Source organism: Symphalangus syndactylus, chromosome 1 (assembly GCF_028878055.3).
Source record: "Symphalangus syndactylus isolate Jambi chromosome 1, NHGRI_mSymSyn1-v2.1_pri, whole genome shotgun sequence".
Lineage (NCBI taxonomy): Eukaryota > Metazoa > Chordata > Mammalia > Primates > Hylobatidae > Symphalangus > Symphalangus syndactylus.
The window spans coordinates 115,183,264-115,239,849 of record NC_072423.2 but is presented as its reverse complement, the minus strand read 5'-3'; the positions used below and the strand labels follow the sequence as shown (position 1 = coordinate 115,239,849).

General features: G+C 38.5%; 1 protein-coding gene and 1 non-coding gene across 3 annotated transcripts; one reads left to right on the top strand and one right to left on the bottom strand.

Annotated features, from left to right (window-relative positions):
• Positions 1 to 576: 576 nt before the first annotated feature.
• Positions 577 to 649, bottom strand: TRNAR-ACG (transfer RNA arginine (anticodon ACG)). Its single transcript has one exon. It is a non-coding gene; the product is annotated as a tRNA-Arg (tRNA).
• Positions 650 to 848: 199 nt separating this feature from the next.
• Positions 849 to 55,351, top strand: SACM1L (SAC1 like phosphatidylinositide phosphatase). Of its 2 annotated transcripts, none has more exons than XM_055280209.2 (20): positions 849 to 1,080; positions 12,821 to 12,918; positions 14,573 to 14,647; positions 16,787 to 16,914; positions 19,499 to 19,648; positions 23,124 to 23,183; positions 24,339 to 24,372; positions 29,761 to 29,862; positions 32,253 to 32,338; positions 33,117 to 33,203; positions 33,719 to 33,787; positions 41,004 to 41,083; positions 41,755 to 41,853; positions 44,912 to 45,050; positions 47,558 to 47,627; positions 47,747 to 47,819; positions 48,543 to 48,636; positions 48,746 to 48,838; positions 49,558 to 49,615; positions 53,479 to 55,351. In XM_055280209.2, the coding sequence occupies exons 1-20, from the start codon at positions 1,049 to 1,051 to the stop codon at positions 53,613 to 53,615; spliced, it is 1,764 nt and encodes a 587-aa protein (XP_055136184.1). In that variant the 5' UTR covers positions 849 to 1,048; the 3' UTR covers positions 53,616 to 55,351. The 2 variants fall into 2 exon arrangements, with proteins under 2 accessions (XP_055136184.1, XP_055136186.1); XM_055280211.2 differs by lacking the exon at positions 849 to 1,080 and adding an exon at positions 1,959 to 1,993.
• The last annotated feature ends 1,235 nt before the right edge of the window (positions 55,352 to 56,586 follow it).

Below are 56,586 nucleotides of genomic sequence, written 5' to 3'. Positions count from 1 at the left end.
TGGAATTTGGGGGCCGGGTTGACTTCGGAGCTGGAGCTCGCAAAGGCCGGGGCTGCTGCAGATTCTGACGCTTTGTGGACCCCCACTACCGCGCGCAGCAGCACTGCAGGTTTTCTTCGCTGCTGGTTAGATCCAAAGCCCACATCATCCTAGTAAACTGGGACAGCGCCGCTTCTCCCATCACTATGGGGGCTTCTGCTCAATGGCGGGGAAAGGCCAGAACTGCTGCCTTAAATGCGCTTTTGCGTCATCCGGTTGCTAACCTCCGGCCACAGCATTCCCTACTCCAAACTGCCACTTTTCCAGGTGTGTTTGTCTAAATATACCCCATTTACAGACTTCTCAGGTGCATCATTAGGAACAGAGCGCTTTGCAGTTTGCAAATCACCTCAGACAACTCCAGGTTTAAAGGATAAAGGATGACATTGTGAGCAAAGTAGCATCAAAATTTTAGATACTTAACTTCCACATTCTAACCATACACCTTTCCAAGGTCTTGTAATACTTTCACATTGTAACTACACACTTTTCCAAGATCTTATAGTACATAAGTCAAGTGTGACAAAACACACATCGCGAGCCAGCCAGGAGTCGAACCTAGAATCTTCTGATCCGTAGTCAGACGCGTTATCCATTGCGCCACTGGCCCCGAGTTGGGGAACCCTTCTCCGCGATGGCTGATCACCCTTATACAGTTTGAACAGGCTTCCGGGTACCAGCGATCCATTTTGCCCCTGCGCCGCGCTCCGGCTGCTCCGCCTTTCCCCAAAACGGGCTCCACCAATCCGCAGCGGCTTCGTCACGGCGCTCTTCGTCTCACTCCAACCCGCCGCGTCAACGGCATCTCTCGCGTACTCTTGCTCGCGCACTAGTTTGTCCTCCACCGCCTCCCGTTCAGGCCGGCTTTCCTGCGGGGCGGGGAAAGGGGTGGGACGAGGCTGGGCGCTGCAGCCGCTGTGCCAGGGTGACCGGTAGAGCTGTAGCCGTGGTGGCGGCGCGGGGCGGGGCGGGGCGGGCGGAGAGAGAAGGAAGGAGGTGGTTGTGCAGGATGGCGACGGCGGCCTACGAGCAGCTGAAGCTGTGAGTCCCACGGGCCAGAGGCCTGAGGCGCGGCGGGCGGGGCGGCAGGTGCGGGCCCTGGCCTCGGGGAGGGCTTCTGAGTCCCGGGCTGCAGATAGGGTGTGGGAGCGCTCCTCGCTTTTACCGGTCTTCCTCATCCGGCGCGGCCTCTCCTAGGCCTCGCCCGAGTAGCCATAGGCCGGGAACCAGCGGCTCGCCGGCCTTTCTCCACCGTGTTCGGCCCCAGCGCCCACGGCTGAAGAGAGAAGCTGCAGACGAGCCTCCACCGAGCCGGGGTCGGCGTTATGATGCAGCCCTTCAGGGCACTCTTGTCCCCAGTTTCTATGCAGAGCTAGCGACTAAATTTATCTGCATGACTTAACAGAGAAAAAGAGTTTTCTCTAACTTAACGGACCTACAGCAGCAGTTTAGAGTCTACACGCAAATCAACAAACCTTTGTTTTGGTTACAGTCTATCTGGGTATCGAAGCTTGCCTGACCACTCTTCAGTGTGCAGAAAAAATTTAAAGTACAGTCAATAGTCTTAAGGTCCTGAGGGAGTTTACTTTGGTTTAAATTTTAAACAGCTGCGGCCTAAAGCAGGTTCTTAAGTCTGTGTCGACAGCGAGAGGCTAATCTCGATGATTTTGGTACTGCAAATTGACTTTTCGGTAAATCCAAGTTCTTGAGTCTTTGATAGAGAGGCTCTGAGTCTTTGATAGAGAGACTCTGGTTGTTAAGAGTTATAAAATAGGTGTTTTTAAGGGCTTTGGTTTGTCTTGGAATAAAAACAACATGTGTTTATTTCCCTTAGTGTTACCCATTAGCATCCACGCTTTTCTTGCCTGTGAATAATTTTGTTGTACTCACTTCGTGTTTAATGCTTTACCCTAGGCCTTTTGAAAATCTGGTGGCCACAGCCTGGGAATATCTGGTAGGAGAAACAAATGTAATTTTTTAGAAGCTTATTTATCCCTATATATAAGCTAAAGTATCTTGGCAGTTAGGCATAGATATCACATTTCCTTTGCAGGGAAATGACACTAAAATGTGGTTTGGGCACTTAAGCTCCTCAGACCAGTAACTTTCTGAAAGGTTCAGTGGAAAGTTAGAGGTGCAAAATTCAGAGAGGTCATCTGTTCCACATTGTATGTGTTGCAAAAAAGATGATTGCATTTTCTACAGTGCACCCCCTGTGCCATTTCTGTTTACTGTAATGTTCTTTGAAAACCCTAGCTGCACACTTCCCTCCACATATTCCTCTCCACCTTTCCCTATTTTCTCCCAGTTCCCCTTTGCAAAGTGCTCACCTTGTCTTTGGTGAAAGAGTTGAAGGAAGTGTCTTCCACTGCGTTTCTGGCCAGGCCACTGTCACATGTGCTCTGCTAGCTAAGTAGGTTGTTGTCTATCTGATAGGCACTGAAGGGTTTAATGTGATCCTACACCAGGTCTCAAATGTGTTTAAGCCATATGGAGCCATGGCTTGATGCAGCTTAGCGTGGCAAAGATTGAATAGGATGGAGAACTTGAGAATTATGATGATTGTTTTTCAGCTGCCAAAACACTAAATGTAACCAGTTCAGACCTTAAAACAAACCAAAATCCTCGTATACATAAAAGAGAAAGGAAATTTGTCCCTTAAGTAGTAAGAATGATGTTTTTGTACTGGTTTTTGTGAGAAGTGGAAACTCTTAAATTATTTGGATGATAAAGTCAAACTGGGGTTATGTGAAAGTCATTCTCTCATTTGTCAGTCCTAGCTTTTTTTCCCCCTGAAAAAAAAGTTTTGAGTATTTCTGTAAATATGAAGGTACAACTTTTTTGCAACTTTTTCTTTACCAAGGGGTTTATGAGTTAGAATTTCCATTTTTATTCCTTCCTTTTGGCCCTTCCTGCTGTGAGGCTGCTGTTGAAGGTTTTAAAATGTGGCTCCTGCCCTAAAGAGTATTCTTTTTTGGATGCATTTAGAAGTGAAATTGGTTTCTGTATAAGAATTGGTAGGAGATAGTAGCCGTTTTTTAAAATGTGTCTAGAGATGTGTTTTAAGAAATATCCATGCAAAAGAGATAGTTCGATTATTTTATTACAAAAGGATTGCTAAAAGGATTTATTTAAATGTTGAAATGCTTGTTTTTTTCTTTTGTTTCGTTTTGTCTTTAAAGAGATGGGGTCTCGTTCTGTTGCCCAGGCTGGAGTATAGTGGTTTGATCGTAGCTCACTGCAGCCTCTAACTCCTAGTCTAAGCGAGCCTCCCACCTCAGCCTCTCGAGGAGCTAGGACTACAGATTTACACCACCACACCTGTCCTACCTGGGATTTTAAATAATAATTCTGTCTGCATTATGCCGTGCTTTTTCTCCAGCCCATCTCTGCCCTGTTGAATTTCACCTTTCTAATGCTCTGGTTTTATCCTCTACTTTCCTGCCTACAATTTCCACTTCCATCTTACTGACCTATAGGATCAAGCTTGCATTTCTTAGCCATCTGTATATTCTAGCCTCTTTATAATCTGTCGCCTGATTTATTTCCCGTAACTGCCCAGAGCCTTTTCCCCACTTCTGCAAAACTTGGCTCATCCCCTTCTAGCTTCAAACTTGGGTGTTATTTTGATCCTTCTACCCAGAATGCCTTCTTCCTCTCTGTTCTCTTTACATACTGGTCACATCCATGGTAGAGCCAAGAGATCTCAGGTTTTGTTAGTCAGAATGGATATGGATTCATATTTTAACTTGACTACTTGTTTTGTGTCCTGGGCATAGTACTCAATCCTTTGGTGTTTCAGTCTGTAAATGGGAATGTTGATACTTCACAGGATTATGGTAAGGTTTGAAAGAGAGTTTTTTATTTTTATTTTTTTTGTGAGACAGGGTCTCACTTGTCACCCAGGCTGGAGTGCAGTGGTGTGAGCTCAGCTCACTGCAGCCTCAGCCTCCCAGGCTCAAGTGATCCTCTCACCTCAGCCCCACAAGCATCTGGGACTACAGGTGCACATCACCATGCCTGGCTGATTTTTTTCTGTTTTTCAGTTTCGCCATGTTGCTGAAACTTGAACTCCTGGTCTTAAGTGATCCATGCACCCTGGCCTCCCAAAGTGCTGGAATTACTGGCATGAGCCACCATGCCTGGCCCAAAGAGAGTTTAGATGAAGTACTTAGTGTACCTCATAGGTACCTTCTTTGAGAAATGTTTTCTTTCCATGTCTTTTCCTTCACTGAGTTCTGGTAACAGTTTTTAAAGCCAAAAATGAAAAATTATTGTAACAGGGGTTAGACACCAAATGTTTATGTGATTTATATATTCTGTCTCTTAGGATCAGTTTACAGTGCACTGACTTTCTCATGGACAAGAGGATGGAAAGCTAGAATGATCAATCCATAGTACTGTTTGAACCACTCATTTTGTCACTTAGAAATGAAATCATTATGTACACAGTTTTGTGACGCTTACTGACAGAGATACATTCTGAGAAATATGTTAGAAATATGTTAGGCAACTTCTTTGTACAAACATCAGAATATAATTACACAAACCTAGATGGTACAGCCTACTACACACCTAGGCTATATGGAATAGCCAGTTGTTCCTAGGCAACAAACCTGTACAGCATGTTACTGTACTGAATACTGTAGGCAGTTGCAACACAATGGTAAAGATTTGTGTATGTATACATACATAAACAAGAAAAGGTACAGTAAGTATACAGTATTATAAGCTTATGGGATCACCATCATATATGTAGTCTGTCGTTGACCAAAGCATTGTTACATGGCGCATGGCTGTACTTTGTTTCTCCAACCAGTTTACACCTTAACATTTTCTTCTCTAGTCCTCCTCAGTACCTAGCATAGAGTCTTGTACAGAGCAGCTCCTCAGTGAATCAACTGAGTAAATGAAAGGAACTTTCCAGGATAGACCACGTACTAGCACTGCAAAAAGAACACAGTCTAGGGTAATTTGGAATGTATCCTTTTGAAGAAACACGCTTAAAAGTCATGTATATTGTCTTCCCAGTGTCTCTGTGAAGTCATAGGTTGATATGTATCCTGTCATTGTTGAAAACAGTCTAATAATTGCCCTTGGCCACAAAGTGAGATCATACAGCCAAGCCATGGTAGAGCTAGCCTTGGAATGCGGCTGGTCCAGAGTCCAGTGATCTTTCCGTTCCGTTGCATTATCCGTATTACCTTTTTTTCTGTTATCAGATTGCTCTCGCCTTAATCCTCAGACATGCCAGGTATTGAAATGAGTCACTTACAACCAAATATAGTTGACATGTCCATATGAATTTCCATATGTTTAATGTGGAAAACAGAACATTGATTTGCTCAGAATTTAAAATTCATACTTTTTAAACTTCCAGGCAGTTCTAAATATCCTGTTAGGCTCCGTTTTTCTTTTTAAGCCATTTGTATAGGCATGGATAATGTCAGACAGTGATAAATTTGAAATTGCAAAACAATTAGACTGGAAATGTAATTTTTAAGAAGCTTATCTATCCTTATATATAAGCTAAAATACCTTGGCAGTTTGGCATAGGTGTCACATTTCCTTTGCAGGGAAATGAGATCAAATGCGGTTTGGCACTTCTTATGCTCCTCAGACCTCAAGCTCATAATAACTTTCTGAAAGGTTCAGTGGAAAGTTAGAGGTGCAAAATTATTGGATACATTTAAAGCGTTTTTTCTTTTTCTTTTAAAAGGTCAATTGAAACCAGGTGTAAGGCAGGGAATCCTTAAGATACTGCATCAGGCTGCAGCATGCCTCTGAAGAATACTGTTTCCTCAGGAAATTGCCATTTTTAAAAGAGTGTCATAACTGTGAGGTCATCAGTCAGGGCAGATATGATCCAACCTTGAAAACAGATGTAATCTAAGCTACCTTGTGATACAGACACATGTAATCTGTTCAATATAATGAACATTCATATTATTCACAGAACTCTCCCGGTGGAGGGAAGGGTGTAGGGTAGCTCGGATTATTCTCATTAGTTTTAGCACAGACAATATGGGGTTTGTATCCAAAGCATTAGTTGCCTGGGAGTTAAGGCTAGTTCAGGCTTACCTAGGCTCACCTGGCTAGCCTAGGTTAGTGCTAGGCTACATCAAATGACTTGGTATGCTTGTTTTAAGTGCATATTCCAGGGCCCGACATTAGGCCTACTGAGTGCAAATCTCTGGGGATGACCGGTGGAAATCTGTGAGTTCAACTAGCTATCCTGGTAGTTTTTATGCACTCTGAAATATTTTAGGCCTAGGCATACATAGCTGAGTTAGGACCAGAATGTGCTGGTAGAAGAGAATTCTTTGGAAGATATGGGGCTCTGGTAGATTGTGCTGTGGATTAGAACTTCAGATTAGGTGGAATTTGGACCTAGTCCTGTGAAGAAGTCTGGTTGAGAGAATGGGTTTTAGAGTATTCAGGGAATAGGTGTAGGTGGGAACACAGAGTTTTGAGAAAGAGGATAGCATTAGAATGAGTCTTTCTAGAAACACCAACTGGTTTGGAATTGGGTTGTGCCCCTGGGGAGTCTGTGATGAACTTGAGCTATAGGAGAGGCAACCAGGGAGGGCTCAGTGAGGAGGTACCCAAAGGGAGGATGAATGGGGGAGGTAGGAGCACCTTCCGCCTATGAGTGTAATATGCGCAGGGGATCCTTCTTTACTAAGTTCTTTTCTTTTTGCTCATCAAACCTAGTAAAATATTGTGCCTCTGTCTTTTCAACCAGAGATATATTAAATTTGATCATTAAGACTTTGATTTAATTCTTTTTTTTTTTTTGAGTTGGAGTCTCTGTTGCCCAGGCTGGAGTGCAGTGGCACGATCTTGGCTCACCACAACCTCCACCTCCCAGGTTCAAGTGATTCTCATGCCTCAGCCTCCCGTGTAGCTGGGACTACAGGCATGCACCACCAGGCCCAGCTAATTTTTGTATTGTTAGCAGAGACAGAGTTTCACCATGTTGGCCAGGCTGGTCTTGATCTCCTGACCTCAAGTGATCCACCCACCTCAGCCTCCCAAAGTGCTGGGATTACAGGCATGAGTGCTGTATCCAGCCACTTTTTCTTTTTTATCCCATGCTTGGACAGTAATCCTTAAAAGCAAAATAAGCAACTGAGTGAAGGTAGTCAAAATAGAAGCAATTATTATACAAGTATTATGCTATTTTAATGTATCTTCCATAGTATGTGTCTTATTAATGGGAACCAGAACCCTGGGTAGATACCGGATCCCCTTGTCTTGACAGATACTTGGTAGGATTCTCGTTCAGTTAGAGTTAATAGTGAATTGGAGGCTAATCATCTCACCAGATAGTTTATATAGGACCAGAACCCTTTTTAGTGTACAGTATTACTTTGAACCTTAGAGATCTGTTATCAACAGTATATGACCAAATAATCTTCTTGGATTGAATCTTGTCTTCTGAAATCCATTTCATAAAATAAGTAATATTCCATTTCATAAAATAAGTAATATTCCATTTCATAAAATAAGTAATATAATAGCTTGTTTGGTGAAGATTTAAACACAAAAATAGCAGTAAAACAATACACACCAGCAAAAATTACACCACTGAATGTTTACTAAATTGTTTTTGACTGTTGAAGTGCTAGAGAGTTAAAGTTAATTTCACTGGCTTTTGAAATGAAGCCTGGGAAGCATAAAACGTAGAATAAAATTTATTACATAAAACAGTTATGCTTCAGATCAGTATTAAGACCAATACAAAAGTGGTGGGAAATGAGAGGAAGAGAACAGTAAGGGCACATATGTAGGTGCTGTGAGTTAGGATGATACCTGCTGTTACGGTTAACAGAATTGTGAGTCATTACTTATAATTACCATCCCTAGAAATGTTGATTCCCTGGCAGTCACTGTTCACATTTTCATTGCTCCAATTCTTAAGCCTAGAGATACCACTTTCAGTGACATTATCAGAATAGCCTGATGGCAGCATCAGCAACTTAGATTCCAACAGCATCTCTCAGAGAGAGAAGATCAAGCAAAGGCCTCAGGACTTTTGAGCTAGACATCTCTACCTTGATCCATAATTACTCTTATTTGTATACTTTGTTATAATACTTTTTTTTTTTTGAGACGAAGTCTCGCTCTTGTCTCCCAGGCTGGAGTGCGATGGCGCGATCTCTGCTCGCTGCAACCTCCGCCTCCCGGGTTCAAGCGATTCTCCTGCCTCAGCCTCCTGAGTAGCTGGGATTACAGGTGCCTGCCACCGTGCCTGGCTAATTTTTGTATTTTTAGTAGAGATGGGGTTTCACCATGTTGGCCAGGCTGGTCTTGAACTCCTAACCTCATGGAGTCTTGCTCTGTCGCCAGCCTAGAGTGCAGTGGCGTGATCTCAGCTCACTGCAACCTCCACCTCCTGGGTTCAAGCAAGCGATTCCCCTGCCTCAGCCTCCCGAGTAGCTGGGACTACAGGCATGTACCACCACACCCAGCTAATTTTTTTGTTTGTATTTTAGTAGAGACGGGTTTCACCATGTTGGCCAGGATGGTCTTAATCTCCTGACCTTGTGATCCACCCGCCTCGGCCTCCCAAAGTGCTGGGATTACAGGCATGAGCCCCTGTGTCCGGCCTATAATACAGTTTTTAAATCTTATTTTTATTTCAATCTTATGAATATGGTTTAAAAGTAAGTAATATACAAAGCTTATAATAACAGAGGCATCTACTTTTTTAAGCAACTTCTGGTATTTTACTCCATATCTATAAAAATGCTCATGTTAGGCTGGACTGTGGTTTATGTAGCTGTGGTTCAAATGAAGCCTCATGGTGTATCATAATTACATTTCTTTATAAAAATGTTTTGTTTTTCCTAGAATTAAAAAGTGCCTTGGTTCTTGTTATTTGCTTGACTTTTTTTTGAGACAGAGTCTCACTCTGTCGCCCAGGCTGGAATGCAATGGCGTGATCTTGGCTCACTGCCGCCTCCATCTCCTGGGTTCAGGCAATTCTTCTGCCTTAGCTAGCGGGGATTACAGGCATGCGCCACCATGCCTGGTTAATTTTTGTATTTTTAATAGAGACGGGGTTTCACCGTGTCGGCCAGGCTGGTCTCAAACTTCTCACCTCAAACGATCTGCCTGCTTCCACCTCCTAAAGTGCTGGGATTACAGGTGTGAGCCACCGCACCCGGCCGAGAAAAACTTTTAATTGCTTATAATGGAGATAGTTTTTTTCTGTGTGTGCGTATGACTTTTGTGCTCTTATAAACAGCTGATTTTATAATAAATACTTTATTGCTGACTGAAATGTACCTATTAAGTTATACCTCCAAAGTTGTATGTGGAAACAAGTGTGACTTTTCAGTTCATTGATTTTTGTCCAAATAATTTTCATTTTAAAGGTCTTACAGGTGAGGAGAGTTTAAATGCATTTATGTAAATACAGGTGGTCAGAGTGTAGGAAGGGTGAGCTGTCGAAGGCAGGCAATATGCATTTCTCTGTTGGCTGTTTATTTAGATGCAAGCTTTGTGTTTTTGTGCCTAATATAAAAAAGTGGAGGAATTTGATTTCTGAGCTTGGTGAATAATAATCTTTTTATGTTAAAAATAGCATTAGTTATTGAAGAGGTAACACACCGTTTGTCTGGAGAAATAAATTATGGCAACTCTGTCCCCCAAAATACAGCTGTGAACTTAAAAGATGTAGACCTCTGAGTATTATGAAGAAAATGGATGTAATAAAGCCCGTGGACTTTACTCCGTGGTCAAAACTGTGTCACCTTCCTGAGACGTTTCTGAAACCTGTAACTTTGTCCTGGTTGTAAAAGTAAAGCAGCCGAATAGGAGCAGTGGTGATGGCTTTGTCAAGACACTAAAGACGGTGGAAGTGTAAAAAAACAATGTTAAAACCCAGTGGTCTGAAACCATTTAGTAAAATTTTAATAATGCCTGGAGTCCCCTCTTAGTGCTGAGCATATCATGTGTATTCTGTCATCCACCCTTACCTATCAGTTCTATCTCTTTTTATTTTATTTTACTTTAATTATTTTTTTGAGACAGAGTCTCACTCTGTTGCCCAGGCTGGAGTGCAGTGGTGTGATCTCAACTCACTGCAACCTCTGCCTCCTGGGCTTAAGCGATTCTCATGCCTCAGCCTCCCAAGTAGCTGGGACTACAGGCATGCACCACCATGGCCAGCTAATGTTTGTATTTTTAGTAGAGATGAAGTTTCACCATGTTGGCCAGGCTTGTCTCGAACACCTGACCTTAAATGATCCACCTGCCTGGGCCTCCCAAAGTGGTGGGATTACAGGCGTGAGCCACGGCACCCAGCCTCTATCTCTTTTTAATGGAAAGAAGGCTGAGAATGGCAGCAAGGAATGAAATCCTTTCCTCAAATGAATTTTTAGATGCCTTAGTGTTTGGGTCTCAAGGTGACAAAACTTTTTAAAAATTATTTTAAATGGAAAGACCTTAAATTTTATTAAACCTGGGTTTTAAAAACATTTCTTTAAGTTTTTTTTTTTTACTAACCAGGGTCAATTTTGAACACAACAATGTATCTGTGCCAGCCTACCAAAGGATGATGTCTTCAAATTCTAGTAATACAGTATGGTGAAAAAAAAAATTATAGCCTTTAGACTTTTACAAAACTAGTTTGAATCCCAATTCCGTGCCTACCATCAGTGAGTCCCCAAAACAAAGCACTGAAATTCCTGGCTCAGCTTTCCCTGGAATGTATTCATCACCTGCTGCATAGCCCCTAGTGCTTGCATAATGCTTAGTATGCGGTAGCCTTTTGGTAAATGTTAATGGCTTACACTTGGAATGCAACTTGTGCTTCCATAAAACATCTTCTGTAGATATGGACTGAAATAGTGGATTTAAAAAAAGTGGCTTAAGACTAGATGTCTGGAAGTTCTTTATATTTCTTTGGTTTTAGGACCTCTCACTTTGTTTTCTTTTTATAGCTTTATTGAAGTTTAGTTGACATACAATAAACTACACACATGGAAAAGGGAAGTGTACAGTTTGATAAATTTTGACATTTTTACACCCATGAAACCATTGCCAGTATTACAATAGTGAACGTATCCGTCACCCTGAAACGTTTCCTTGTGCCTGTAATCCCTCCTTTTTCTCCCCTCCTGCACAAGTTAAACATATATGTGCCATATGATCCAGCTGTTCCACTTCTAGGGAGTTAACCAAGAGAAGTGAACATCTGCCTTAAGACTTTTATACAAGAATGTTCCTAGAACCTTTCCTTTATTCATAGTAACCCAAAACCAAAGTTACCAAATAGCCATCAACAAATGAATGGATCAACAAATTATGATATATCTGTACAATGGAATGCTATTCAGAAATAAAAAGGAATGAACTGTTGTGTTCAGGTTAAATTGAAGATTGCTGTATTTGAAGCAGATTTGCTTTCTTTGTTGTATTGATTTTCCTTTATTTAGCATATCCCCCCAAATGAAGGAAACTAGCCTAATATTTAGTTAGTTACAGATGAACCATAGAAGGTTTTAAGTTATATTTGAGTAATTAAGGATTGATTATTCCTCAGAGAACTTACAGTAAAAAAGAGTCAAAAGAGTTTGTTTTGCTACAGGACATTTTTCTATAATGCCAAATAGCTTATACACAATTGGTAAATAGAAAATGATGTCCATGATGGTTGTGTGGGTTTGAATGAGATTTTTCATAGGCAAGTGGGAGTAGAATTAAAAAGGAAAGGAAAAAGCCCTCAGATTGGCTGCTGCACAGATAGAACAGATAGAAATTCTTTTAAGTCTGGTTTGTGAACAATAAAGATTAGTTTCTGGAAAAAGAAATAGTTCTTGGACTCAGCCTCCCTCCCCAGCCTTGCTCAGCTTCTGAAAGATTGTATCTTCTCCTGTGCCTACCTTAAAACAACAGTCTCCATCAGTGGCTTGGAGTTCTACTTCAGTCTGCGTCGTTTTAGTGCCTGCAAACTAAAACGCAGTTTTACTTTATTCTGTTAATATTTTGTATATACTGAGTCAGTCCCTTACCATGCTGAGTTGCTTGCCTGAACTATTTGTTTCTTGAGAAACCAACTGTTATTTTTGTTAGACCCTAATTACAAAGTTGCATAAATTTTAAGTAGTCTCTCTCAACTGTATTTCTACCTCCTTTATTTTTTATTTTCCAGAATGAGAAGTTTTTTTCCGGAATATATATGGGTTTCTAAAAAAAACACCCCCCCGAATGTTAAAGTAATTTATTTTTAAAAGTTTCCTGGAAATATTTTATTTAAAATGCATTTCTTACTATTTTTAGCTAATACCTCTTGCTTACTATGCGTCAAATGTTCAAAGTACTTACCAAAGATTAGCTCATTTAATTCACACGATGCTGCATGGTGAATCTGGTATTATCGTTATTTTACAGAAAGGGAATAAGAGGATCAGAGAGAATGAGTAACTTGCCTAAGGTCACACTACTGGTAGTCTGGTTCTGTAGGCTCTGTTCCTACTATGCTACATTACCTTCTGTACTCTGTTGAATATAATAAACTAGATTTGATTATGGTATTTTTTGTATACGTTAAATTGATGGTTTCATAGCAAATCAAAACCTTGTCAGCATCAAATATACAAGTGAAAAGAGTTGCAGTGAACTCATAAGGACAGCAAACTTAACAGCTTCGTCCTTTTAGAAGCTGGGAAAATGATGTCAAATTTATACTCTGTAATTGTCATAATAAGTAGTTTTTTAGAAGTCTTCATTTCATTTGCTTTAGTTATTTATGTTTTACATTTCTTCTTAGGCATATCACACCTGAAAAATTTTATGTGGAAGCTTGTGATGATGGAGCAGATGACGTACTTACCATTGACCGTGTGTCCACAGAGGTTACCCTTGCAGGTATTTTACAGCCAGATTTAGAATTTTAGGGAGAAAGATTTTATACATAAATTACAATAATTAAAAAACATCACTCAGAGGTATGTCAGTGTGTGGATCTCTGAGTGCATTCTTATTAAAATTTTTATTCTTGCTACCTCATTCATAGGTTAGTGCAAAAGTAATTGTGGTTTTTGCCATGAAAAGTAATGGCAAAAACCACAATTACTTTTGCACCAACCTGTAATTTTTGTGCATCAGTTTTATGCTATCTCCTTTTTTGTGAAAAGGAGAAATGATCTTGAAAATTTTAGGTAGCATTTTACTGTCTGTAAGGATTTAAAAACATAATATTTATTATTTTTTTTCCCTTAGCTGTATTTTAACAGGATTGGTTTAGATAGCTAAGCTTCTTTCTAGCTGTAAGATTTAAGATATTTGAGAGTGAAAAAGTTGTTTCAGCTTTAAGAGTATGGAATTTTAACAGCTGCTTTTGTTTTGAAAGCTTTCATGACTATGAGGAAATTTAATAAATGAAAAATAAAATATACATCACTGACTAAAACTTGTAGGTGTTCTTAGGCAAGTGATGTTTATAAGTTTTATCTACCTATCCAGTTATACTTTGGTTTTGCTTTTCTGGGATGTGAAAAACAAACTTTTTTTTCACTTGTGTGGAACACCCTGACTTCCAAATAGATAAATACGAAATAATTTTGGTGGCAAATTAATATACTATGTGATAACATATTTAGAATTTCATATTTCATTTGTTTAAAGATTCTAATTCACCCCCAGAGTTCTATATTTATTTTTTTCTTAAAGTACAATATTTGAATAACCATAGAGTAGGCATTCAGTAAATAGCCTTTGAGTGGTGAAGTGAAATACGAAAATATATTCCATGAGATAATGGGGTGTAAGACAAGTATGGCTATAAAATTTCTGTTTTTTTGATTATGTGGTAATTCTGGTAGGTACTATTAGAGCTGTGTTTTAGTTTGATAATTTGACATTTCCTATTTGTCTGTTGCTTGGTGGCTGCTCTCTCAAGAGAGCTGATTGGTTTTAACTAGTGTTAGTACACTTCTCCTAAAGTTTAAATTATACTACTCTTTATACCATGTTGATACAACCTAGTGTCTTACAAGAGCTTTAATGTGGGTGTATTTTCAGTTATTCTTGATTTTTCAGTAACGTTTTATTTGTAGGTAGAGATTGCAGACCCATTTGAATAGACTGAAAAGCTAAAGGTCATGAATAGTTTGAATGTAAAGATGATGATGCCAAACAGTCATCAGTAAGACACATGATAAAATACTTCCACGCAAAGTCAATACTGATGAGGGACTGACTTGCTGACAGTTTCTTAGCCAGTTTGTTTTCACCATTGGGAATGCAGACTATGGCATTCCCAATAATCCTAATGGGATTATTTTTTCTTCCATGAAAAAGCCTAACATACATTCTAGGAGTTATCACAGTTTTATTGCTGTTACACTCCAGTTTACATAACTTATAGCTCTATCAATAGTGCATTTAAGTTTAGGAATGTTGCTTTTCTTAGAACAAATCATGCAAATTGATGTAGTCAAAGTAACTACTGAAATCAAACTAAATTTCTGTTTCTGTTGGTGAGCTTTTTGTGTGTGATTTTTCTTTCTTTCTTTTAAAGTCAAGAAAGATGTTCCTCCTTCAGCTGTCACAAGACCAATATTTGGTATACTGGGCACAATCCATTTGGTGGCAGGTAAGAGAAAATAAGCTAAGATGGGCAAAGAAGGTAATTAACAAGGTAGTTAAATTGATAATATTAGAGTGAGTATACGATGAAGTAATACTTTGTATCATGCTTTAAGCAGGAAATCTCTTGGTTAAGTATTTGTCATTAATTTTTAAAAGAAATACTCCCCAAATGGTAAAATTTATCAGCGTGAGGTTCTATTATTTAAAAAAAAGTTTTGTATTTTGTTGTATTTCAGTTAGAGTTGAAATCCTTAGCGAGATAATTTTCACAAATGGAGTATGTAAATAAATTTTTTTTTTTTTTTGAGTTGGAGTTTTATTCTTGTTGCCCAGGCTGGAGTGCAATGGCATGATCTCAGCTCACTGCAACCTCCGCCTCCCGGGTTCAAGTGATTCTCCTGCCTCAGCTTCCTGAGTAGCTGGGATTACAGGTGCCTGCCACCACGCCCGGCTAATTTTTTATATTTTTTTTTTTTTTGAGACGGAGTCTTGCTCTTTCGCCCAGGCTGGAGTGCAGTGGCACAATCTCGGCTCACTGCAAGTTCCGCGTCCCGGGTTCACGCCATTCTCCTGCCTCAGCCTCTCTGAGTAGCTGGGACTACAGGCGCCCGCCACCACGCCCGGCTAATTTTTTGTATTTTTTAGTAGAGACAGGGTTTCACCTTGGTCTCGATCTCCTGACCTTGTGATCCGCCCGCCTCGGCCTCCCAAAGTGCTGGGATTACAAGCGTGAGCCACCGCGCCCGGCAATTTTTTATATTTTTAGTAGAGATGGGGTTTCACCATGTTGGTCAGGCTGGTCTTGAATTCCTGACCTCAGGTGATCCACCCGCCCCAGCCTCCCAAAGTGCTGGGATTACAGGCGTGAGCCACCACGCCCAGCCTGTAAATAAAATTTTTAATGCATCAGGGACCAGGGTATTCAGCCCTGTGCTAATAGGACATAGTGCATGTTAGCAAATGTTACTTGGTTCTGAGTTGTTAAGAAGGTGATTTTTGTTTAGATTTAATTTGATTGAGCTTGTTTGAAGTTCCTGTTGTTTCAGGCACCATGCTAGATGCTGAGTTATAAAGGATGAAAGGCCATTTTGCCCTGCAGTTCACAGTCTAGTGAGAGAGGTGTGTAAGTAGTAAATTACTGCAGTACAGTGTGACAAGTTCCAGGAGAGACATGTACATGGCAAAATTTTCAGAGAGGGCACTTGTGGGTAGAGTGTGGAACAGACCTGAAGAATTAATTGAGTAGGAAAGGGCTACTCTGTTTCATATATTTCTTGGGTGAGGAGGTGGCAAGGTCAGGACTGGTGTATTGTGCATGATGTTGTGATGACTCCTTGATTCCTGACCACTCATCCTTGTAATATTGCAGCAGTCAGTTAGGTATACTGCCCCAGCACACTTCTCTACCATTTAGAGAGACATATGAAGGACATAGGAGTGGTGTGGAAGGGACATTGCCCTGTAGTGTCAGATCTCACGTCCTGATGCTTTAAGCTGCCTGCTGGGAAGTGATTAGCAGAGGCCTGTATCCCTTGGGGGTGATGAAAGAGAGAAGTATTTTCTGTCTCTACTTTCCATTTACTAAGACAAATGCTTTGGTTATGAAAAGCTTTTGCTTTTATCTTTTTTGAGAAAAACGTGACCTTTCAGTAAGAATTTTTCTAAATAATATGCTGGCCTTTCTATTCATAAATTGTAAGGTTGCTTTAAAAATGGGCCTTTTATCTGAGTGGCACAATATAGTCTTATTCTACTAGCCTTTTTTTTTTTTTTTGAGACGGAGTCTCGCTCTGTCGCCCAGGCTGGAGTGCAGTGGTGCAATCTCAGCTCACTGCAAGCTCCGCCTCCCCGTTTCACGCCATTCTCCTGCCTCAGCCTCTCCGAGTAGCTGGGACTACAGGCGCCCACCACCACGCCCGGCTAATTTTTTGTTTTTTTAGTAGAGACGGGGTTTCACCGTGGTCTCGATCTCCTGACCTCGTGATCCGCCCGCCTCGGCCTCCCAAAGTGCTGGGATTACAAGCGTGAGCCACCGCGTCTGGCCTCTCTACTAGCCTTTAAAGTTAAACAATAAGGACTCCTATTTCTACCTTTAGAGTTTTTCTATTTTTATAATTATGTGTGTTTGGCTTGCTTTTTGCAGGTAATTATCTTATAGTCATTACCAAAAAGATAAAAGTAGGTGAATTTTTCAATCATGTAATCTGGAAAGCAACAGATTTTGATGTCCTTTCTTATAAGAAGACAATGTTGCACTTAACTGATATTCAGGTAAGAACTGGAAATTGTTACTAATTGCAAAGCCCAAAGAAGTAGCATGGGCTGGGGAGAGGAGGGTGAGGGCATTGTGGAATACAAAGAATGCTGTAATTATTTTAACAACCTATAGAGTAAGGTCACTCTACCTACTTTTCTACCTAGGCATAAAAAATATTTTTTAAATCATTTGTTGCTCTTGTTTTTTTTTTAAAAAAAGATTCAGTTCTTAAATTATGCAATTTCATATGGAGAGAAGGGAAAACAGAAATGCACATGTACTCAACACCAGATTTAACTTCATATCCTCTTTGTAAAGAAATAAAATATAAATACCTTTGAAGTTCTACTCCTCTTAACTCATTCGCTTCTTTCCCAGAGAGGTTTTCTCTATTTTTACCACACGTGAATGTAAGTGTGTATGTATGCTTATGAAATGTGTATATATTCTTTCAGGCAGTTTTCCTTTTGCACTATTCCTGTATGCACAGATTTCAGTAACCATAGTTTAGTTAACACCAGTCCCCAAACAGCATGGCTTAAATTTCAGTTACTCCAGTTTATTAACTGAAGAATTAACCCACCAAAGATGAAGGTGCAAAAAACAAACAGCAACAACTCTGGAAGAGAAATTGAAATTGAACATAAATGGAGCATAGAAGAAGTAGCTGACCATGGAAATGCTGACACTATCACCATTCAAAGGACTGTAGGTATGCAGCCAGAGGTCCTAGTGCAGGCAAACTGACCGACATTAATGATGGAGTGGCTGTGACGAAAAGGATGACAGTATCCCAGAGGAAGTGATGCCTGCAACAGACTTCCATTAAAGGAAACCTCGGAGATATTTCCCAACGTTGAAAGTGAAAAGGATAAAATGTCAGAAGTTGGTTTAGACTTACGAAGGTGTATGACAGTTCACCAGGGATAGAAGAGATATTCTGTATCTTAATCTATATGACAAGAAAAAGGCAAGCACTGTTCAAGTCTCTTGATAAATTTTTTTACAAAGAAATAAGATATTTTTTATTCTCGGTGTTTCTAATGTTTTAAATTACAATGTGCTAAATATTAGTTTTATAATTCATTTATGCTTATAATTTACTATATATAACTTACAAGTTAATATCTACAACTTATAACTATATAAGTTAATATCTATAACTTATCTGTAACTTACAATAGAGTTTTTAATGTTTTGACAAGATAATTTTTAAAGGTCACGAAACAATCATAGTTTTTACAATTGACTGTTAAGATAGCTTAAGATTGAAAATAACATGGTAATTTTTACATTCCCACTTTACAAAGTAAAGACTGCCTGTATTCATATTTAAACAGGATCTGTTTTTGCTCGGAGTGTGTATGAAACTTACATGAATGGCATTGCCCTGTTCTGATTCTTTGAAACTTACTTTTTAAAGTCAACATTGTTTAGAGATATATACCTATTGAGAGTGATTATTTTCTTAATGTAATTTTAGTTACATGTTTGCTATTTAAAAATTTTAAGTTGCATTTTTATACCCAATTTATAAGAATGTTTGTTTCTAGAAGAAAATATATTATTCTAAAACATATAACTTAGGATAAACATTTTAAAAAATAAAATTATAGCACTGCCTACCTAAGTAAAACTACAAGATATGCTTTTTATACTTTAGAATTTCTTTTTTATTATATATATCAAGAAATATATATCAATATATTCATTCTCTACTAGGCATATTTTAAAGAAATAAAAACAGCTGTGTTTATTTAATAGACCAGTCATATTTACTTAGACAATTTCTTCTTGATTGTTATTCTTTGTTGTCAAGCTGTGTAGCTAATTTTAAAAACATGTCTGAGCACAAATAAAAAAATCTGTCTATGTAGATTTGTAACATGTAGATTAACAAGCTAATCATTTAGTAATGATTAAACGTTACTAAACATTAACAATTGTTTTTTAAAACAAGGATAAAAACAAATGTCAATCTTGGTATTCACTGGGAAAGCTAGTTAAAATGGTTTCCCAAAAATAAAGATAAATACTGCTTTTACTGGACTTTTTAATCTTTGTTTTAAAGAAAAAGAATTCCATTTTACTTCTCATCCATCCCAAACCAGGGAACGTTTCTTGAGAATGTGGATGATGTTAGTATCTTTTTTTGCCATCTGCATTATTGGGCCGCTCATAAATTTATGTGTTTTATTTGTCAAATGAAGATAGCTATGCTAACTTAGCAGGGTTGTTGTGAAGATTAAAGGGAATCTTTGGAAAATACCTGGCACACAGTAGGCCATAACTGAAGGTGATGTTTTGTTAAAACCACTCTTCTGCCCTTGAGAATAAAATTTGTAAAGGATACAAAGGGGAGGAGTCCTACCTAATCAAGTTACCTAATAGTACCCTACAGTGTTTATTGAGTGTCTTCTGTGTGTCAGGAACTGTCCTACGTCCCAGGGAAATGGCGAGCATCCCCTTCACTGGCTCAGTCCTTGTGCCAGTAGTCTTTAATGAGACTGGACTTAGCAGGATTTAATTTGTATTCTTTTCTCATGCTGACAGATTTCTTTTCAATTATGAGCTATACTGATTTTTCTTTGTTTATAGTTACAAGATAATAAAACCTTCCTAGCGATGCTAAACCATGTCTTGAATGTGGATGGATTTTACTTTTCAACAACATATGATTTGACCCATACTTTGCAGCGGCTATCCAACACTAGTCCAGAATTCCAAGAAATGAGTCTCTTGGAAAGGGTAAGCTTGATCTTCAATTATTTTTATTTTTAGGTTTTTAAAAGGGACATGTCTCTGTTTCATGTATAAAAATTTATATTGATTTTTCTCAGTCCTGGCTATCTTAGAATCGTGTATGAGGCTTTGAAAATATACCCTGTTTTAAATATACATCACAATCCCAGTGTGTGAGTCCTTGAATCTGTGTATGTATACAGCCAGAATTGAGAACCACCGGTATAGATATTCAGAAATGTTTGTGTAAACACACTTGTAAGTTATTAGAGGAAAATCTTTCAGAATTTGTATTTCTGCATAAATATTACCAGGCTACCAAATGCTAACTCTCAGATGTCAAATCTTCAAACTAGCATTGCATTCATTTGTAATTTCTTAACAGTGTTTGGTAGTGTAGCAGTTACATTAGCAGTGTAATTAGGCTTATAAAATTCATATTCTAACAGTTGATATTTCTTCTGTAGTGATGGTTATTTATAATTTTCATAACTAAAAATGTAACAAAAGTCACTAAGAACTTGGAAAATATCCTTTTAAGGTTTTTTTATTTTGCTTTTTTTTTTTTTCTTTGAGACAGTCTCACTCTGTCACCTAGGCTATAGTGCAGTGGTGTGATCTCAGCTCACTGCAACCTCTGCCTCCTGGGTTCAAGTAATTCTCATGTCTCAGCCTCGTAAGTAGCTGCAATTACAGGCGTGTGCTAACATGCTTGGCTAGTTTTTAGTAGAGATGGGGTTTTGCCATGTTGCCCAGGCTGGTCTTGAACTCCTGGCCTCAAGTGATCCACCCACCTCATCCTCCCAAAGTGCTGGGATTACAGGCGTGAGCCACCATGCCTGCCCTGTCTGCCTTTTTTTTTTTTAATATACAGTGAATGTATCTTTAAAATTAGGTTTCAGATGATCTCAACTTAAAGTTTATTTTGTTCAGGAACCTGGATGATTGCTACCTTAATTTTTTTTGACACACCTTAGAAGTGTTTAATGAGAAGACAGAATTTAAAAGGTCGTTCCATCTTATTAGGTTGGACAATGTGAAGTTGCCAGTAATTGATCATTTTTGACCAATAAAAATGGTTATTTCATATGGTTCAACCTAAATTAATATTTTAGTTGACTGGCTTTTTTGGGTGAGATTTTACACTCTAATTTATTAAAATTGTATGTAGACTTAGGTGGAAGTTTAGGTGGAAGTTTAGGTGCAGGCTAAGCATCCAAGAAACTTGGCTTTTAACTACAAAGAGACTTGCTTTTAAAAGCAGTTGCTATATTCTCCATTTGTTTATGAAACATCTCTACAACGCCAGCCATGTACCAGGCACTATACTAGCCCCTGGGGACCCAGAATGAAGCTGTGGACCCTGTCTTGGAGCCTACAGTCTGCTGGGGAAGTGGCAGTCAAAGAATGGTTGCTATAATGGAGATATGTACCAAAGTGAGGTGGGATCCTGAAGGAATGAGGGTCTTTGCCTGAGGTTGTCAGGGACAACTTTATGAAGAAAGGTATCTACAGAGGACAGTAACTTTACACAGAAAGGTAACTTTTGAGCTGAGACTTGATGAAGATTTGTTGGTCAGGTGACAGTGGGCCGGGGGGTTTCCAGGCAGAGGTGGTGGCAGAGGCTAAGCTGAAGAAAAAGCCATCTCATCTGTTGGGATGAGATGGGAACGTTTTGTCAGCTAAACGGAAAGTTAGCCGAGTGTAGTGGTTCATGCCTGTAATCCCAACACTTTAGGTGGCCGAGGCAGAAGGATTGCTTGAGTCCAGGAGTTCAAGACCAGCCTGGGCAACATAGGGAGACCACAGCTCTACAAAAAAATTAAAAAATTAATCAGGTGTGGCGGCACGCACCTGTAATCCCAGCTACTCAGGAGGCTGAGGTGGGAGGGTCACTTGAGATAGAGGCTGCAGTGTGCTGTCATCACGCCACTACACTCCAGCCAAGGCAACAGTGAGACTGTCTTAAAAAAAAAAAAGGTAATGTTAACATAGGGAATCATAAAAGTGATAAATGGAACATACATACCCTAAATATTTTAACTTAAAACATGAAAGTTTTACATTGGTGAGTGTTTTTATGTACGGCCATAGGATTCTCTTTGTTTTTGGTTCCTTGATTCTGAATTGTCTTCCCCGTGTAAATTACATCCATAAGGCTTTCCCATTTGGGCCACTTTAAAGACTTTGACACTTACAGAGAAATCTGTGTGCAGAATCCTGTACATTTTTACTATGTTCTTTTATATTTTTTTGGTTGCCACTCCCACTCCAAATTCAACAGCAGGCTTGCCTCTTATCAAGTTATGTTCCAAATCATTTAACTTTATAGAAACAGCAGTCTGTTTTTCATCTTATTTCATTGGTTTATAAAATATTTAGTTAAACTATATAATGATGAAATAATAACAAGTATGACTGGCACAAACTCGGGAACACACACTTGAATCTCAGGAAGTGCGATTCAGCTGGTTGTGGTCGAGTGCAAAAGCCATTCCCTGTGACTTCTAGAGTTGAGGGTGACGGTGGTTCAGTTGGTATGCTTCATAAATAGAATTGATTAATCTACTGAGTAGAGTCAGTTATTTTGTTTGTTTTTTCTTTTTTGAGACAGAGTCTTGCTCTGTCACCTATCCTGGAGTGCAGTGGCGTGATCTTGGCTCATTGGAGCCTCCACCTTCCAGGTTCAAGCGATTCTTGTGCCTTAGCCTCCCCAAGTAACTGGAACTACAGACACGTGCTACCACGTCCGACTAATTTTTGCATTTTTAGTAGAGACATGTTGGCCAGGCTGGTCTCGAACTCCTAAGTCTCAAGTGGTCCGCCTGCCTTGGCCTCTCAAAGTGCTGGGATTACAGGCATGAGCCACCATGCCTGGCCCTAAGTAGAGTTGATTAAATATAAATTGTTGAGGGAGCCTCTTCTGCATTTATGAAAGTCAGAGTGGCCAGAGATGAGATCAGAGAGTTAATTAGGGGCTGCCAGATCCTAGGACTGATTAGGCCATGCAGAGATTTGGTTCTTCAGATGACAGAGTCTGAAGAATTTTGAGCAGATAGGAGACAGGACATGTTAGAGAACTGCTGGTAGCATTGTGGAAAAATGAGTGGTGAGGGCTAATGCCTAAACTGGAGGCAAGGGAAGCTGTGTTAGTAGTTAGGCTGGAGTCAGATGTTGATAAAGATAGTGGGAGTAGAAATGTAAAAAAGATGGATTTTGAAAGAGATTTAGTACTTGACAATTAAATGTAAGGGAAAGAAATACCCTAAGACTCCTCCCGGGTTTCTGTCTGGCCTGAGACAATGAGACAGAAATGCCCACAGGAGGTACAGATTTGAGGGGGGGAAATGTATTTTGTTTGAGGCCTGTCAAAGAAACCGGCTTCTAGCCATCAGAAAGAGACATTGATTGGTGTAGTTTTCTTTCTGTAGAAAGTAAGCTTGGCAGGAGATATTTTATTAAATTTTAAAACTTCTCTCAGGCAGATCAGCGGTTTGTATGGAATGGTCATCTTCTAAGAGAACTTTCTGCACAGCCAGAGGTAATGTACACTAAATAAAATCTGCTTAATTGTTACAGTCCAAGCTTTAATTCAATGCATGTTATAAAGTGACTTCCTAATCACCAAGAATTTCGAGAAACAATTCTAATTTAACTGTTTATAACTTACAAACTTGGATCGGGTCTATCCTGTCACATCATTCTAGGTTGAAGAAGCCTAATTATTTTACTCTGATCTTCTATAGAAGCCTGAAGTAAAAATACATTGCTTTGTCTAACTAAGAGAGATACAGGGGGGTCTTGGTACATGGATAATGGAGAAATGAGGGGCCAGGGCCAAGTTTCCTGGCCAAGGGGAGAGCTCTTTTTTGTCTTCCTTTGGGGATGAGACTCCCTTCAGTCACCCAGGAGAGACGTGCACAGGCACCACCTTCTTCTGTCCTTTGTCTACACATATGAGGTATAAACAGGGAGGCCTAGCTAGGGAAACATGATATATTATTGAATCTAGGTAAATAGATGTGTCTTATTGCTTTATTTCTTGTCATTTGCTATGCTTTTTTTGGAAAAGTAGTTTGAGCTGCAAACAATTAGCATGGGATATCTTTTCCCTGGTGGAGTGAAGTTGTTGTAGGCAAAGACTGAAAAGGAGGTAAACATTCTGTAACTTCATGTAGCTTTATTAGTGTTCCAAAATCTGTGAATATTCAAGCTCAAATGATTGTAATGCATACTTAATGTTACATTAGAGAAATTTTTTAAAAATTATAGTACCCATAAGTTTAATACCTTGTTATGTTTGTATATTACCTCCCTATGTGTAAATTTTTTTTTTTTTTTTTTTTGAGATGGAGTCTTTCTATGTCCCCCAGGCTGGAGTGCAGTGGCACGATCTTGGCTCACCGCAACCTCCACCTCCTGGGTCCACGCCATTCTCCTGCCTCAGCCTCCCGAGTAGCTGGGACTACAGGCGCCCGCCAACATGCCTGGCTAATTTTTTGTATTTTTAGTAGAGACGGGGTTTCACCGTGTTAGCCAGGATGGTCTCGATCTCCTGACCTTGTGATCCGCTCGCCTCAGCCTCCCAAAGTGCTGGGATTACAGGCTTGAGCCACTGTGCCCGGCCTGTGTAAATATTTTTATAGAATGCTTATTTTTAAAGTATATTTATTCTAAATATATATCTTCATTTCAGGTTCATCGGTTTGCCCTTCCAGTGTTACATGGCTGTATCCTTACATGATATTACTCTTTAGTTTCTAGATGCCTTTATTTAAATTTTATTATAAGGCAGATTTAGAGATAGTCTCAAATACTCCATAAAGAGAGTATTTCAGAATTAATATAAATTGCTGTTGATAAGAAAATCGAACTCATTGCTATTTTGTGTTTTTTTTTTTTTTAGAATGAACTTTTCAGACTAGACAATTCTCTCTCTGTTCAAGAGTTCCAGGGCTGGTTGTTTAAACAAAAGGAATATGTGTACTGTCCTTTGCCTTTATTTGATGTTATCTTTTATCAGTAAATTACACATAAGTAGTTTGGATCTGGCTGTTGAAAACCTTCCTTAGTACATAATTTTAAAAGTTGGACTTAGGCCGGGCATGGTGGCTTGCACCTCTAGTCCCAGTTACTCAGGAGGCTGAGGTGGGAGGATGACTTGAGCCCAGGAGTTTGAGGCTGCAGTGAGCTATGATGGCACCACTGCACTCCAGCCTGGGTGACAGGGTCAAAAAAAGTGAGACTCAGACACTAATGTGGGTAACAAGTTGGAGAGGAGAATTACCATTAAAAATTTTATTTGTCATTTGAAATAGTGACAGATAAATGAAAATAGGTAGAGTACAAAGAATATTGCCTAGGGGAGAAATCAGAGTACAGATACAAAATGAGTAATGATTATCTAATTGTAGGTTCATTTTAAAAACAAATCTATGTCATAGACATCATAATAAAAATAAAGCAGCCAAGTGAGCTGGCTCTTAAAGGATAGATAAGCACAATATGCTGATGAGTGCCTATCCAGTTATGTGCCACATACTGACATTTCAGTCAGTGACAGACCACATATATGATGGTGGTCCTATAAGATTATAATACCACATTTTTACTGTATCTTTTCTATGTTTGGATATGTTGAGATACACAAATACCATTGTGTTACAGTTGCCTACAGTATTTAGTACAGTAACATGCTATACGGTTTGTAGCTAAGGAGCGATGGGCTATACCATGTAGCCTAGGTGTGTAGTAGGCTGTGCCATCTAGGTTTGTGTAAGTACACTCTATAATGTATAGAATTGCCTAACGATGCATTTCTCAGAATGTACCCCTATTAAGTGATGCATGACTGTAATCAGGATTGTGCCCTGAAGAAAACGGTGATGACATCTTTCTATCAAGCACATGTAAGAAGCTTATCAATACAAGTCTATTATTTATTTATTCAGTATGTTAATATAATTTCACTAAGCTTAATGCTTGTTATACTTAAACCTAAAAAGTAATGGAGGAAACATGTTCCACAGTTATGGGGAAATAAAAATTAGAAAATTTCACGATAAAAGCTCATTTATTTTTGCTTCCCCACCCCCTCCTCCGCACCCCGAACTTTCCAAGTTCTCCTAAGGATAAAATAAGAATAAATGTGTTTATTCGGCTGGGTGCAGTGGCTCACGCCTGTAATCCCAGCACTTTGGGAGGCCAAGGCGAGCAAATCACGAGGTCAGGAGTTCGAGACCAGCATGGCGAAACCCTGTCTCTACTAAAAATACAAAAATTAGCTGGGCGTGGTGGCTCACACCTGTAATGCCAGCTACTTGGGAGGCTGAGGAAGGAGTATTGCTTGAACCCAGGAGGTGGAGGTTGCAGTGAGCTGAGATCGCGCCACTGCGCTCCAGCTTGGGTGACAGAGCAAGACTCCGTCTCAAAAAAAAAAAAAAAAAGTGTTTATTCTTATTTGGTGCCTTAAATGATTTGGACCAACTATGGTGTTTTTTGTTTTTTGTTTTCAAAATGAGATTGTGAATGGACAAACAATATTAAGTGAGATTATAGAACCTTTTTTTCTAGGCAATTTTAGAAACAGCTTACTCATTTACCTTTAAATTGAAAGCTTTAAATGAGCTTTTCTTTAGTGTAGTTTGTTGACTAGAAGTAAAGTCATATGTTTCACATACATACAGAGACATTAATAAGTAAAATGACCCCAAGACAGGAACATGAATAGAGAGTGGACAGAGAGGTGGGAGCTGTGTTCAGAGAATTAGCTCAGCCCAGATGACTCAGGGCCTTATAAGCCATGGGAAGAACTGTGGCTTTTACTTTAAATGTGGTGGGGCCAGGCATAATGGCTCATGTCTGTGATCTCATTGCCTTGGGAGGCTGAAGCAGAAGGATCCTTTGAGGCCAGGAGTTCAAGACCAGCCTGGAGAACATAGTGAGACCCTGTCTCTACAAAAATTTTTTAAAAATTAGGCATGGTGGCATGTGCCTGTAGTCCCACCTGCTCAGGAGGCTGAGTCAGGAGGATCACTTGACCCCATTTTGAAGCTGCAGTGAGCTGTGATCACACCACTGTAGTCTAGCCTGGGTGACAGAGCAAGACCTCTACTCAAAAGATTTTGGAGAAGGGGAAAATTGGTGAAGGTGCATGCTAGAGTGATGTCCAAGAATGTGTGAGGTGGGTGGGGGTCAGTGCACAGGTAGAGGGCCTGGTTGGACTGCTCACCTACCACTGTAGAAGGCAGGCAGATAGAAGTGGTTGCTGATGGGTGTGTAAATGTGATCGGGGCTTGTGGAGGGCTTTTATTTTTACGACACCATATAAAGTGACATAATGGGCTGTGAGTGGGATGAGGGAGAAATGTTGCATGTTGAGGGGAGTATGTGAAATGCCATCCTGGAGAGAAGGCATGGATGGCCCTGGGAGTAACTCATTGATGAAAGACTAGAAGTAAATACACTCACATTTTAAAAGTTATGCTGATGGGATTCAGTTTTTATTTTACTCTTGTTCCTTCCATGCTTTCTGGATTCTCTAAAGTGTGTATATGTTTTTGTCTTGCAATCAGAGGAACATGATTCATAAAGCGATCAGTCATATTCTCTGCTAGATTTAGCTCTCTAAGAGCAGGCTTATCTGCCCTGCTCATCTTTGTGCCCTGGCTCAAAATAGATAATTTGGGTAAGGGAGCAAATATTACATTGGAGTCTTCTCTAGTGCTATGGGCTTCAAAGGAAAGTGAATTGGGAGCTCAAGAGGAGTCTGATGATGCCAGGTAATAGAGATGAGTCATTAGCAGCTCAACTCATTGCTGATGTCATTAGGTACCATTTTGAAAAGCATTTGGTGTTCTCTTGTGAATTTGCCAGCACTTCTCCAGTGCATACCCAAAACATTCATACCAGGAGGTCTTTCCAGAATGTTCACAGTACCATGTTAGAGCAATACCATGAACATCACAAGGGCTTGAAGTTTATAAATAGTGTAGTCTCATTTTTACAAAAAAGCAAGCTGCATGTTTCTAAGTATGGTTGCATGTGATGAAACTAAAAAGATAGGAGAATGGTCTCCATAAACCTGAGAATAGTTACTTCTAGGTGAGAACACAATTGGATAAAATAGGGAAGGAGCAGATAAATAGATTCAGGGTTTTGGTACTGTTTTGAAGTTGGATGATAGGTTCACAAATATTTATTTTATTATGCCGTTATACTTTATAATGGATGCATCAAATTATATTAAGAAAAAGTGTTACATATAGAAAATACCATAACCAAACCTAAACAAATGTGGAAGGAGAAAAAGTAAGGCCATTGAAACAATAAAACCTTTCTGTCATACCCCCCTGCTCCCCAACCACAGTGTGGCAGACATTAAAAAGCAGACAATAAATTAGCCAGACATGGTGGCATGTGCCTGTAGTCCCAGCTACCTGGGAGGCCAAGGTGAGAGGATGGCTTGGGCCCAGGAGTTTGAGGCTGCGGTGAGCCATGATGGTGCCACTGCATTCCAGCCTGGGTAGCACAGCAAGAGCCTCTCTCTCAAATAAATACATAAATAATTTTTTTAAAAAAAGCAGACAATATCAAATGTTGGTAAAGGTGAGAAGCCAAAGTAATTCTTGAAACAATATGGAATTTCCTAATAAGATCAGATGAGGAATATACTCTGTAACCCAGCAGTGCTGCTCCTTAGAGCCATTTCTGCTTGTTTGTACAGAGATGTTTATTGCAACACTGTTTATAATAGTAAAACTGGAAACAGCTGGCATGTCCATGGACAGTAGAATGGATAAGTAACTCTAATCTAGTCATATAGTGGAATATTATACAGCTACAGCAGCAGCAAATGAACCTCATGACTATAATGAGCAAATAAAGAAAACTGAAAGAATATATACAGATTAATTCCTGTTATGTAAAAAAAAAAAGTCAAAAGCTGTTCAGACTAAACAAGAATTTGTTTAGTGGCAAAACTAGAAAGACAAGGGAATGATGAACTGAGTGGATGGTAGTTACTTCTTAGAGGGCAGTAAGGGAGCCACACGGAAAGGTGCTTCAAAGATGCTAGTGGGTACAAAGGGGTGTGTGTATGTGTAATTTTTAAAATTATGATCAAATATACTTAATAAACAATTTGCCTTTTTGGTCATTTTTAGATGTGTAATTCAGTGAGTGGAATTAATTTTCATTCACAGTGTTGCGCAACCAGCATCCTGTTTCCATCACTCCAATAAGAAATTCTTATCCATTTAATATCAACTCCCCATACTAAATGGGTATTTAACTATTGTAAATAGTTACACACATTATACTTTACTGTTTATTATATTTCATAATAAAAACATTTAATGTAAGAGGTATGCCAATTCCAAAGGCTTTTGCAACCCTTTACTCTGGGAATGAAGTGGAGAGATCAGCCTTTAGAATTTCTAGGTATATGACTGTTTATATTACTGAATGGTGTAGGAAGTGTCCTATACATATACTATTATCAGTAGTAAGGGAAATAACTTTATATAAAGAAAAGCTTTTGGGGAGATACAGTCTTTCATACCGAGGTTCACCTTTTCTATTTCAAGGATAAGGTAGAGTCAAAATTTCCATTTCTAGATAACCTTTGTTTAATTCACTTTGATCTGTGAATCTTCATATGCTTACCAGCTGTTATGGCTAATTTATAATTATGTGTCATGCATTTCATTTTTTTTTTCCTTAACTGCAGTAGCCTAGCCTTCCCTCTCCCTTTTGTGTTTCTTATTTGAAAGTTAATCTATTTTAAATTTATGTTTTCCATTCAGAGTAGATTTTTCAGTGATGTGGTTAATAATTCTTTAGAAAGTGATTGAGAATATCAGGAAAAGGGAAGCATATCATTTAAATAAAAACACCATAGTGAACTTCTTAAACATACTACATTCATGTCATAGGGTTATTAACTTGACAAAACTTCACAGTTGATTATAGTACTAAGAGCTTGTGAATATTCATGAAGATTTGTATACTCTGTCATTTTTTCTCTTAAAGACCGTCATTAGGGTGGATAGATTCAAACAATCTAGAAACTGCTTATGATTTCTATTATATGTTATATTTTTCTTAATGTGGTTAAGTTATTACCATGCATTCATGTTCTATTAATGGAAAATACTTTGATTGGATTCTCATCTCGAGGAGGAGCTGTTTCAGAGCTGGTGTGCGCTATTATGTAAGAGGTGAGATTAATTTTGTCATCATGGATCATATCTGTAATTAATATTTTGTCTTACGGTGACACGAATGTAACCTTTTGTATTTTGTTTTCATTATCATTTAATAGCCTTGCTAAGTATTTATCTCCTGCTTCATTATAATAATTAGGTAGGTCTTCTGTGCTTCAGCTATGTAATTACATTGCAAATGTTAACGTAATACTTGTAGGCTGCTGCTTACTGCTTGAAGAGGAACTGATCATGTTGTTTGCTGGATGTCTGAAAGCACAGCCAAACTCAGTGTAGTTTTCAGTAACCTAACTTAGTATTTTCTTGTATTGCTTTTAGGTTTTTTGCATGCATGAAGCTAGTCATTTGGCTTTGTGCCTTCAACTTTGTAAACATTTATATTTTGAGCATTTATTTTCTAGGCTTTGTACTAGCAACATGCTTCTTTTGCTAAACTAAACTTACCTGTTTTAAAGCTTACTGTCATTATGAAAAAGAGTTTCTCCAACCTTTGTATTTTTTTTTAACCAGAATATATCAGCATATTTTATGGCTGTGAGCCATTAAATAAATTGTAGCTTGGGGCCAGAAAGTTGTAGAGATTATTTGCTTAATCTCTCTCATAGCAGAGGAAGAATAACATTGAGTGAGTGACCTGGCCAAGATCACAAACCAAAATTAGAGTTAGCAACTCTCTTGTAACTAGATTTTCTTGGATGGAAACATAGTTTTTGATTAAATTTTTTGAACAGGTAGTGCATTTACATATTTCAAATATCAAAAAGTATTTTTTTAATGCAATAAAAAATACTTCCTATTTCTGACCTCATCTGCTCGGTTCTTACCCCCTTCCCAGCTAATCAGATGTTAGTTTCTTGTTTATCCTTCTGGATAATTCTTACGCTAATACAGATATGTGCCCTTCTCTTCCTCCTTTTTTAGACAGTGATAATATTCTATGCACATTTTTCTGCACCTTGGCTCCTTTTTTTCCTTAATATCTTTTGCAAATCTTTTCATAAAGATCTTTCTTTCATACACACAAGCACACGTACTGTCTCTCAGTCTGACTCTCACTTTTAAAAATAATTGGTTGTTGTTCCTTAGTGGGAATTACGAAGGGAAGCAAGGACAGCCTGTGCTTCTGACAAGTAATCTCATAGAGTATTGAGGAGTCATGTCATTGCTGATTTGGCTCAATAATTTTGGCCCCTTCTGGTGATATGGTAACTAAAACAGTGATACTTCACATATACCTGCAAATGTTATATGTAAGAAATATGTCAGAAAGGATGTTAGGAAATATTTGGCACAGTTAAAAATACATTGATTTCTTTCTGATAATTTGGTAATTTGGGTCAGGGACTAGCTTGAAAGTTGCCTTTGCTTAGCAAGCTTTTCTTTGTAAAAATAGATTATGTAAACAAATTTTTAAAGGAATGCTTCAAATATTTGAGAGAACTAAATGGCATCAAGAATCCAAACACTTTGCTTTTCAAACTAGGTTTTGTGAGCATATTCATGGAGTTACAGAGGGTCACATACAGATTTTGTGTTTTCATTTTGATAATTAAAATCAGTATAAGCATCTGCTGGAGACATTTGCATTGTTATAACAAAATATTATAAAATAGCCTATATTCACTGGGAGTGGTGGCTCACGCCTGTAATCCCAGCACTTTGGGAGGCCGAGGCAGGCGGATCACCTGAGATTGGGAGTTTGAGACCAGTCTGACCAACATGGAGAAACCCCATCTCTACTAAAAATAAAAAATTAGCTGGGCGTGGTGGCACATGCCTGTGATCCCAGCTACTTGAGAGGCTAAGGCAGGAGAATCGCCTGAACCTGGGAGGTGGAGGTTGCGGTGAGCTGAGATCACGCCATTGCACTCCAGCCTGGGCAACAAGAGCGAAACTCCATCTCAAAAAATAAATTAAATAAATAAAATGGCCTGTCTTTACGTTGAGTATTGTGTTGTTACTAAGTATAATTACCTAAATTGATAGTTTTACCTTTCAAACTAGTATTTTTCAAATTAGGATCTATGGACATTTTCTCAGGGGTCTTTGAGAATTTTTTTTTTCTTTAAAAGATGTCTCAAGTTTGAGAAACACTATTTTAGAGGAATTTTGTATGTAGAAACAATCAATGTATTTAAGAGCAACCAACTTCATCTATTTATTAATAGGTTTTTAATACTCCTCTTTAAGCCTGTTTAAAGTGAGCAAGCTTCTGTTAGTTTTCTGATCATGTATAATGAATTTGTTTGAATTGTATTTTCATAATGACTTTTCCACTAATTTGAACTGACTTACTTCTCTCCAAGTTAACCTGAATTAGTGGGTTTCTGACGTGTTTCTTTATGTAATCAGTATAGTTAATTCTTAATTTTTTTTCTATTTAGGAATTGATTCTGAAGGCCATGCAGCTAACTTTGTAGAAACAGAACAAATTGTGCACTACAATGGGAGCAAAGCTTCATTTGTACAGGCAAGTTGTTGTGTCTGTTAGGCAGTCAGCGAGTTGGCCTTTTCTGCTTGGATTATAATTTTCTGTCATGTTGAAATTTCTGTCTTTTCCCTTCTCCTCCGTTCTTATTTTATCTACAGTGCAGAAAAAATTCACCCCAAAAAAGGAAAGTCCATTAATCTGGCACTAACCTGCTGCCATTTCCTGCCCTTAAATTAAATCCCTAGAGGAGAGGGTAGGCTAGGAGATGCAAAGAGAGTTATGGAAATGGAGCCATCTGTCTATTGAACCATTTACACGTATTCAGGGCAGTGATGATAGGACAAGCTGATGGCTTATAATTGACTTTACCTGCCACTGTGAGATGTCTCTTCTGTTGCCTTATGGAGTTGTGTACCACTTGCTGCTCCAGAGCGTTAGTGGCCAAATATATTCATATGTTCATAAACATATCCATTTGAAAATTAATAAAGCAGTTTTCTAATTTTTCATAATGCCAAATTATATAACAGATGTAACCTGTTAATTTTTACTCATAGATAAATTTAGAATTTCAAGGAAATAACTGTCTTACTACACAAATGCCATGTATGTAAAACTAGAAGGAGAAAAAGTTCTAAATGTTTTTCCATCAAATATGAACTTTAGGAGCAGATACTCGTGGACTTTTAAAATTGTTGGTAGGTTGTATTAATTTTTTCCCTTGCATATTCATTAATTTATATACCCTTGACAATAAGTAGGGTGAGAAAAACAAGTATGTTTGTGTTTCTTTTCTCATTTCTCTCTTTTCTTTTAGACTCGAGGATCAATACCTGTTTTCTGGTCCCAAAGACCAAACCTCAAGTACAAACCACTGCCACAGATCAGCAAAGTAGCAAATCACGTGTGTATCTTGCATGCCTTTTTTGTTGTCTAAAAATAGAAGCTTAATACCATTATAATTTGCATGTAAAGAATGTATTTATTCCCCATAAATCAGCATTCAACATCTTTGAGGCTCTTCTTCTTGGTTCCAGCACATAGTAAACCCCTAAACCAAAAGGTGTGTGGGTGGCATGTTAGAAATATAGAAAAACAAACTATGATTGAATGGCGTGGCAAGTAAGGATTTGAGAGTTCTCAGTAAGATTTGTAACTTTATGCTTTTTGAGTACTTAATATATTCCAATGAGGTTGTACTCAGAATTAAAGTGGTAGTGTTGCAGCTCAGAGTAAAATAGCTTATGATTACTAGATGACATTTACAATAGCTAGAAGACATAGTTCACATCCTGACATCATTCTTTTGAATATAGAAATAAGACATTTAAGGAGGTCCTTTAAAAATATAAATATTTAAATTATATTTATAAATTACATAATGTACTCCAGTAAAATATGTAACTTTTTTCCCTCTAGATGGACGGTTTCCAAAGGCATTTTGATTCCCAAGTAATTATTTATGGAAAACAAGTTATCATCAATCTGGTATGTTTCTTATGTTTCTTGGGGGGAAAAAAGCCTTAACTTTTTCTCGACAGAAAATTTACTATTTTAACCATTTTTAAGTGTACAGTTCAGTGGCATTAAGTAGTTCGTAATGTGCAGCCATCATCACTGTTCATTTCCACAACATTTCATCATACCAGACAGAAACTCTACCCATTAAACAATTAACTTCTTATTACATCCCTCCCCACAGCCCCTGGTAATTCTATTTTACTTTCTGTCTCTCTGAATTTGTCTATTCTAAGTACCCTCATGTAAGTGGAATAATACAATGTTTGTCTTTTTTAGTGTTTTTAAGGTTCATCCATCTTGTAGCATGTATAGAATTTCATTCTTTTTTTAAGACTGAAGAATATTCCATTGTGTGTGTGTGTGCTCATTGGCCATCTGTGTATCTTCTTTGGAGAAACGTCTATGTAAATCCTTTGGCTGTTTTTTAATCAGGTTGTTTTTTGTTTGAGTTGTATTCATTCTTTATGAAGTCTGGATATTTATGTCTTAGCAGACAGGTGCTTTACAAATATTTTCTCCCACTCTTTAGGTTGATTTTTTAACTCTCTTGACAATGTCCTTGGTATACAAATTGCTTAAGTCCAGCTTATCTAATTTTCCTTTTGTTGCCTCTGCTTTCGGTGTCAAATTCAAGAAATTGTCACCAAATCCAATAACATAAAGTTACCCCTGTATTTTCTTTTTAAGAGTCTTTATAGTTTTAGATCTTACAGTTAGGTCTTTGGTCTGTTTTGAGTTAATTTTTGTTTTGTGTATGTGTGTCTGTGTATTACTTCTTAACACTGCACATGAGTTAATTTTTGTATATGGTGTAGGTGTAAGAGTCCAACTTCATTCTTTTGCATATGGATGTCCAGTTTTCCCAGCACCATTTATAAAAAGACTGTTCTTTTCCTTTGAATAGTCTGTCACCCTAATAAAAAATCAGTTGAACATATATGTAAGGTCTTATTTTGAGGCTCTGTTCTATTCCATCGGTCTCTGCATCTGTCCTTATGACAGGATAACACTGTTTTGGTTAGTACAGCTTTGTGTAATAAGTTTTAAAATCAGGAAGTGTGATAATTGCAACTTCCTTCTCCTTTTGCCAGATTATTTTGGCTACTTGAAATCCCTTGAGATTGCTTATGAATTTTAGGCTTGGTTTTTCTATTTCTGCAAACAATGTCATTGGGATTTTAGTAGCAATTGCATTGAATTGACAGATTGATCACTTTGAATAGCACTGTCATCTTAATAATGTTGTTTGTCAGTCCATCAACTCAGATGTCTTTTCATTTATTTATGTTTTAAAACATTTCTTTCAGCAATATTTTGCAGTTTTCAGTGTACATGCATTTCACCTCCTTGTTTAAATATATTTTTGAGTATTTATGCCTGAGTGGTGTTTTTTTGTTTGCTTTTTGCTATTGTAAATGAAATTGTTTTTGTACTTTCCTTTTTGGATATTTCATTGTTAGTATATAGAAATGCAACTGATTATTGTGTCTTGATTTTTGTATGCTCCAACTTTGTTGAATTTCTTATCTCCAATTGCTATTTTGCAGAATTTTTAGGGTTTTCTATATATTAGGATCATGTCACCTGTGAACAGAGATAATTTTACACTTCCTTTCCAATTTGGATGCCTTTTTTTTTCTTGCCTAATTGCTGTTGCTAGAACTACTAATACTGTGTTGAACAGAAATTGTGAAAGCAAGCATCCTTGTCTTATTCCTTTTCTTAGGAGAAAAACTTTTGGTCTTTCATCATTAAATATGATATTAGCTGTGGGTTTTTCACATAATGGCCTTTATGTTGAGGAACTTTTCTTCTTTTTCTAAGTTATCCAGTTGAGTGTTTTTATCAAGAAGGGGTGTTGAATTTTGTCAAATACTTTTCTGTATCAATTGAGATGCTTGTTTGTTTTTTTTCCCTTCATTCTACTAGTGTGGTATACCGATTGATTTTTGTATATTGAACCAGCCTTACATTGTGGGAATAAATCTCTTTGGTCATGGTATATACTTTTTAAATATGCTGCAGAATTTGGTGTGCTAGTGTTTGGTTGGGGATTTTTACATTAATATTCATAAAGGATATTGGCCTGTAGTTTTCTTTTCTTGTAATATCTTTGTCTGGTTTTGATATCAGGATAACCTTATCTTTACAGAATAAGTTAGAAAGTGTTCTCTCTTCTTCAGCTTTCTGGTAGAGTTTGAGGAAGACTGGTGTTAATTCTTTAAATTTTGGTAGAATTCACTGGTGAGTTCACTAGTAAAGCCATCTAGTCCAGGCTTTTCTTTGTTAGGAGACTTTTTTTTTTTCCTGTTTGTTTTCATTACTGATTCAATCTCCTTACTATGTATTGGTCTATTTAGATTTTCTATTTTTTCATGATTCAGTTTTGGCAGATTATATGTCTAGGAATTTGCCCATCTGGGTTATCCTACTTGGCATACAGTTGTTCATAGTATTCTCTTAAATCCTTTTTACTTTTCAGAAATTGCTAGTAATGTCCACTGTCACTCCTGATTTTAGTAATTTGAGTCTTTTGTTTTGTTTTGGTCATTCTAGCTAAGAGTTTGTGAATTTTATTGATCTTTTCGAAGTTCAACTTTTATTGACTTTATTGTTTTTATATTTTCTATTTATCTCCACTCTGATATTTATTATTTCCTCTGGTAGCTTTGGGCTTAGTTTGCTCTTCTTTTTCTTGTTCCTTAAAGTGTAAAATTAGTTTATTGCTTTGAGGTTTTCTTTTTTAATGTATGCATTTACAGCGACAAATTTTCCTCACCACTGCTTTTGCTTTATTTCATACATTTGGTATATTGTGTTTTTGTTTTCATTTGTCTCAGGTATTTTCTAATTTCTCTTGCTGGGATTTTTTCTTTGAACCAGTGGTTCAGTATGTTGTTTGTTTTTCACGTTTGTGAAATTTCTAGTCTTCCTTCTATTCTTGACTTATAGCTTTCTGTTGTGATCAGAATATGTACTTAATGTGATTTGAATTTTTAAAAATGTGTTAAAACTTGTTTTGTGGCCTAGAATATAGTTTGTCTTAGAGAATATTTCATGTGTACTTGTAAAAAATGTGTATTCTGCTGCCATTGGGTAGAGTAATATGGTCTGATTGGTTTATGATGGTTTTTAAATTCTCTATTTTCTTATTCGTCTCTGTCTGATCTATTGTTGAAAGTAGGGTATTGAAGTTTCCTACAATTTTTTAAAATTATTTATTTATTTTTGGAGATGGCATCTCACTCTGTCGCCCAGGCTGGAGTGCAGTGGCATGCCTCCCTGGTTCGTGCCATTCTCCTGCCTCAGCCTCCCAAGTAACTGGGACTACAGGCGCCCACCACCATGCCCAGCTAATTTTTTTGTGTTTTTAGTAGAGACGGGGCTTCACCATGTTAGCCAGGGTGGTCTCAATCTCCTGACCTCGTGATCCGCCCACCTCGGCCTCCCAAAGTGCTGGGATTACAGGTGTGAGCCACCACGCCCAGCCCCTACTATTATTATATAATTTTCTGTTTCTCCCTTCAGTTCTGTCAGTGTGCTTCATTATATTTTCAGGCTGTCATGGTTTGTTGCATATATGTTTATAATTGTATCTTCTTGGAAAATTGACCATTTAATCAATAAACAATGTTCTTTTTTTGTCTTTTGTAACAATGTTTCACTTAGAGTGTATTTTGTCTGACACTAGTGTAGTTATTCCAGCTCTTTTTTGATTACTATTTGCACAAAATATCTTTTTTCATCCTTTTTGTTTCAACCTATAAGTGTCTTTAGGTCTAACTAAAGAATCTCTTAGAGACAGCATGTAGTTAGATCATATTTTTTTTCCATTTTGCCAGTCTACTTGTTTTTATTGGAGAGTTAATCTATTTACATTTAAAGTAATTACTGATAAGGATTTACTTCTGCTATTTTGTTATTTGTTTTCTGTGTGTCCTATAGCTTTTTGTTCCTCATTTCCTCCATTACTGTCTTTTTTTTTTTTTTTTTGAGACGGAGTCTCGCTCTGTCGCCCAGGCTGGAGTGCAGTGGCGCCCTCTCGGCTCACTGCAAGCTCGGCCTCCCGGGTTCATGCCATTCTCCCGCCTCAGCCTCTCCGAGTAGCTGGGACTACAGGCGCCCGCCACCACGCCCGGCTAATTTTTTTGTATTTTCAGTAGAGACGGGGTTTCACCGTGGTCTCGATCTCCTGACCTCGTGATCCGCCCGCCTCGGCCTCCCAAAGTGCTGGGATTACAAGCGTGAGCCACCGCGCCCGGCCTACTGTCTCTTATTGTGCTTAGTTGATTTTTTTTTTTTTTGGTAGTGATATATTTTGATTACCTTCTCATTTTCATTTGTGTATATTCTGTAGCTGTTTTCTTTGTGGTTACCATGAGGATTACATATAACATCCTAATGTTATAAGTATCTAATTTGGATTGCTACCAGAAGCATATAAAAGCTCTATTCCTGTAAAGCCTTCATGCTTCCTTTTTATGTTGACATTTCAAATTGCATCTATATATTGTGTTTCAGTAACATCAATATATAATTATTTTTATGCAGTTGGCTCTTATTTATGTATATATGTATTTATTTTTTAGAGAAAAGGTCTTGCTCTGTTGCCCAGGCTTGCGTGCAGTGGCACGATCATAGCTCTGTGTAATCTTGAACTCCTGGGCTGAAGGAATCCTCCCACTTCAGCTTCCTGAGCAGCTAGGACTATAGGCACATACCACCATCTTGGCTAAGTTTTTTGTGTTTTTTATAGAGATGGGGGTCTCACTATATTGCCCAGGCTGGTCTTGAACTCCTGGCCTCAAGCCATCCTCTTGCCTCAGCCTACCAGAGCACTAGGATTACAGATGTGAGCCACCATTCCTGACTGCATTTGACTTTTAAATCCCGTAGAAATAAAAAGTGGAGCTACAGACCAGGATTTCAATAATACTTGCTTTTATATTTACCCTTGCCTTTACCTTTTTGGATTTATTTATTTATTTATTTATTTATTTATTTATTTTTTGAGATGGAGTCTCATTCTGTCACTCAGGCTGGAGTACAGTGGCACAGTCTCGGCTCACTGCAACCTCTGCTTCCTGGGTTCAAGCGATTCTCCTGCCTCAGCCTCCTGAGTAGCTGGGATTACAGGTGTGGGCCACCACACCCAGCTAATTTTTTTATTTTTGGCGGTGACAGGGTTTTGCCATGTTGGCTAGGCTGGTCTCAAACTCCTGACCTCAAGTGATCTGCCCATCTCAGTTTCCCCAAGTGCTGGGATTACAGGTGTGATCTACTGTGCCCAGCCTGTTGGAAATTTTTATATCTCTGTATAGCTGCAAGTTACTGTATAGCATCCTTTCATTTCAACCTGAAGGATTCCCTTTAGCATTTCTTATAGATTGGGTTTAATAATGAACTACCTCAGGTTTTGTTTATCTAGGAATGTCTTAATTTTTCCTTCATTTTTAAAGGACGTTTTGCCAGATACAGAATTCTTGGTTGACAGTTTTTTTCTTCTTCCAGCTTTTAAAATATATGATCCCACTGTCTTCAACCTCCAAGATTTCTAATGAGAAATTGGCAGATAATCCCACTGAGAATCTCTGTGTGTGATGAGTCTCCTCTCTCTTGCTGCTTTTCCGGATTCCGTTTTTGTCTTTCAACTATGTGATTATAATGTTTTTGGTGGGTGGGTCTCCTTAGAGTTCAGAGCTTGGGTTTGTAGATTCATATGTTTCATCACATTTGGTAAGGTTTTGGCTTTTTTTTTTTTTTCTTCAAATAATCTCTCTCCCCTTTTCTCTCTCTCTTCCTGGAATTCCCACAGTGCTAAATATTTTATTTCACTTTTTGTACTCTTTTGCTCCAGAATTATTTTTTGGCTTCTTATAATAATTTTTCTATCTTTGTTGATATCCTTATTTTGTTTATGTATTGTTTTCCTGATTTCTTTGTTTGTCTGTGTTTCCCCTTAGTTCTTTGAGTGTTTTTAAGACAGTTGCTTTAAAGTCTTTGTCTAATAAGCCAAGTCCTGTCTTGGCTTCCACAGGAACAATTTCTGTCAATTTCGTATGTTCCATTGAATGAGCCATGTTTTTCTGTTTATTTTTGTACCTGTGATTTTTTTTAAAATTATGTTTGATTATTATAATATTATAACTCTGGAAATCAGAGTCTTCTTTTCCCCTAGGGTTTGCTGGGGTTTTTTGTTTTATTTGAATAAAGACTCTACTAATCCATTTTTTTTTTTTTTTTGAGACTTTTCCAAACTATTTTTGCCAAAACTGTTTCTTATTGTGTATGTTCACTGAGGTCTGTTCCTTTTGCTTCTATTCAGCTGTTTTGACAGGTTTCACTGAATTCCAAGAACTGAAATAGACAAACTAACAAAAAAAGAAAGCAAAAATGAGAGAACAACCCTGTCCCCCATTCTTTGCAGACTTGCTGTATGCTGGGGCAGTCCTTTACTGAGTAGCCAGGCCTGCTGTGAGCCTAGGGATCAGTCTGTGGTAAAGGTTTAAGGTCTTCTCAGGACTCTTCTGAGCATGCATCTTGCCTGGTTATGTGGGTGGCCTTCAAAACTCCTTCATATACATGGCTGCTTTTGAAAGTCCTAATTTCCCAAGAATTATCACCAAGCTTCTTCTCCAGCCTTTAGATGGTCTATTGTATGTCTCCATACAGAATTTTTTGCCTCAGGCATCCATTGGTTTGTGTTCCTCTTGTAGCTTTTACAAGCAGTGGTCACCATTTTTACTGCCCGTGTTCAGAGATAGTGGGACAGAGACGAGTTAGTCCTTCATGTTACAACAGATATACACAATTCTTTGCAGATAAAGTCTGGTCTGCTTCCTCTAGTTTGATGAGGGGAACTGAGAACCCAGTTATTCCCTTGTAAGACTAGGGTTGTCACCACTCTGGGGAGGGGCTGGGTCAAGGACAAGTTAAATGCCACAAAACTTTCCCACCATTTTGAAAGTGACTTTTTCTTTATTGGATGCTTGGGTGGGTTACTATAAAACCTTTGATCGTTTTTCAGAGCTCCTACAAAGTTGGCTCAGACAGCTTCTGGGTTTTTTTTGATGTTTCTGTGGGAGAATGATGAGAGCTTAGAGCTTCCTAGTTTGTCCTTTTTCTGATACAACTCTCTCCTTTGAAATAAACTGAAAACTATGGTGTTTGAAATTTTTTACAGATTAACCAGAAGGGCTCAGAGAAGCCACTTGAGCAGACATTTGCAACAATGGTGTCTTCTTTGGGAAGTGGAATGATGAGGTACCTCACTAGAAATCTGTTGCAGGTCTTTTCAGATCAGATGTGCACTTACATATGTGCATGATTACATACAGCTCACTAGACATATGTTTCAGCTTGCATTTTTTTCAATAGTAGATCAAAGCATGATATTTTGTTGGCTTGAAATTTCTCTAGCATAATTTATGTTGCAGAATCACTTCTTTTCAGTCAAGTTTTGAGTTTAGTCTCTGATTAAAATTCCCTCATTGAGGCTTTGTGCTCCAGAGAGTTTCCATAGATAATACTTTGCCACTAGAATTGTCTTAAGGAATTTGGACTAGGCCTCTTTGCAGTGCATACCTGATTGCTGTACTTGAGCTTACTTCACTAGCATTTGTTGTGTTTCTCCTCTACTCCTCCTGAGGGCCCCAGAAGAACCTGTGAGGATAGATATATGCATATATTTTCATGTTTATATCTGCACATGTCATATATATATATTTTTTCTCTGCTAGGTATGAGCATGAGAAGGGATGTGTGTGTGCGTGTAGTATATGTATAGTGATAAACCCAGAGTGAAGGAGGTTCTAGTGTTCCCAAGAAATATGTATGCACTGATATAAAGAGGAAAATCAGCTTATGAAGGTATTATTAATAGAAGGAAAATGAATGATCGCTGGTCTGTTTCTGAATATCTTTTCTTTTGGTAGATACATTGCCTTTGACTTCCATAAGGAATGTAAAAATATGAGATGGGATCGACTGAGTATTTTATTGGATCAGGTAGCAGAAATGCAAGATGAATTAAGGTAAGCTATATTATTTCCTTAAGGAGGTAGAGGGAAGAGGTATATCTATCAGTCATATTTTATTATGCGTCATCCAGCAGACTTACAAATACAGTTCACTGGATTGTCATTGCTTGTCTATACTATTTTATTATTTTTAATTTCTTTACTGGAAAGATGAGACTTGGTGACTTCAAAGTATTTTTAAATTCTTAAAAATGACCCAAGGCCAGGTGTCTTCATATTTTTATAAATTATCTACCACACATTTACAAATTTTTATATAGTTGAACTTGGTTTACTAATATTTTGTTTCCGCTAGACATTCTATCACAAGTATTTTGTTGTTAAACTGTACAGTGTCTGTAATGATAGTGTTTAATGGCTTTTCTGTATTCTGTTTTGTCATAACATAGTTCTAAGAAAGTGCTTTTCTTCACCCTGAGCACCTGGTTTATTTCCTTTCCTCTTTCTATCATGAAAGATTGTGGTGCCATGAATCATTATATATATTTTACATCTGTTAAATTTATTTCTTTAAAAAAATTCTTCAGAGTAGGATTAATGGATCAAAGGGTCTGAATGTCTTTGCAGTACTATATTATCATTGGTTCAGGTTTATCGTACTCTATACATGTCAGTCTTTACCGATTTTAAAGCCAGAAGAAGGAATCTGTAAATCATACTACCATTTTCTTCTGCCTGTGTGTGATAGTTGTAAACCTGGCAACCCAAATGCACTTTTTAATTTGTTACACAATAATATAGTAAAACCTCTTTGATAGACATTTGCTCAGTTTTCAAAAATATCTTTTTATATACATTAGGTAATCAACTACAGTTATTTAAATCTGCTTTTTTTCTGTGAGGTTTTGTCACAAACACAGAAGGGAAATTGACCTCCTCTTGTTGGCCAATCAGAGAAAACATTGGCTGGCCCTGGCATGTTGTTGGAGGAGGTAGTTCCTTGGGTTCACCCATTAACTGCTGCCATACAAGAGTGTAAGAAAGGAGAGTTGACTCCAGAGTCTGTGTTTGTAGCCGTTCACTGTGGTCCACAGGGAGAGCAGAGCTTTCACTGGTGACTTTCAGATGATCTCTCAAGACTTTTCTAAGGGTTTTTGGGGTAGTGGAAAGAATCTGGGCTTTGGGATCCAACACACCTTGGTTTGAATTTGTTTTTCTCTTAGTAGTAATATGACCCAGGGCCACTTAGTTATCTTCAGACTTTGGTTTCTTCATATGTGAAGTGGAGATGATAACTTACTGTATAGTTTAAGCAATAATATTTATAACATATCTAGGATTTTATAAGTATTAATGGGGTACAAACACACATACACACCCTTGCACACACATATATGTACACCAACTCTAAACAAACCTTACCAATTCTGCGTGATCCATATGTAGATTTTTCATCCTAACACATTCTTCCAGGCTCTTATTCCTGAGGTCATGATTTGTATTTAGCCCTTGATGAATCTGTTGCATTTTCTTCCTCCTTTTGGATTTTGAAGAATAGTTTCAATATTTAATATTATCCGGTATTCATTGTTTGCTGTGTTCCATACACTGTGCTAAGTACTTTATGTGCATTATGTGTTATCTCATTCAAACCTTAGAGAAGCCTAATGGTGGTGCTGCTGTTACCTCCATTTTGTGGATGAAAAAGCTTACTATTTAAAGTTCTATAGTTAGTAAGTTGCGTATGATGCTAAGGCTAGCAAACAGATGGTTTGCTTCCTGAATCCATATTCTTAACCACCACACTGTGTGTTGTCAGATTTTTGAATTCATAGAATTATCAAGGAGCTTGTTAAAGAAAACATGGGAACTGGTAACTGTGGTTGGTTGTAGTACAGACATCTGGGTGTTTAAGGGGAGAAAGGGAAACTGATTTTTCAAATAATACCCAATTGTTCTTTATAAATCTTGTACTATTTGCATGTATTACCCATTTAAGAATTTTTTTTTTTTTTTTTGGCTGGGGGCTGTGGCTCATGCCTGTAATCCCAGCACTTTGGGAAGCCAAGGCAGACGGATCACCTGAGGTCAGGAGTTCAAGACCAGCTTGGCCAACATGGCAAAATCCCATCTGTACTAAAAATACAAAAATTAGCCGGGCATGGTGGTGAGTGCCTGTAATCGCAGCTACTCAGGAGGCCGAGGCAGGAGAATCACTTGAACCTGGGAGGCAGAGGTTGGAGTGAGCTGAGATCATGCCACTGTGCTTCAGTCTGGGCAACGGAGGGAGATTCCATCTCAAAAAAAAAAAAAAAAATTGTAAAAGCATTAAAACAATTTTTTTTTAATTTAGATACAGGATATTGCTCTGTCACCCAGGCTGGAGTGCAGGGGTGTGATCATAGTTCACTGCATCCTTTAACCCTTGAGCTCAAGTGATCCTCCCACTTTAGCCTTCTGACTACAGGTATGCACCACCATGCCTGGCTACGTTTCTGTTCTTTTAGAAGCAGGGACTCGTTATGTTGCCCAGGGTGGTCTCGAACTCCTGAGCTCAAGTAATCCTTCCGCCTCAGCCTCCCAAGTAGCTGGGATTACAGGCATGCGCCACCATGCCCAGCTAAAAGTATTTTTAATGCAAAATATTCAGTCCTTGCCTCAGAGATTCTGATTCAGTTGATCTCAAGGCCAGGAATTTTTTTTCACAAGCAACCCAGAGGATTCTAAAGATAGTATATGAATCATAAAGCCCTGACATCTAGGGATATAGTTGGAATAATTATGTTAGAGGAAACCCTCATCTGGCTTTGGGAAACACGATTGATTTGCACAGCAACCTTTTTAATACTCTTAACTCTACTTTTTCACGTCTTTGGGGTGAGATGATCTCTAATCTTCAGCCATTTTTTGGATGGGGGGCTGTCTTGCCTCAGCCATTTAGACTTCTTTTTGGTCTAGGATAATCACATATGCCTGACCACACATTCCTGTCTGACCTTTTAATTTACAGTTTTTAATAATGTCACTGAAATGAGACCCATGTTGTAAGAATTAAGTCCTTAGTAAATCTGACCTACTTTGGTATGAGAGTGTTTATACAAATGTGTTTTAGTTATTTTCTAGTGGACTCTGCTGGCCAGGTGGTGGCAAACCAGGAAGGCGTGTTCCGAAGCAATTGCATGGATTGTCTAGATAGAACCAATGTGATCCAGAGTTTGTTAGCTCGTCGTTCACTTCAGGCCCAACTTCAGGTGCGAATGCTTTTTTTTTTTTTTTTTAATTGAAAAACAACACAGCAAAAAATTAAACATCTTCTTTAAAACCCAGTAACAAAAAATATTCACATCGCCCACACCCTAACCCAGCTCTTTTTATTTTTGTGTCTTGCCCATGGATGTAACATTTTCCATAACTAGGGTCAGACTGTGTATGCAGTTTTCACTTTTGCCATTTTCCCTTAGCATTTATGTAATCACAGTTTCTGATGGTTGTATTGTTGTGCCATAATTTACTAAGCCATTCAGATTGCTACATTTTTGGTTTATAAATAACACTGTAGAGAATGTATCTGTATATGTTATTATTAACTTGAATTATTTCCTTCATGTTAATTCCTAGAAGTGGAATTACTGGGTTAAAGAGAATAAATATATTATTTTCCAAGAGCGTCATACCAGTTTACACTGACACCAACAATGAATAAGTAAATCCATTTCATTGAACTCTTTGCAGCATTCAATATTTTAATTTTAATTTTTTTTTTTTTTTCCTTGAGACAGGGTCTGGCTCTGTTGCCCAGGCTGGAGTGCAGTGGTGCAATCTTTTTTTTTTTTTGAGACGGAGTCTCGCTCCGTTGCCCAGGCTGGAGTGCAGTGGCGCAATCTCGGCTCTCTGCAAGCTCTGCCTCCCGGGTTCACGCCATTCTCCTGCCTCAGCCTCTCCGAGTAGCTGGGACTACAGGCGCCCGCCACCACGCCTGGCTAATTTTTTTGTATTTTTAGTAGAGACGGGGTTTCACTGTGGTCTCGATCTCCTGACCTCGTGATCCGCCCGCCTCGGCCTCCCAAAGTGCTGGGATTACAAGCGTGAGCCACTGCGCCCGGCCTTGTGGTGCAATATTGGCTTGCTGCAACCTCTGCCTCCTAGGCTCAAGCCATCCTACCTACCTACAACAAAGCTGGTGCTACAGGTGTGTGCCACCACGCCTGGCTAATTTTTGTATTTTTTTGTAGAGACAGGATTTCACCATGTTGCCCAGGTTGTTCTCAAATCCCTGGGCTCAAGCAGTCTATCTGCCTCAGCTCCCAAAGTGCTGGGATTACAGGCTTGAGCCACTGTGTCTAGCCTCTTTTTTTTTTTCTATTTCATTAATACAAAAGTAGCACCTCAAGATTGTTTCTATTTATCTCTCTCTTATTACTAGCAAGGGATATTGACTCCAAAGTAAAAAGTTTCTGACACAGCTTTGCTTTACCACTAGACTATGCTGATGAGAAAAATAGTTTTTTTCTTCTGTGTATATTTGGAATGAAAAAGATGTAGAGCCCCAGTTTTTAAATCACATTGGCATTTGTTGTGAGGGGCAGACAATGCATACCACATGGTTTCCTGTTCAGGTAATTAGTAAGCATTCAACTTTATTTCTGACAATTGTATGATACCGAGAAAGAAATTATGGAGGTAAAATACCCCCTTCAGAATGAATTGTTCTTGAATCTTAAAGTCACACCTGCCAGAAGAGTGCTGTCCCTGTTGGAGTAGTCTGTAGTTTGTATTGTGCTATGTCCTCGTCTGTTGGAAGGTCTTCTGAGTGTAGTTTTTAATAGAAACAATATTAGGAATGGTTTGGTTCCATGGCTGATTAACCAAAACTTACTGGACTAGGCTCTGCAATCCATATTTTACAATTTTACATGCTATATATAGTATTATGAAACCTAACCAACCTTCAGAGAGTGGGGGCAGGAGCCTCTCCAGCAGCTTTGCCTACTAGCGTAGGGACTGTCTCCTTGTGCCTCTCCAAGTCTGCCAATGAAGGCAGAATTCTTACCTAGCTGAAGGTCACCAAGGTGGCTCTTGTGCTGTGTCTAAGGGTGGGAATGACTCCCTCTGAGGTGGAGATGAGGTGTCATCTGAGGTAAGCAATGAAGATGGTGGTTCTCAGAGGTGATGGTCTGAGACAAGGCAGGGACTTGTCATCTGTGGTTGGTGGTCTCCAAAGGGGAGTCCGTAGAGGGGATTCAGGGGGCCCAGCAACCCCGGGATATTCTATGTCTGTGTGTGTGCACTTTTGGGGAGGTAGATTAGGTGGCATTCATCAGATTCTCAAAGGTCCGTGGGACAGAGGGTAAGGCTGGGGTGACTCGGGTGAAGAAGTTGAGGGATGATGCATATGAGGGGGTCTCAAGGGGTAGAGGCAGTGGAAGACTGGGGGTAAGAGGGAGGGAGGAAGTAGCGGTTGAAATCCTATAGCAGCTTTCACTCTCCCTTCTGACCCTCTCTCTGAGTATAGTGCTGCTGCTGTCCCTCAAGGGAGTGTGGGGGCTGCAAGGCAAAGGTGCCCTCAGGAGAGGCTTTGCAGTCTGCCCTGGGCAGGAGAGGGCTGCTGCGAGCTGGGGCCCCCTATAGACAACAGACATTTCTGGCCTGCATCCAGCAACCAGGAACCATGAGATAAAATTTGGGGACTGCTTTTTCTTCCTAAATCATGTCTGCTAAAATCTATTACACATAAATCTGGGTGTGGTTTTTATTCCAGAGACTAGGAGTTTTGCATGTGGGACAAAAGCTTGAAGAACAAGATGAATTTGAGAAGATTTACAAAAATGGTAGGTCATTTCTTTAATATAGACAAAGTTGCTCAAATTTTGAAATAAATTAATATTCTGGATTTAGAACTTTGTTTGTCATCTTAATCATTATCAGCTGTTTTTACTTTTTTCTACAGCCTGGGCTGACAATGCAAATGCTTGTGCCAAGCAATATGCGGGAACTGGTGCCTTGAAGACTGACTTTACCAGGCAAGCCATGCTTTTAAAATAGCATTCCACATCAGTAGTTCACAGTCCTGGTGCTTTTAAAAATCACCTGGGCAGCTTTCAGACAGCAGCAGCAATAGCAGCAAGACTCCAGCATCTGGGCCTCACTTGAGACCTGTGGAGTCAGGATTTCTGGGAAGTGAGGCCCGGGTACTGGTGTGTTCTTAGCCACCCTGGGAGATTCTGATGCTTGGGGAGGGTTGAGAGCCACTGCCCCACAGTGCTTCTCAGACCTGACTGTGTACCTGAAGCACCAGTCTTGAGATGTGCTCTAAAAAGCACCCAGGTGATGCTGATGCTGCTTTCAAAGACCACACTGAGTAAGGAGGAATTAGAACATTTTGAATGTATTATGCATGCAGTGGCTCTTTTTCTGCTGTGTGGGTTCCCTGGGAGCAGAATAAGATTTCTAGTCTGTTTGCTGTGTCCTACCACTTAACCTGGGCTATGTATTTCTCTTCATATTTCTTATCTTTGCAGCTGGAATTAGTATGTTTCTTTGTGCCTCCTTTGGTAATATTTTAGAAAGAAAATAGGTATTTCTTGGACCTACAAGTGATTTCTTTTGTGAAGTATCTGTATTTTCAGGGATAGTTTTCAAAATCTGTCACTCACTTATTTCTATACCTTATGCTTATTGGCCATAAAACAGTGTGAGAATTCAGTGTACAAACCTGTAACTTAAAACTTAACCTCTTTAACCAGAACTGGAAAGAGAACTCATTTGGGACTTATAATGGATGGCTGGAACTCAATGATACGATATTATAAGAACAACTTTTCCGATGGATTTAGACAAGTAAGTTTGTATTTGATGCTTTCCTGGCATTAGGCGGTTGTATCTTTGCATTGTTCATCACTAATGTTATCTCACATTGAGTTTACGAATTTCTTCCTTTCTGTTCTAGGATTCCATAGACTTATTTCTTGGAAACTATTCAGTGGATGAATTAGAATCTCATAGTCCTTTAAGTGTTCCAAGGGATTGGAAATTCCTGGCTGTAAGAAACCATTTTATATTTTTCAAGTTTTTAAAAGCATTGTGTGTGAAGGTATAGATGGTTTCAGTCTCCTTAATTTAAAACATTATATGTTGTTTTATATTTCATTACATGAAATATAAATACTTAAGTTTTCCAAAGAGGTCAGGCTGAGGAGTACAGTAACTGTGGAGCATTTGTTTTCTTTTCCTGAGACTGTCTCACACATCCTTTTCATGTGAATTCACATAAGCAAAGGGAATGTGGAAGCTTTCTCATTTCAGGAAAACTTCAGTTCTCTTACATTGAGGGAATTGCCAGAGACAAATGTGTTACATGGAAGGCAAAGTTTATTTTTGATGCTTCTCTCCCTTTTGACTCCTCTGTTCACCAGACTCTGCAAGAGCCGCTCTGGATTTTCTTTCCAGTGGGTCAAGTGCCCTGGAATGGAAGGGAGGCCTGGTGTTCTAGGTCCTCATCTTGGGCATCCTCCTTCCATTTAGCACTCTTTGGCTTGGAGCAAAAGCATGCTTCTTCCGATCTTACCACATCCCCCATCTAAAGTCTAGGGCAGTTGTGATTGAACCCATAAATAATAATGTTTTGTTGACAAAAGATATTAGCTGTCTATTAGCTGACAGATAAGTTTTATTCTTTTCCCAAGCAATGCATGCACAACTGATTTTGCAGCCATTGATTAGCATTCTTAAATGATGATCTCTTTCTATTGTCTTTTCCAGTTGCCTATTATCATGGTTGTTGCCTTTTCAATGTGCATTATCTGTTTGCTTATGGCTGGTAAGTCTGCTCCACACGTTTATTTCTTAGTTAGAATGTTGACCTTCCTTTTACAACATCGTAAGTTTTTGAGTTCGCTGAACACTTGATGTTTCCCTATTAAATTTAATGGGTAAAGTGGAGTAGATGAAATTTGTCATTAGATGTGACAGGAAGAAACATAACATACCTAGTAGTTTGATGGTTGTCTTTTTTTTTTAACCTCAGATTTTAAAAACATGTTTTTCTTATTACTGTAAACCAATGAGTGTCTGAGACAGGTCTCAGTCAGTTTAGAGGCTTAATTTGCCAAGGCTGAGGACCTGCCTAGGAAAAAGAGACACAAGCTACAGTAGGATCAGTGTCCTGTGCTTTTTCCAAAGAGGGTTTTAAGGACTTCAGTATTAAATGGGGAAAGAGTGTACAGGAGGGGAAGGAGGAATGGAAACCAAAGGGGAGGGTAGGTAGTAAGATAAGTGGTCACATTCTTGTGAGGCTTTGATTAGCACTCACTGAATCCATGTTACATGTGAAAGGACAGGGTAGAGGAACACACAATTATGCATTCATCTCCTGCTCTGTAAATCTGCATTTTATGTAAGACAAAGTAGGTAAAGAAGTCAGATCTGCATTTGTTTTGGGGTGGGCGGAGGGATGATTTTCTAGTCGTGTCTTTAAATAAGACTAGAAATTAAATAAACTGTTAATTTACATTGTCAGGGTGAGGGAGATTCAACAGGACTATCTTTTAGGGTAAAGATTTTGGGGCCCACAAGGAGTTTGCTTGTGACAGTTTGTGAGGGTGGCCATCTGTGAGGATATGTGGCCCACTATCTTTGCAGCTGTTTACTTAGGAACAAAAGAAGGGTAGTTTTGTGAGACTCAGTTCCCAAGTTTATTTTTCCTTTGGCATAGTAAATTTGGAGTCCTGAGATTTTATTTTCCTTTTACATTACCAAAGTAATTCATAGTAATTATAGAAAGCACACGTGGGCAGAAAAGGAGAAAATATTATTTGTCATCATACCTTTGAGAGAGAAACTAACCACTCTTAATGTTTTGATGTTTTAATCTTTATAAGTGTCTGTGATTTTTTTTTTCAAAAGTGAGATAGGTATTTTCATTATATGCTTTTTTTCACTGAGCAGTATGTTTTCCCATGTTCTTAATTGCTAATGGCTGCAAAGTATTCCATTTATGGATGTATAGTTTAACCAACTCAAATGTTAATAGATTAAGATATTACTTATCATTAAATTTTAAAGGTTGAGAGTAAAATTGCCTAAGAACCTGAGGAGACAAGGTCTTTACTGGTTTTCTTTTTTCTCTTAATATTTTGCTACGTTACTGAGTTAATAAAGCATTTAAGATTAAAGTGAGAAGAATGTATTCTTTATTCTCCTTTGAGTAATGTCCTGTACTTTGGAGGTTTGAGTCTGAGACTTGGTGTATTGGACCTTGGAGGTGCAATCCTAGTCACTCTGAAAGAAGAGGCACCTTCCAGCCTTCATCCTCTATCCTGAATTCGTTGAGCCAACCTCTCTCTGAATTCCACCATCCTCGGGGCACCATTAATATGCTCCCCTCTCACAGAGTGTCTCTCCCACACAGAAGTCTTCACCTTCTATTTAGATTTCCACAGCACTCCTGGTCCTCTCTCCCGGCACTTTCCTTTTTTAACCCCATTAATACATAGGGAGTAATTTTTCAGAGGTGGTATACCTCTTTAGTGTACCTGACATACCCAGTGTGTATTTCTTTTTGGATGGTAATGATTTGCATACTCGTTTGTTTTTTTCACTGGATCAGCAACTTTTTGAAGGTAAAGACTGTGTCTTACTCATTGTTTTATCTCCTTTGTCCAGGATATAGTAAGCCCTCAGTAAATGTTTGCTGAATTAAGGACTCACTCCACCACCACCACTAATTCTGTCATCTTTTTTATAGGGAGGCTCAGTTACCTGTTCATCTCTGTATTCCCCAGTGCTCAGCCCTGTAGACAGTCGTGGCGTAGTTTTGACTAAATGCTGAAATGTTGAGTAGGGGGAAAGAGCCATCTTATTATTATTATAGTTAGCAAAATTTTTCTGTAAAGAGCCAGGTAGTAAATATTTTTGTCTTTATGGATGGCTGTACATTCTTTGTTTTTGTGTTTATTTAAAATTGTAAAAACCATTCTTACCTTACAATACAAAAACAGGTTGAAGCACAGGCATTGCCTGGGACTTGACTGCAGGTTTTGGGGGCAGGAAGGAAGAGGCAGCGTGTGCCGGTTCCTCAGCAGCCAGCCCTGCTTTCATTTCCTCTCTAGATCCTCTGCCTTCTTTCCTGAAAACACTGCCCAGCACATGCCATTTTTGGGGAGCCATTCTACTGTTAAATTAGTTCATTTTGTTGTTGTGACTGTACCCACATTTACTTAAAGAACCTCTGGAGAGGCAGGAAAGTCAAGACCAAGAGCTCTGCCTGAATAAAACGGATGATTCCTTTAGGAAGTGTCCAGCAGAGTAGCTAACAAGGAACTGCCCTTCTTCTTTTGTCCAAGAAGAATTTTAAAATTCAGAGCCATGAAAATGAGCAATTATGCAAATTCAAGTATATTTTGAGTAAAAAGAGATTGGATGCTGTGGATGGTAACATCTCATGTCAGTTTATTGTTATAATGAACTTTGTGATGTTTGGGTGTGGTAATATCTGATTTCTAGCTCCTGCTGTGGTTTTCAAAGAGAATAGAAAACAAATATAGCATGATCTCTGAGGGCTTGTTAGGAAGGAGTCTGGATGCTCGTTTCTTCCCTGGTGTGCTCACTGGCCGTTATTCCCTGTATGTTTCTCCGTCTGCAAATGAGGCCAGTAGTGTTGCAGAGAGAGAAGCTATTCTCTAGGTTCAGCTATTCAAGGAGTAAAACAAAGTACATCTTTGCCCACCGGCCTGCTGCTAACCTTTATGAACTTCGGACTTTGAAAAATGCATATCAGCAGAGTTGGGCTAAATATGTCATTAAAATATGTTATTGGCTGGGTACTGTGGTATGTGCCTGTAGTCCCAGCTACTCAGGAGGCTGAAGTGGGAGGATCACTTGAGCCCAGGAGTTCTGGTCTGTAGTGTGTTATGCTGATCAGATGTCCGCCCTAAGTTCAGCATCAATATGGTGACCTCTTTGAGCAGGAAATCACCAGGTTGCCTAAGGAATGGTGAACCAGTACAGGTTGGAAACAGCAGGACAAAACTTTCATGCTGATCAGTAGTGGAATCGTGCTTGTGAATAGCCACTGCACTCTAGCCTGGGCAACACAGCAAGACCCCATCTGTAAAGAAAATGTTATTGACTTTTGCTTTATATATTTGTGTATATTCAAAAAATACTCTACAAAATATACATAACTTCAGAAAAGTTATGTATAACTTATGTTTGGTATTCATAACTTATGAATATTCTATTAAAATTTTTTGTGCAGGTATTTTGACAATAGCTCATATCTGTTATAGAACTATGAATTAAACTTAATAATTATTTGTATTATTAAAATATACTAAAAGTGATCATTATTATTTGTATAATATAATATGAAATCGTTTAGTCCAGTGGTTCTCAAAGTGTAGCCTCTTGATCGGTAGCATCAGCATCACCTGGGACCTAGGAACTTGTTAGAATGCAGATTCTTGGGGCCCAACAGTTGATGCTTTATCAAGCCCTGCAGCAGATTCTGGTACTAGCCAGGGTTTGAGAACCACCGGTTTAAACCTTAATTAAGAGGTTCTTATATCTTTCCTGTGAATGTGCTAGTAAACTTTAATGTTGCCAAAATGTGCTAAATAGCTGAAAACTGGGTCTGATATCAGCAAACGACTTATTTAGCTTTTTGTTTCTTAATATCAACAGGTGACACTTGGACAGAAACACTGGCCTATGTGCTCTTCTGGGGAGTTGCAAGCATTGGAACATTTTTTATCATTCTTTACAATGGCAAAGATTTTGTCGATGCTCCCAGACTGGTCCAGAAAGAAAAGATAGACTGAATTTGTATTTGTGGAAAGCGGCTTGGCTTGGAAGATTCCATTGTGCAGAACTGGAGTCTTTACTGACCCACTTTCCACATCAGCCCAAAGTCTTTTTAATGCCTTTATCCAGAAGCACATCTTGTGCTCCGTGCAGGATGATGACAGAATTGATCTGATGTTACTGCCTTGATGGTCTCTTTACTATTGAGACAGTTAGATTTATAATTTGAAGCTATTCTGTAATTAAAATATAACCTGAATTCAGCTTGCAGAATGGAAGCTGAATCTGTTCATTGTATTCTATTGATTGTCAATTTAATTAGCTGTTGCAATATAAGTAATATATTTTAAAAACCTAGCTCCTTTCATTATTTAAAACAGCAAAATTATTTTTGTAGCTCAGTTTCATTATTGTCATTGTAGAAGTGGTCACTATTAGCAGGCATACTTTTCCACACATCTTTGGACTTTTCTTAAAAGTTCAGTAATAAGCTAACAGTGTTTATAAAATGTAAGTCTCTTACAGACATCAAGTAGTTTGATGAGACAGTCTGTGACTTCATGATAGGAAAGAGGAGGATGAGGTCTGGGATTCTTTAAAGTCTCTGGTGGGCTGCCTCATGACTTTAATCAGCTTGAACTGCCAGTGCACCAGCAGTTTAGGTGTGATGAGAGAATTCAGATTATCTTTTTAAAAAAGTGTAAATAAAATCAAAGAATGTAAAGTCTGTCTCTTACGCTAGAGGTCCAAAGCTGCCTCTGTTTTAAAGGTTATCCCAATGTGGAAGATGCCCATGACTGGTCAGCTACTTCCTCCTGTACATTTTGGTTTCTTTGAGGGTCACTCACTGAAACACGCAGGCCTCTGAGAGGGTCTTGTTCTAGATTTCATATTGCACTTGGAGGGCAACAGCTGCTTTTCCACGCATGGTACTCTTGATGTTTTTCACTCTGTCAAGGATTTTGTTGGCTATCAATGAATGTGTCTAAAACTTAGTGCTTCCAGGTAGTTATAGTTCTCCAAATCAAGGACCAACTTAAACATTAATTTTTGTGCAAAAACAAACCTGAAAAATATGCTTTGGAAACTCTGCATAGTTCTAATTGTAAGTCAGATTGTATATTCAAATTGTAATTAAGAGATTTAAATATTAGAACAGTATGTAAGGTAGTATAATTACCACTATTTTAAAACAATTCAGTTAAACACTGCTACAATATTTCAGTGTTGTGCTTGAAAATATGTACAGTTTTTTCCAATATTAATACCTTATGTTGTCCTTAAATATTTCTAAAAGCGCCTTTATTTCAGCATTACCTTTTTTTCATCATTAGCTTTTATAAAACATTCATGTAAGTTGTTACTTTTAGAAACTCTAAAGGAAATAATAGCTGGAAAACCCTCTGTAGTTTAAAATCAGTCATTAAACTCACAATAGGGTAAGTAAATATAGCCACCTGTTAACATGTAAATAAGCATAATTTGTTCCAAAGATGGAATATTGAAACTTAATTCATGTCTGCTGTAAAATATTATTTAAATGCTGCTGGGCATTTCACTTAAAGAACTTAATGTCAACAGCTACAACAAAGACCAAATCTGAACTGCTAATGTGGCTGCTTTGTAGGGAATGGACTAATATCAGTGTGTTAGATCTTAAGGTATCAGTATTTCAGAATCCTGCGACGATTTTATTTCTAAATTCATGTACTGTATGTCCATAAGTGAAAATAAAATGTTATATTCTTTTCTATTATTGCTATCATTCATGTACTTTGAAAGTGATGTTTTTCTTTTTGATCTTAGAATGCTAAAAATCATGCAAAATGATACGGTTTGGCTCTGTGTCCCCATCCACCCAAATCTCATCTCAAATTGTAATCCCTACATGTTGAGGGAGGTACCTGGTGGGAGGTGGTTGGATCATGGGGGATGGTTTCCCCCATGCTGTTCTCATGAGTTCGCATGAGGTCTGATGGTTTAAAAGTGTTTGGCATTTACCCCCTTGATCTCTCGCTTTCCTGCCACCGTGTTAAGATGTGCTTTGCTTTCCCTTCACCTTCTGCCATGATTGTAAGTTTTGTGAGGCCTCCCCAGCCATGTGGAACTGAGTCAAACCTCTTTTCTTCATACGTTACCTAGTCTCAGGTAGTTCTTTTTTTTTTTTTTTTTTTTTTTTTGGTGCTTTTTTTTTTTCTCTCTTTTTCTTTATTATTATACTTTAGGTTTTAGGGTACATGTGCACAATGTGCAGGTTTGTTACATATGTATCCATGTGCCATGTTGTTTTGCTGCACCCATTAACTCGTCATTTAGCATTATGTATATCTCCTAATGCTGTCCCTCCCCCTCCCCCCACCCCACAACAGTCCCCAGAGTGTGAGGTTCCCCTTCCTGTGTCCATGAGTTCTCATTGTTCAATTCCCACCTATGAGTGAGAACATGCGGTGTTTGGTTTTTTGTCCTTGCGATAGTTTACTAAGAATGATGTTTTCCAGTTTCATCCATGTCCCTACAAAGGATATGAACTCATCATTTTTTATGGCTGATAGTATTTCATGGTGTATATGTGCCACATTTTCTTAATCCAGTCTATCGTTGTTGGACATTTGGGTTGGTTCCAATTCTTTGCTATTGTGAATAGTGCCGCAGTAAACATACGTGTGCATGTGTCTTTATAGCAGCATGATTTATAGTCCTTTGGGTATATACCCAGTAATGGGTTGGCTGGGTCAAATGGTATTTCTAGTTCTAGATCCCTGAAGAATCGCCACACTGACTTCCACAATGGTTGAACTAGTTTACAGTCCCACCAACAGTGTAAAAGTGTTCCTATTTCTCCACATCCTCTCCAGCACCTGTTGTTTCCTGCTTTTTTAATGATGGCCATTCTAACTGGTGTGAGATGGTATCTCACTGTGGTTTTGATTTGCATTTCTCTGATGGCCAGTGATGATGAGCATTTCTTCATGTGTTTTTTGGCTGCAT

Coding starts and splice junctions, on each gene's coding strand:
- SACM1L (XM_055280209.2), top strand. CDS start 1,049: ATGGCGACGGCGGCCTACGAGCAGCTGAAGCT. Junction 12,919..14,572: donor CACAGAGGTTACCCTTGCAG/GTATTTTACAGC, acceptor TTTCTTTTAAAG/TCAAGAAAGATGTTCCTCCT. Junction 48,839..49,557: donor GGGATTGGAAATTCCTGGCT/GTAAGAAACCAT, acceptor TGTCTTTTCCAG/TTGCCTATTATCATGGTTGT.